This window comes from Pelmatolapia mariae, linkage group LG15 (assembly GCF_036321145.2).
Source record: "Pelmatolapia mariae isolate MD_Pm_ZW linkage group LG15, Pm_UMD_F_2, whole genome shotgun sequence".
Classification (NCBI taxonomy): domain Eukaryota; kingdom Metazoa; phylum Chordata; class Actinopteri; order Cichliformes; family Cichlidae; genus Pelmatolapia; species Pelmatolapia mariae.
The window spans coordinates 8,860,527-8,932,615 of NC_086240.1; the positions used below are offsets into that span (position 1 = coordinate 8,860,527).

General features: G+C 46.8%; 1 protein-coding gene across 2 annotated transcripts; it reads right to left on the minus strand.

The window, feature by feature from the left end:
* Positions 1–36,630: 36,630 nt before the first annotated feature.
* LOC134643753 (piggyBac transposable element-derived protein 4-like) lies at positions 36,631–54,823 on the minus strand. Of its 2 annotated transcripts, XM_063496293.1 has the most exons (5): positions 54,706–54,823; positions 54,508–54,621; positions 53,162–53,278; positions 52,912–53,031; positions 36,631–40,424 (listed from the first exon to the last, which is right to left on the minus strand). In XM_063496293.1, the coding sequence occupies exons 1-5, from the start codon at positions 54,728–54,730 to the stop codon at positions 39,325–39,327; spliced, it is 1,476 nt and encodes a 491-aa protein (XP_063352363.1). In that variant the 5' UTR covers positions 54,731–54,823; the 3' UTR covers positions 36,631–39,324. The 2 variants fall into 2 exon arrangements, with proteins under 2 accessions (XP_063352363.1, XP_063352364.1); XM_063496294.1 differs by lacking the exon at positions 52,912–53,031.
* Positions 54,824–72,089: the final 17,266 nt, after the last annotated feature.

Genomic DNA, 72,089 nt, shown 5'->3' on the forward strand with positions numbered 1-72,089 from the left:
AGTCCCGACCGAGAAAGTTTTCCCGACCGAGAGTCCCGACCGAGAGAGTTTTCCCGACCGAGAGTCCCGACCGAGAGAGTTTTCCCGACCGAGAGTCCCGACCGAGAAAGTTTTCCCGACCGAGAGTCAAAATGAGGAAGTTTTCAAACAGGCAGTGTGTTTCACAAACTCAGGCTGGTATTTTCAGATCAGCTGTCATTTTCATTGTTTCATTTTATCATGGGTATGTGAAATGTTGTGCCGTGGTTCATCTTACACAATGATGATTGCTAAACCAGATATGAGTCCTGAACGCCACACAGGCATTTGTAGGAAATCATGGTCAACTTTTGTAACTGTATCGTTTTTAACATTGTAAAAGATGTAAAATGTAGATGAATGTGTTGAGAATAATAAAAAAAAACGAAATCCAAACTATAACTTTGACTTGACATTTATTTCTTTTGCATCACACAAAATCCATGCCATTTCACGTACATTACACAGAATCCATGAAAATGGAAAAGTTTTTCCGACCGAGAAAGTTTTCCCGACCGAGAAAGTTTTCCCGACCGAGAGTCCCGACCGAGAGAGTTTTCCCGACCGAGAGTCCCGACCGAGAAAGTTTTCCCGACCGAGAGTCCCGACCGAGAGAGTTTTCCCGACCGAGAGTCCCGACCGAGAAAGTTTTCCCGACCGAGAGTCCCGACCGAGAAAGTTTTCCCGACCGAGAGTCCCGACCGAGAGAGTTTTCCCGACCGAGAGTCCCGACCGAGAAAGTTTTCCCGACCGAGAGTCCCGACCGAGAAAGTTTTCCCGACCGAGAGAGTTTTCCCGACCGAGAGTCCCGACCGAGAAAGTTTTCCCGACCGAGCGTCCCGACCGAGAGAGTTTTCCCGACCGAGAGTCCCGACCGAGAAAGTTTTCCCGACCGAGAGTCCCGACCGAGAGAGTTTTCCCGACCGAGAGTCCCGACCGAGAAAGTTTTCCCGACCGAGAGTCAAAATGAGGAAGTTTTCAAACAGGCAGTGTGTTTCACAAACTCAGGCTGGTATTTTCAGATCAGCTGTCATTTTCATTGTTTCATTTTATCATGGGTATGTGAAATGTTGTGACGTGGTTCATCTTACACAATGATGATTGCTAAGCCAGATATGAGTCCTGAACGCCACACAGGCATTTGTAGGAAATCATGGTCAACTTTTGTAACTGTATCGTTTTTAACATTGTAAAAGATGTAAAATGTAGATGAATGTGTTGAGAATAATAAAAAAAAACGAAATCCAAACTATAACTTTGACTTGACATTTATTTCTTTTGCATCACACAAAATCCATGCCATTTCACGTACATTACACAGAATCCATGAAAATGGAAAAGTTTTTCCGACCGAGAAAGTTTTCCCGACCGAGAGTCCCGACCGAGAGAGTTTTCCCGACCGAGAGTCCCGACCGAGAAAGTTTTCCCGACCGAGAGTCCCGACCGAGAGAGTTTTCCCGACCGAGAGTCCCGACCGAGAAAGTTTTCCCGACCGAGAGTCCCGACCGAGAGAGTTTTCCCGACCGAGAGTCCCGACCGAGAAAGTTTTCCCGACCGAGAGTCCCGACCGAGAAAGTTTTCCCGACCGAGAGTCCCGACCGAGAGAGTTTTCCCGACCGAGAGTCCCGACCGAGAAAGTTTTCCCGACCGAGAGTCCCGACCGAGAAAGTTTTCCCGACCGAGAGAGTTTTCCCGACCGAGAGTCCCGACCGAGAGAGTTTTCCCGACCGAGAGAGTTTTCCCGACCGAGAGTCCCGACCGAGAAAGTTTTCCCGACCGAGAGTCCCGACCGGGAAAGTTTTCCCGACCGAGAGAGTTTTCCCGACCGAGAGTCCCGACCGAGAGAGTTTTCCCGACCGAGAGTCCCGACCGAGAGAGATTTCCCGACCGAGAGTCCCGACCGAGAGAGTTTTCCCGACCGAGAATCCCGACCGAGACAGTTTTCCCGACCGAGAGTCCCGACCGAGAGAGTTTTCCCGACCGAGAGTCCCGACCGAGAGAGTTTTCCCGACCGAGAGTCCCGACCGAGAGAGTTTTCCCGACCGAGAGTCCCGACCGAGACAGTTTTCCCGACCGAGAGTCCCGACCGAGAAAGATTTCCCGACCGAGAGTCAAAATGAGGAAGTTTTCAAACAGGCAGTGTGTTTCACAAACTCAGGCTGGTATTTTCAGATCAGCTGTCATTTTCATTGTTTCATTTTATCATGGGTATGTGAAATGTTGTGACGTGGTTCATCTTACACAATGATGATTGCTAAGCCAGATATGAGTCCTGAACGCCACACAGGCATTTGTAGGAAATCATGGTCAACTTTTGTAACTGTATCGTTTTTAACATTGTAAAAGATGTAAAATGTAGATGAATGTGTTGAGAATAATAAAAAAAAACGAAATCCAAACTATAACTTTGACTTGACATTTATTTCTTTTGCATCACACAAAATCCATGCCATTTCACGTACATTACACAGAATCCATGAAAATGGAAAAGTTTTTCCGACCGAGGAAGTTTTCCCGACCGAGAGTCCCGACCGAGAAAGTTTTCCCGACCGAGAGTCCCGACCGAGAGAGTTTTCCCGACCGAGAGTCCCGACCGAGAAAGTTTTCCCGACCGAGAGTCCCGACCGAGAGAGTTTTCCCGACCGAGAGTCCCGACCGAGAGAGTTTTCCCGACCGAGAGTCCCGACCGAGAAAGTTTTCCCGACCGAGAGTCCCGACCGAGAGAGTTTTCCCGACCGAGAGTCCCGACCGAGAAAGTTTTCCCGACCGAGAGTCCCGACCGAGAAAGTTTTCCCGACCGAGAGAGTTTTCCCGACCGAGAGTCCCGACCGAGAAAGTTTTCCCGACCGAGAGTCCCGACCGAGAGAGTTTTCCCGACCGAGAGTCCCGACCGAGAAAGTTTTCCCGACCGAGAGTCCCGACCGAGAAAGTTTTCCCGACCGAGAGAGTTTTCCCGACCGAGAGTCCCGACCGAGAGAGTTTTCCCGACCGAGAGTCCCGACCGAGAGAGTTTTCCCGACCGAGAGAGTTTTCCCGACCGAGAGTCCCGACCGAGAGAGTTTTCCCGACCGAGAGTCCCGACCGAGAAAGTTTTCCCGACCGAGAGTCCCGACCGAGAAAGTTTTCCCGACCGAGAGAGTTTTCCCGACCGAGAGTCCCGACCGAGAAAGTTTTCCCGACCGAGAGTCCCGACCGAGAGAGTTTTCCCGACCGAGAGTCCCGACCGAGAAAGTTTTCCCGACCGAGAGTCCCGACCGAGAAAGTTTTCCCGACCGAGAGAGTTTTCCCGACCGAGAGTCCCGACCGAGAGAGTTTTCCCGACCGAGAGTCCCGACCGAGAGAGTTTTCCCGACCGAGAGAGTTTTCCCGACCGAGAGTCCCGACCGAGAGAGTTTTCCCGACCGAGAGTCCCGACCGAGAGAGTTTTCCCGACCGAGAGTCCCGACCGAGAGTCCCGACCGAGAAAGTTTTCCCGACCGAGAGTCCCGACCGAGAAAGTTTTCCCGACCGAGAGTCCCGACCCAGAGAGTTTTCCCGACCGAGAGTCCCGACCGAGAGAGTTTTCCCGACCGAGAGTCCCGACCGAGAGAGTTTTCCCGACCGAGAGTCCCGACCGAGAGAGTTTTCCCGACCGAGAGTCCCGACCGAGAAAGATTTCCCGACCGAGAGTCAAAATGAGGAAGTTTTCAAACAGGCAGTGTGTTTCACAAACTCAGGCTGGTATTTTCAGATCAGCTGTCATTTTCATTGTTTCATTTTATCATGGGTATGTGAAATGTTGTGACGTGGTTCATCTTACACAATGATGATTGCTACGCCAGATATGAGTCCTGAACGCCACACAGGCATTTGTAGGAAATCATGGTCAACTTTTGTAACTGTATCGTTTTTAACATTGTAAAAGATGTAAAATGTAGATGAATGTGTTGAGAATAATAAAAAAAAACGAAATCCAAAGTATAACTTTGACTTGACATTTATTTCTTTTGCATCACACAAAATCCATGCCATTTCACGTACATTACACAGAATCAATGAAAATGGAAAAGTTTTTCCGACCGAGGAAGTTTTCCCGACCGAGAGTCCCGACCGGGAAAGTTTTCCCGACCGAGAGAGTTTTCCCGACCGAGAGTCCCGACCGAGAGAGTTTTCCCGACCGAGAGTCCCGACCGAGAAAGTTTTCCCGACCGAGAGTCCCGACCGAGAGAGTTTTCCCGACCGAGAGTCCCGACTGAGAGTCCCGACCGAGAAAGTTTTCCCGACCGAGAGTCCCGACCGAGAGAGTTTTCCCGACCGAGAGTCCCGACCGAGAGAGTTTTCCCGACCGAGAGTCCCGACCGAGAAAGTTTTCCCGACCGAGAGAGTTTTCCCGACCGAGAGTCCCGACCGAGAGAGTTTTCCCGACCGAGAGTCCCGACCTGGAAAGTTTTCCCGACCAGCTTCCCCGACGGGCCGCACTCTCCACAAATATCAGAGCTTTTCAGCAGTTGTCCAAAGTACTCGCTGTACACATACAGCCATGGCTTCTGCGAACATCTACCTGGTTGCTGGTGTCTTGCGGAGATGTGAGCTGGATAAGAAACAGGCGCCCCCTTCAGCCTCATATGTGAAACGATATCACGTCAGCAGATTCACTATTTTGGAGTACGACTCCTATTACAGGGCCACATATGACAAAACTCTGACTTTGATTCATGTGATAGCTCCTGTGGATAAGCTTGCTGAATACTCTGCACGGATAAAGAAAAGGTTCATGTCTTGGATGAAACGTTACATTTTTAGAGAGTTAATCGAAATGACTTCGCTTACAGCCACTTTGAACTGTAACGCAGAACTGTTCCAGTGTCCTTACTTTTTCACCAGCAGAGAATTCACAGGTGTCGTTCCCACTGATACAAACTACAGGAGCCAAGCCGAAAATACATTTGGTGCACACATTTTAAATTTTGAGCTCGATGCACCAACTCACTGGAGGTCTCTTCGAGCAAAGTATACTGATAGTTTGACCTTAACAGAGATGACACGCTGTAGGCAACTCCGAGCAGAAGCGCAGCTTGGAGCACAAACGCAACCTGGAGCGGAAGCACAACTCGGAGTGCAAGCACAACTCGGAGCAGAAGCACAACATGGAGCAGAAGATCTACCCCGAGCCCAAGAGCAACCCCAAGTGGAAGAGCAAACCCAAGCGGAAGAAGAATTTGAAGCGATGCCCGAGCCTGTCGCAGACTCTGAAGAAGAGTCTTTAACCGCAGCAATAACGGCGTCTTTCAATGAACCTCAACCGGAGCCTCAGCCAGGGCCTTCAACTTCCTCCGCGCTAGACACTGTGGGGTCACACGGGACCGATCTGCTTACTTGTGTGTGTTGTTGTGAACTTAGACAGATGTACATGTTAAGCTGCGGACATGTTTCCTGTGAGGCATGCATCAAAGAGAACGTGAGGGTAACTGGGAAACGAATGTGTTTTATGTGTAAGGTAGAATGGGCATTTTATCGACCGGTGCACACCAGCAGCGTGTCAGATGTTACTTGTGTTGACTGTAACCAGTGCAGAGTGTACATGATGCTATGCGGTCACGCGACCTGCGCGTGTGTGAACAAAGCTTGTTCAGAATGTAACACCAAACATACCGTGAGAATTTTTCTGTGAATGGATTGACAAACTAACAACTTATCTGTGTGTATGATACATAAAAAAACCTACTACAATTATAGTACAAGTATTGCCATTATGAGTTTTGCTTCTGCATCCAATATATTTGTGTATAATAAAGAACCACAAGTATGTCTACTGCAAGTGTTATATTTGTGTATAATAAAAACTATTCTAAAATGTTGAATGTCAGTTACATTCTGTATAACATTCATTTATTGTACTGTGTAACAACGTACAGATGCAAATGCGATGGGCACAATTATTAACCACACAGTCCCTGTGTCTGCAAAGGCATCGGTTTATTGCAGCATTTAAGAACATACAGATACAATTGTACACAGTTAAGAAGAGCATAAACTAAAAGCAAAGGGTATGTGATGGGCACAATCATTAACCACACAATCTCTGTGTCCGCAAAGGCATCGGTTTATTGCAGCGTCTAACAACATACAGATACAATTGTGTGCAGTTGAGAACAGCGTAATGTAAAAAAAAAAAGCAGAGTATACAGCTGTACACAAAAGAAAACAAATCTTTGATCGTAATGTAATAGCAAAGCGTAACGCTGTACACGAAATACATCCGAGTGAACAACACTTTACATTGACCGACGTGACACTCGTGTACACAAGCTAGTTTTTTAGCGTGAGGCACTTGCTTTTTTTAAGAAGCTGAAGATCTGCGCGGCAGGGCACACTTGCGGTCATCTTAATAGGCTTCCATGACACGTACGTGCCCGTCAGAGCGTGCACAGCATCCCGGAACGTAATCAGTGCACTGTAATCAGCATCGGTGATGTACTGTCTGAGAGCACCGAGAACACACGTAGCTAACTTGTGATTTTCTTTGTGTCGAAAGCGGTTGACGTTGTACATACAGAGCCAAGTACTGGCGCTGTCGTGAAAGGTACTTCTTTCCAACACACAAGCCAACCCGTCGACTATCGCTTCTATGACCGCTAACTCAGACATTGACGCGCCGCCGTTATGTTCCGGGTGATGGTCGTTTTGAATGTAATGGTGCCTAAATCCATGATTGGCCATCGCGGTGAGAACACCGTCCGTGTCCTTGATGTTAACATGCGGGTTGTAGCCAACAGGATGACCCGATCTAGTTTTAGTGGCCTTTTCTTCTGCGTCTTGTTCCATGAAGAAAGCCATGATTCCCGAGTTCGCAGCAGTTTCGATTTTACTGGTTTTACTAGAGTCGTGAGTTACTATCTTCCTCACGTAGTATCTGTTGGTCAGCAGATCCAGTGTAGGCTCACCGTCAGATGCATCGACGCTAGCTTGCTCCAAGGCCCTAGCTACGATAGCGCCAACCATTGTCACAAACATGCTGTGAGTCATAAACGCCACATTTTGTTCTCTCACAGGCAGGCACGCTTTCACTGCTTCGTCGCATTCCTCGTCGGCGCATTGTTTCTTGTACAGTTCGCATATCAAACACACCAGTTTTACAGTTTGATATTCGCCTGTGTCAGCAGGTGGCTCGAATCCCATATGATGTTTTCTGCTGATTTGGAGTAGCTGGTTATAGTGTTTACTCATAAGTCCGGGTTTGTATGTATACGCCAGCCTTTTAGGAATAAGGGGAGTGGGATTTTCTTGCTCTCCACCGCGGGCACCTTTCCTTGCTTTAGCTTGAGCGGTAGCTGCCAGCGGGGACAACGGAGCTGCGTCCTGGTGTTGTACACCCGATGTACTTTTAAGTGTTCTGGTCCGCGTTGTGGTTGTTTTTTTAGAGGCCATGGTCTCTTTACAGGTGGGGGTCGGGGTGTACTTTGTTCAGTTACGGGACAGTAATCTACAATCGCGTACAGCACACGGCCTTTGCCCTGCACATTAATAGTTAATATACCAATACGAATACACCGAGCACACCAGCGGCGAAATGAGACACCGCGCTAGATAATGTTCCTACGCTGGACCTGGGCATTTGGCAGTCACATGCGTGCTGGTTAGCGTCCGACGACATGTACACGGAACAGTTTCGCACCGTGAAAGTCCAACATTGATTCTGGTAACCCACTTTGGCCCTTCTACGACACATGTATCTGCGTTCGTGTGAGCAGTCCTGGGTTATACTGAGAGTGGCGTTATCGGTGAGGTTGTACGTCCCGAGTGGTGCGATTTCCGACAGTCCGTGATACGCTCTCCAAGACCCGTCATTCTGAATGCGATACAGTCCTTGAACGTGATGATCTGAACATGTGTACCATCCAGTGGATTCTATCTGGGTCGCGTTATCGGTAGGGCACACCAAGTGTAATGTGGTTCCATTTGCGAACATCGTGACGTTCAGGGTTACTGACGAGTCGGGTTTAGGCGTTTGAGCCGGTCCTGTTGTAAGCTCAGGGTTCGCAACCGTCACGACGTTCAGGGTTTCTGACGGGTTGGGTTCGGGTGTTTTAGCGGGTCCTGTCGTGAGCTGGGTGTGCGTGACCGATGTGATGTTCAGGGTTTCAGGCGGCTTGGGTTTAGGCGTATGAGCTGGAGCTGGAGTCACCGAGGGTACGGCGCATTGGGCATGTCTGCCAACGAGAGCGAGACACAGCGCGAGAGCAAGAAGATTCAGCGGAGCCATTGCGAGTAAGCTTGAACCCCTTAGTAATGCCGTGTCTCTTCACAACGCAGAACAGTAAATACCCTCTGGAACTGTGGAACTAGCGGCTGGTCTAACGAAACTGGCTTCATTTTATGAAGATGATAATCGTCCGCCGGTCGGGACTGCTGGTCGGGACTGCCGGTCGGGACTGCCGGTCGGGACTGCCGGTCGGGACTGCCGGTCGGGACTGCCGGTCGGGACTGCCGGTCGGGAAAGCTTTCGCCGATCTGGAAAAAAACTGATGCCACCGATGTTACCCCGTGTCTTATTACGTCTTATTGTCTATTCTTAGTGAATGTAGTTGATCTTATTTTATCTGTGATCTTCGTACTGTGTACATCATGTATGTTTTTGAACAAAGTAATAAACCCTGTAACCACTTTCATTCAGTGTTATGTTTCCATATGTTCAAATGTGTGTTCAAATCCCTGAAAGTTTTTAAGAAACTGAAACTTAGATTGTGTGAATCTCACCTAACGCAACTGGCTTCAGATCGCATTTTTATGAAGATGATAATCAACAACGGACACGCGAGAACCGAAAGTGCTAGGGATAGAGAAGACATAAACTGAATATCTCTAAACTTACATTGTTGGTTGTGCGTGACATGTTTACAATATAATTTTTTATCATTGTCGAGTTGGTTAATGTACTCCTGGGTCATTTTGTTTATATTGGTGATAGTGTCAAATAAATCTTCTGTTTGCTGAGAAAGATTCGATGATTCTAGAGTTTTATTGTGTACGTGCAGTAGGGTCGCGCGTACGTCGGAATCCGAAAGCGAGTGTGCCTCGGTCAGCAACCTAGGCTTGGCTGTGTGCTGAAAACCATAATCGGTCGATGGAGTCATGCGAGATGCGAGCAGGGTGTACGTCTCCGAGTGAGACTCGTAACACACTGGCCCGTTGCAGGGCGACCCACATTTAACCGGGCAGAGCAAATCCAGCGTGCCGTCGGCAGCGACGTCGCATGCTAGAATCGTGGTGTCGTCGATCTGCAGGGGGTCGCATAGTCCTCTGGAATCACAGTGAGGCAATCTGTAGTTTGTCTGCTCGTCCGTTACCATGGAACTAGTCAACCAACACACACTGTTGTTCCTCGAAGTGTCGATGAACGGCATGTACCATCTAGATAATGACAAAGGCTCCCATGTTTCCCGAAGGGTGACCAAAGTCAGTTTAGACGTGGATACAGATTTACTTGCGACCGGAGTATCTGTGTGGAACTTGACGTTGAGATTCGGTTCACAGCCAGTCATGTCCGATCTCACTACACCTTCTAAGCACAAAACCAGCCGCTGTTCGGCCGCTTTAATGGTACCGACGATGTCGGTCAGCTGAGTGGAGAGCGTGTACACTCCGGTCTTCCACATGTCCAACCTATCTGCCAGTCGAGTGCTGTTGGACATGGAACGAACAGATGTGTCAGGGTTCAGATGGCTAGCAGGTAAAGTGAGCACAAGCTCCCTTAGTCCTTGTTGAATCATGTCCCTGTAGTATTCCATCACGTCCACGGCTCTAGTCGAGGACTCGAACGCTCCGGTCCTTTGGGGTCGCAAATCGCCCGACTGATCCGGTAGCTGGTTCACAATGTGGGTATCCATTACTGCAGCCAGGTCGTTGAAGCTTGCGCCCAAGGAGTCCACCGCTCGGTTGTATCTGAGAAGCGTGGTCCGTAGGAGCGTGCTCACTTGTTTCCAAGGCCCAGTAGAACACAATGCGTCACAACCTGTATGGTCATCTGGTAGCCCTTCACATGTAATCTGTGCACAAGTAGTGTATTTCGGTTTGGTGTTCGACAAATCCGAACCTAGGTGAAAATCGTACGTTACGTGTACAGGCGAGTCGCTTGTCTTTATCCTCCATTTGCCCGACTTGAGTATCACCCTGTGATCTTGCGATTTCTGATGTACAGTGACCTCTTTTCTGTTCTTTCCCGTGGAGTCGGGTTTGGTGTCCTGACCGTGTACACATAGTGCGTAACAACACAGGATGCTGGTTATGGTTGGCACAATCATTGTAGTTTCCTGTTTTTACATCGCTTTTTTCGAGAGCCCGCACATACGCAGCAAAGCATCACAATTAAAGCTGTGTCGACCGATAAAGCCACTAAAGCTGCAATCGCAGAGAGGGCCGCCACATGATGCCTATCCATATCCGTGCGCCGCACTGTGGCTCGCAAGCGTAAGTTGGTTGCGTTAACAGCTACACCCAGAGCCGAGACTCTTTCTTTTGTGTCGTTGACAGTACATTTGGTCACAGACATGCAATCCTTCACCCAAATAAAATAGTCCTGATCCGATGGGAAATCATCGTAGGTGCCGTTGTCACAAACCTTTTCCGCGACATTGCGCACGATGCGATTGTTGATCGACTGCACCTCTTTTATGTACGATGACACCTCATCGACTAAGGGTACTTCTCGAACGCGATAATATCCTTCAGCCTGTCGATTGGTGTTGGGGTCGTGCGAACCCAACGACAATGCCTGGAAATCACACGATAGATTCACTCTCAACGCTCCATGATTCACACGGATGATCATTTTTAGTAAGACACCATCTTCTACATTGAACGTCTGTATCGCTACAGGGTACCCGGTTCCACCTTGAGGCCAACCGTTGTCAACAAAATTCGCTAACGCGATACATGATGCGGAACCCTTCAGACACTGGAGAGTACGCGAAATAATTTCTGCTGTTGCGAGTACAGATAAGCCACCGGGATTCGCATGGTGGCGTGAGGTTGTCGTGTTATTTGCGAACGAAAGCCAATTTCTCTCTTCTGCAGATAACGCGTGTGTGCCCGTCCATCGTCCGACAGCCTGTGGGTTTTGAAGAAACTTTAGGTCTGTATACTCGACGTGCACAGGTAATGTCACAGCGAACCTAGCGTGGTGATGAGCACCGGGTACGCTTTGCAGACACCCAGCGCCTAGTGCGTTATTCTTATGCTCAGCATCCATAGTTCCAAACGGCAGTATTCTAAGTCCTTTGTCCCTTTTCGCGGAGGGGACGTGGTAACAAATGTCGTCGTTCTCGCGGTCCACGAAAACAACAACCTCTCTGCGATTCAAACGCACCACTTTGGCTCCGTATGGTATGTATTTTATCTCTCGCGCGAGGTTATTCATACTAAATTTGCTAATAGGTAGAGGGGAGCCTACGTTCATGTCAGAGGACAGTCCTAACCTCAGACCGGGTACTCCGGGTACTGACACGAAACTTTTCACTTCATCCGTTGTATCTGTAACCTGTTGGAAGAACATTCCCGACTCCAACTTGTATATGCCGTTCACTTGAGCGTACGAGTACCCTCCATCGCCGAAAGCGGAATGTCTTGTGTATCGATAATGTAGAGTGCTGAAACTCTCGGCTGCTGTGTCGATGGTATTCGCTAACGCCGTGAACATGGGTATGCTATTAGCTCGGCCAAATGTATAATCGAGGTATCCCATGCAATATCGAGACACTCCCCATTTAGCCATGTCTGATACGATCGCCGCGAGTTCGTTTGTAGAGTAAACGAATTTATTCGATGGCATTCCGCTGTACCTGTTCGTTAACCCGGGTACTCCGACACAACCCGATTCCAACACATACGCCGAGGTCGGTAAAGATACTATGATGCCTGCTCGATTGTTCGAGCGCCTGCTAAGTTCGTCGAACACATAGAGACCTGTCATTTCCAATCTTCCAGTGTCCAAATCGAGCGTAAGAGGATTGTCTTCTGAATACTCTCCGGTCCTCCATATGTCGAGGTTCGGTTTTTCACAGTCCTTTCCGGTTGCAGCGTAGACAGTATTTAGGTCTAGGAAAGCACCGTGTTGGGATACCAACAATCCTATCTTCTGTAATGTCTCCTCAGCAGAGGCCTGCGTATCCGTCAGTCCCGTAGTCAGATCGACGTGAAGGCCCCTGGACTGCATTATCTCTGAGAGGGAACTAGACGTCAGCCCGGGTTTCAGGACAAACCTTGATCCATATAGCCTGCTGATAGCTTCCAAGTCAGGAATAATGCGATCTGCTAAGTCTATCTCGATTACAACAGTCTGCATCGTTATGCTCAGGGTCAACAACCAGTCTAGTACGCTGGCTATTTCCTGTTGGTTTGGTTTAAGTCTGGTACTACCGTCGTTAAATCCGATCCTGACTCCAACTTTAGCGTCCCATCCTTGTCGTTCCACGATCGTCACAGTTCGATTGACTGCGTTTGGAATACACAGTTCACGGCTGTCTGGAGGTCTCGCAGGGGATCTCACCGGTACCCGCGTACACTCGGATTCAAGAGAAAAGTTGTTTAGGTCGAAGTCCGCGGTAACTTCCCTGAACGCACGAATTTGAAATTCCAACAAAACAACATCGCATCTTCTCAAGTCCAACGGTGCCGAGGGTGCGTCAACGTTTGGTCCACGTGGAGATGAAAAAATCGAGGCCGTGACTAGGCAGTACATTTCTGTCTTTGTTGCCACCGATCCGTACAGGACTCTGCCTCTTTCGACCGTAGATGTTTGTTCACGATCGTAAGACACCTCTAAGGTCCAATCGTTATTTGTACCCGGAAAACCTGGAATCACACGCATAAACGGGGTACAGCCGGGAGAACAAGGTCCATCACGGTTTGTGTAATCTAACATAGCAGCCGCGCAGTTGCAATTTTTATGCCGTTTGTGTTTCCAAACGTATCGTATCTCAAGCACCTCACTACAGGTCTTCGGTGGTCGTGGGGGAGTCGCGTTAGGTGATTCGGTGTAATACAAAAGTTTCACTTCCAGAGTTCTGAATGAATGAAAATCTAAAGGCTTTACAATCAACGAAATGTCCAACGTACGAACAAAAAATCCATCGCCGTAAGACTTCGCCCATTGCAAACCTTTTGTGGTATTAAATCTGTGATCACGAGGCACGATGAGGGAACGACTTGCCGATAATACGCTGGTTCCCCCGAGACCATTTCTCCTGTCTTTCCAGTTGAAAGCGCGTGGTATGAACTTGTTTGTCGCGCCCAGTGGTATGGTCACTCTGGCCTGAACGGTCAGCGAATTGTTCTTCGACACGTCAACGAACAAGGGATTGTCATGTAAAAATTGAATTTGTACCTTGGTGGGGTCTAACGCGGACGGTAAGAAAGGTTTTACTACGTCTTCGTACATTTTGGCGGCCGTCTCAAACGCAGATATTATGTTCAATGCATAATACACGTTCTCTGCAGTCTTCTGCCTATCACCAAACATGTGATATATAGGAACCTTGCGACACAAGTCGCTCTCCGGATGAGTGAAAAGGCTATCGCAGATTTTCGCAATGTCTTCTTCAGGTATAGCCCTAATCCATAGCATGGTCAGCCAATTCAATGTTTCGACTAACGGTGTAGATACAGAAGGTTCGGTTAACGTACTCGGGGGTTTGTAGTCATCCGGGTACCCGCATATTGTGTCGTGCCAACTAGAACCGGGTAGGATTACGCTCTTATCGGATGGGCACTTTGTGTGTACGAAACAACTTTCTCCCATTCCGTGCGTGATAGGGTTAAGGGTTGCGACGTGATATCCACTGGGGCAGACGCTGCCACATTTAGAGGGTTTTGCACGACCTGCAGGTACAAGAGGTTCACCCAGATGACAAACGTATCTGCAGATCGGCATGCCCGAGTTGTTGCAGGATACCACAACGTGCCTGGGATTCGGACATCGCACGTCTCGCTCGCAGTTGACTAAATTTTGCTTATTCACAACGTTGGGTACAGTCGTATTTACCACGATTGAGCAACCGCACAACGCGACGATGACAGCCAAAAACGAACGCTTCATCTCGCTGTACACCGTAATACGTCCGATTAACGTAAGGGGATTAGTAAGGGGGAAAGGACACTACGACTAGACTAGCAAAAGGATGTCTGGCTCGTGTGTTCCGAATATTTTACTCAGTCTTTTTGATGGCACCGGCAGTATATGTAAACCGTTCGCTGACAACGGTTGGGTCGTAAGGAGGTTAGATGTGGACGGTAGACGCGGCGCGGATATCGTAGTAGATATCTTAAACTGGGATCCGTCTAAGGACTGGTCAGGGCCACCTCCCGATGTGATATTCGCGGGTCCGCCTTGCGAGCACTACAGCATGGCTAGAACTACGGCTAAGACACCCAGAAATCTCTCGCTGGCCGACAGGTTGGTGGCTAAAACCATAGACGTCATCGATCACTTCCACAAACTCAACCCCTCTCTGCAGTACTTTGTAGAAAACCCAGATACGAGCATGTTATGGAAACGTTGGGTCTCTCACAGGCTCTATCACGACACGGAAAACCACCCCAGGAGCGTGTACGCTTCCCTGTCTGGAAAGTGTAGCTCGTACAAAGCTAGAACTAAATCATTGATAGTTTCTCGTCGAGACAAGCATGTGGTGCGGCTGGACTATTGTCAGTACAAGGCCAAGTACAGGAAAAGAACGAGGCTGATGACCAACAACCCGTTCGTCGGACTGATGTGCAACAAGAACTGCCCGAGTATTGTGAAGGGCAAACACATAGAGGTAGCTCAGAGAGGCCCTCGAGCCTACACCAAAGCATCAACCCGGGACACTGGCGCAAGATATCACACTTTGGATCAACTTCACGCGTATCCGCCGGATTTGGTCGATGTTATATTCGAGCATGTGGCTTCTTCCCCTGCGCAGGGGAGAGATGGTGTACACTCTGCTCAAGCGGAACCTGTGTTGACGAACGTACATGTGTAGTGACTTGGGTGTATTTGGGTTTTTTTTTGTTTTTTTAGTGAATGTACCCATAGGAAAAATGAAACAATAAATGCCAAGACAAACTTTAAACTGTGTGTAGAGTATATTTATTCTTTCCACATTCGGATAACTTGAAGATGGGGTGTGAACAACAGCATATGCACTTTCATTCGTATTGCTACACAGCAGTAGTGTCAAGGTACAAAGCATTTATATTTGGTGTGCGTAGCAAACACAAGAGCACTAAGTTTACACGTAGAATGTACTCTATTGTGTATCGGACAAGGATACGTTGTCGATTTATCAGTGGCCTGCACACAACACAACCCGGCTCCAGTTTTCTTTACAGTCACAGGCACACCCCACAAAAGCATAAGTCTTTTCGCTTCCTCCTGCACCCGTGCGTTATCGGGGGTCTCCTCAGAGTTTAATTCCATTGCAGGCTTAGAATACCTGTACTCTTCCAACATACCTAGGAATCGTTTACCCAGGAACGTAACATCATCCGATATAGGATTAGATGAAAGTCCCACCGAAAGAGAAAGATGATCGTCGAACCCGGAAGCTGGTAGCTTCACCTGATCGTTAAACGTCTCCACGTATTCGAATCCGGTGCCCTCTTTGTAACAGTTGGGTAATCTGACCGACTTTCTCAAAGAATAGGGCGCCTTGTCGATGGCCGAGCGCCTGTTTTTACAAAGCTCAGCGCTCAACCGTAGACACTGAATGTTCGAAGCGGTCCGCAATATGGCCTTGCTCAGATCGCAGAGGCCGCAGGACCGCGAGTCCTCTGGGTATGACAGCAAGACGTAACGAAGAGATATCTTCTCCATTTCCTGAAGCAGAGGCCTGTACACTTCTATCCCGCGAACACTGCACAACTCAACGGGTAGATACCATAACATCCTAAGGCTCAACTTCGACTTAGCTGGTGACGATCTGACATACACGGATATCTTTCCGATGGCTCCGATTAACTCTCTGAGGTCCGCGTCATCCGAGCTATCGGCTGGTTTTGACATGCGGAGCAACGATTCTGCTATCACTAGCAACAGGCTAGAAGCCATCGCCTGGCTCACTTTACGTTTTGTGACGTCGTCGGCTTTCACGGCGAACCTTTCATGACAAAGTGTGCAACACTTCGTGTCCACATCCAGATTCAGCCGACTCACAGGTCTTCCCGGTAGGAACACCTCGTTGTAACAACGCACGCGGTCCCGCTGGGTTGTCATCGTACTGAGATGACCTCTCGATGTTATAGTGTATGAATGGACCGATTTCCCCGTGACGGGGTCCTGCGTGTCCTCCATCAGCAACACCGGATTCACAGAGCCCCATTCCCTGCGAGGTGGTAGCGACCCGATCTGTTTCTCCGGTCGTCGCGTTACACAGTAGTCCACCAGGTCATTGAATGTGACGCCCTGTCCGGTGTGCACGTTAAAGTTGTAGGGAAAGGCTACGGGTCTATCGGTCAAAGTTCCTGGGTGGTTGTTGAATGAGCGTATCGCGAAAACAGCGTTGTCGTCCAGCGGACGAGCCGAAGTGTCCGAAATGTGCGGCTTCTTGCCCGTCTGGCGTATCAGTCCGCCAGTGCATTTGGGGTTTTTGTATGCACGTGTCAACTGCTCGTTCACAGTGGTGAAATCATCATAGTCACGGGGCTGGACCTCACGTTTCGAGTGAGGTTTCACAGAATCCACCTGGGCTCGGTCGCTTATGTTGCTCATTAGACCGAGCGTCGCTTCATCCTTGACATGAGGGTAGTTCCACTTTGTGAAGGTTAGGTGGTCCATACCGGTGACGGAAAGCCCATGTACGGACTCATGCTCGCGAACACTCCTGTCCAGCAGCCCTCTCAAATCCCTCACATCATGGAGCGAGGGAAGACTGGGGGTGTCATTCTCTGAATAGTACATGCTGACCACCCGGTTGAATAATGGGTAGTGATGCATTATATCGTATTTTCTGAGAAGCATTTCCTTTATCACACTAACGAAGAGCGAATGCATTTGTCGACCGAGATCCAGTTCGTCATTGCTCTCGGATTTCACGTACTGCTCGAGGAATGTAGCACACTTGATTCCCTTTGACATGCACCTGCTTACCAGCTCAGTGTCCACAGCGATCGCAGATATGTCGATTGTAGGGTCCAAAAGCTCTATGTCGTGTCCAGTGATACACTGTTGATTCAGCCCAGAAACCGTGATGTCCCTAGTGATACGAACGCGACACCGTGTAGTGCTTTCCATGTCCAAAATCACCAAATGGACACAGATGAGCTCGTCTTTGTGCAATGACAACGCTACACTAGATGTATTCCACACATGCCACTGGGTTAAAGTTGCTCCTCTGGTCAAGAAACAGTGTTCGTTTGGCGCAGGTGTTTCACCCACACTCTTTTCTACATGTGCGTCTTTGGTGTCAGGGTCCATGTTGAGCGGAGTTCACACAGCGCAGTGAAGCTGTCATACATTACCATGTAGATGATCACTTACCTGGACACATATATACTGTGCGTGTGCGTGCATCTGCGAACACTACACAGTGTCATCAAATGTAACAAAACACAAAAGTACACATGAAACAAACAAGATTAAGGACAAAAAAAACCCACGTTAAAATACTTACATCATTACTAGACGATAGGAAATGAACAAAGGAGGTCCCCTTGTATCCTTCTCGGAACTTGTAGATTCTATTCTCGGGACTGCCGTATACTCCAACTGGCCTCTCGGCCTCCGTGAACGACGGTAAACACTGTAATTCGCCCATCGCAGACTCTACGCCTAGTCTCAACGTCGTGCACATGTGGTTATTTTGAGCCTGAACCATGACGTTGATGTCCAAGTGTAGCAACACCGACGCTAGAAGCAGCCTCATCATCAGACTTTTTCCACATTGTCTCGGGGCTAGACAAAGAGTATATGGGTTTGCATAACGCGCAAATTCTCTCTCTACGTGATACCAGTGGCTGTGGGTCGGCTTCACGTAGTCAAATGCCTCGGATCCAAGAGGCGCTAGTCCGAGTTTCGACAATAGCGCGTGCTTATACTTGTAGAGATTATCACCTAACTGAGTGGCTGTTACACCTAACACTACGCCTCGCAGGAGTTCTATCTGAAACGGCTCCAGTCTCATGCCTTTCACTTGGAAATATTCAAACACCCGGTCGATCATACGACTGAACCTGCACATCACAGAATCCGAGTCTTGTTTCCTCGAGGCGTTGTTCAGCCGCAACGTTCGCATCCTCGCTCTGGCCCCTTCTAAACCGATTCTCGCTATCAGCAGGGCTTGCGCAGTGCGATCCGTGAGCAGCTGCGCATACTCGCTGGTTACTTCGTTCTGTTCTCTCTCCCGCTCGCTGTCTCTCGTCATCTTGGAGAGTCTGATTCTGATACAATCGACCGATACTCCAACGGCTGCGCATTTGGATTTATCGATGGGATCCCTAGTTAATTCTTTCAGTAACCACGCTGTGTCATCTGGGTTACGGGATAAAGCTCCTCGGTGCAGCATCGCTCCAGAGCACGAGTCAGAATCGTATTGCGCTGAGGACGACACCCCGGAACTCTGCCCAGTTCGACTTCTCACTGACAGTTACGCGTTATGCCACACAGAACATGAACTAAAGTGTCCGTCGAAGGCCTTCCTCATGGAGTTTGTGCTCCCAACTAAAATATACTTTAGATACTGCTGGTTGTTTTCGGGTATGCCCGTAAAAGACTGCGGCTATTCTGCTAGGGGACACGCCTCGCTAACCGATCGCGAATCGGTTAAATACAACAGGATTTTGATGACAGCTCAGCTACCTGAAAACAATGACTGTGATCTGCGGTTTTTGCCTACCAGTACAATAAAAGCTTTCTGGTTAACCACACAAGGTAAATTGGTCTACGTGAATAGTAGTTCAGAAGACATGAAATTTAGATCCATCAGAGATAGGAACCGTAGCGTGGCACTGTCGATGTGGACCAGTAACCCGGAGCTGTGCATGCAGACGTTGCGCAACGCGTCCTCGGCCTACTCTAACCTCGTACGCATATGCGCCCAGGCCTGCGCAGCTAGCAGCGGGAAGTTCTATAACCTGTATGCCAAGTACCCACTTCCTACCGAAGGAGAATCGGATGAATGCGGGGGTACGAATTTAGATGTGTTTCAGGAAAAGGATGTGTATTCAATTGAGATACGCGACGGAAGGCAGCTGTTAGAACAACTGCATACGATGTACAATGCATATTTCGACTTCATAACAGAAGAAAAAACCTCGGTTGAACTAAGAGATCGAGTGGAGATGCTCGGGGCCTGGTGGTTAGTCGATCAAGATCGAAACGAAGCGATAACCTCCTTACGTGTCAGGTACAGTTGGTTCACAAGGACTTGCATTCGACTGGCGCTTTTATTGTCCGCGTGGTAGTCACAACGACCTGACAATGAGATCGAAATATAAATGTAGCTAAAGGATAAACAGACGAAGCATCTTACTACTAACATTCACGAGACAGTTCACGACAGATGTAAACTCTACGTGACCACACCGTGCGGATGTGCCACGCGAAAACAACATAACCTTTCAGCATGAACACGTGGCCTAACAGAAGAGGAGCTTTGAAGCTCAAGCGATCTGGACGCGACGAGCTTTTGTTCAATTGGCGCCGTGATGCATTAGATTCCGGGGTCGAGTATAACCATAATATGAACGCACAGGAGGCTTTAGCTCGTACTGTTAGCACCGTCCCCGGATACACTTTACTGATACCAGGAGAAAGACTCGATGCATTCCAGTTGTTGATCAGAGGCAAGGGAACCACATTGAAATACGCAATCGGTGCAGACGACACGTACACACGATACATCCTATCGCCTACCACGCAGTCGCCTCACCAGCTTACGTTCCGAGACATGCGATCGCTCGTACGTTATTGTGTGAAGGATGCGAGCAAGCTCTCAGATGGCAAAGAAGACTACGACATGATCAGAGAACTGGAATGTCACGAGACTCAAAGCGCCGATCAGATCGAGATCTGCGATAAGCTCGAAGGCTTAAAACTGAGATCAGATCCGCGCTGCGAGGTAATAGACCGGCGTACAGACCTCAGAGGGCCACCTGTCGTTCACAGGGATCTAAAACATAGAACACGTAATACAGACACAGTGATCCTGAGGCTGGCGTCGGACAATCCGCCTGTTGTTCACAGAAGCGGGGCTGTACAACCTACGGATTTCAGAGGACCACCTGTTGACAGGGATCTAAAACCCAGGAAGTGCAATAAAGACACAGTGTTCTCGAGGTCGGCGTCGAACAATCCGCCTGTCGTTCACAGAAACTTGAAACCGAATAATGACACTCGCACACTCTTCGCCGAAGCGACACCCCGGCCTCTGCCCGTTAGAAACACCAGCTCATCTGAGAAGGACCCTGTCAGATTCGGGGAGGGTTACGCTTCCCTGGCAGCTTATTATAACTACGGGAAAAACGTGGACCGACAGTCCGAAGTGAACCAAGATCCAGTCAAACGCAACCGCCTCCAAGATGGAGCACCTGTAGAATACGGAATCCGTCAGATACGTTACTGGACCCCTAAAGCTAAGGGTAGCGTTAACGATCGTGAGCCCTACGAGTAAGAACACAGCTGTGACACGGACTTTTGATTCTCCCGCACCCATTTTATTAGTGTTTGTGAAGACACGTGAAGATAGAAGTGAAATATTACACTTTTGTCTGTATGATATTGAACGACACAGTGCTGGCAAAGTATTACATTTCTTTATTTAGGTAAAGTTCACAAGTCAAGGTACATCACCATCACATGCAGGCTAGTTCGCTAACCAACAAGCTACGGGTTACCATTATTCCCAATATAAGTCGAGACTGTCCGAATGCAAAAAGTTATCCAGTTCATCAATGGACAGTAGGTTCGAGCACGGCCCGTATTCCACACACTGATTGCACTGTTTTAGGTAATCCAGCACGTCCACTGAAGCCCCATCGCCGCGCAGTCCATGCAGAGGAGACACTGTAGGCGTAATGACATCTGTCGTGTGTGGCCACAAGCCCCGGTCGGCCGAACAGGAATCAGGTTGAAACAAACCGTCATAATCACCAACGTCAGCGCATTCGGTCTGCATCATAATCTCCGTCAGTGTTTGGTGGGGTATACTACCCAGGAACTCCTCGAGGTCCTGGCAAATGGCGTTGGGCAGCACGTCGTCTACCACCTGATCACAGCGGTTCATGTTTGAGCTTAAAGTGGCAACAACGGGTCACCTTGAGGCGTCGTGTTATAAGATGTCGGGCTATACGACTAGGCCACGGTGCAAGGAATCCGCGTCGATAATATGTTGTATTTAGCATATTCAGTCAAAACGAAGCCTCTGTTCATCACATCGACCAACCAGTATGGATCCAACAGGTCTCATCACCGCAGTGATCCTGGTCTATGTGACATCGTGTGCAGCTACTTCAGACTTAACAGAAGAAGACCCATTCTGGATAGCTCTGTACAACCGTAGCTAACGACTACGTGTACATATTGAATGTGCACCCATTTTCAAGTAATAAGAGTGGATGAATTACTCGAATGTAATGTGGCTTATCGTGGTGTGCTACATGTAAAGTGCAACTTATTTCAAATAAACACCTTGTGTATACATGACATATGAGCGTCAATGTGTTTCCTTACACATGCAGCCACAGATTATATAGCTGAAATTCATCTACAAGGTGAGTGTTTCCAAGTGTCCAATGTGATGCACAACACCCCACACGAACATGAAATGTGAACACTTTTATTCAAGCAAGGTTGTTACAAGTATGGAAAAACAGTTTATACCCCCCCCACATCTAGTCATGGGGCCCGAAATAATAATAGGAATAACCATCATCGTCATAAGGAGGGGGACCGAATAACAATAATTCATACTCATCATCGTTGCTGCCGTCACTATTCCATGGTAAACTATAACATGGTGAAGAAGGTGGTCCCAAAGACCAATCCTCTGTTTCCCACGTAGGTTCCTCTGTACATGGCAGGTATTCGTTCGGGTTCCTTTTGTCCACACTATGATCAGTGGTGCTTGCGCCAAGCTCCGGTGGTAGTACCCTGGATGTAGTAGTAGTAGTAGTAGTAGTAGTAGTAGTAGTAGTAGTAGTAGCAGTAGTAGTAGTAGTAAGAGGACACTCCGATACCGGTTCTGTGTCTTTCAAGCTGGTGGTAACAGCGGGTAAATCCGCAGCCAAATCAGGGTTTGATAGTTCCATGGTTTCTTCCTTCTGTAAAGCACCAAGCTTGTTTTTTTTTTTTACAGGATGTTCTCTCCCAGCTTGGAATGTTCACATGAATGTATTCTGTGAGCTGCTCTGTAATCTGTAACCCCAAAAACAAATCTAGCGCCAGTGTGGATAGGTATTCCTCAGATGATAAGGTTTCCTTTTGTAAAGCACCAAGCTTTCTTTGCGATACGTTTTCTCCCAGCTTGCAATGTTCACACGGATGTGCTCTGCGAAGTCCTTGGTGATCTGCTCCAACAGGTTACATGGATTTGTGTGTCCCTCCACAGATATTTCGCCTGTGAATATTATATAATCACCGCGAAAGTTCTTGATCACATCCTCGTACCCGACAGCTCCAAAGCAAGGAAACGTGAACATGAGCCCCGCTGCGTGCTTGTATCGGGAAATGGCATCCGAGCAACATAGCTTTTCGACTAGGTCGTTGCCAGGTTCTATGTCGGTCAGATGTACCGACCTAGCACCAAATATCTTGTGGGCTACATAGTAATCCGTGAGCCCGTCACCGCTTCCAACCGACAATACCTCACGAATGGTGGGGAATGCGATGTATCGTGCGTTGTTGATTAAATCAGACAGACAGCTGTTGCCGTAAGTGAACCGAACTGGAGTAGTGGTCATTAGAGATGATATACTACCACAGATTCTCTTCCAGAGATTTGTAGGATTTGCATTTGGATATGCAGGAGTAATGTTAATTGTATCCTTGCAAAGGGCCACGTGCGTATTAGGATGCTCACACTGTTCACGTAAAACCCAGTAGCTGGCCATTGTAGTTCTTGTGTGAGAATGTGTCTTGAGTGAACTAAAGTACAGCCACCTACAAGCAATGAAATACACATGGTAGCGCTCGGTCGGGGAAATGAACCTCGGTCGGGAAACCGACTGTCAGTCGGGAGTGGGCGACTTACGCTCGGTTGGAAAATGTACCTTGGTTGGTACGCAATGCGCTGCTTTTTGCGTATTGTATCATGTAAGCCACATCCATTCAGTTGTGTATTGTTGATTTCACAAGACCATGAAAAACTGTCCTCTGTTTGCAATCGAATATTATAACATTACTGTACACTGCTGTCTGTGTAAATTTGCACACTTCCTTTTGTATGTATGAAAGAAGCTTCCTTTCGTATTAAAGAAGGTCAGTGACGCGACACACAGAGGCTATATGTGTTGTTTTATTGTTGGATACAAACTGAGCATCGTACATCACAAGGTAACAATTCACTAAAAATAGACACAACAGAACAAATACCGACAAAGAGAGTTGTTCACCATATGCACTAGCGTATAGTCTAACCACTTCTATGTCATCGGGAGTCATATGGGACAGTCTACTCCATTCAGTGTCCTCTAATAACATGCGAGCCGTGAGTCTGTCTTCCGTTTAAACACGACTCTCTTGACAGGTTTGCAACCCATAACGTTGGGCATTACAGTGCTAAGGCCCAAGTTGTCACCGTGTTCTTCGAAACATAGGGTCTTCCAGATGATTTGATGCGTGGAAAATTCTTCGGGTGTCGTTCGGCTAATGAAGGTTGGCGTGGCTTCCACTGCATCTACTATCATGACGCCCAGGCTCCAAATGTCAATAGTGCATGTGTACTCCTTGTACTCCGTGATGCACCTAGTGCTGAATAATTCCGGAGCTCTATAGGGTTCTGTAACAACAGTGGAACTCATCCGTTTCGCAGCATACCTAGAAAGGCCCATGTCAGCTACTACGGTGAATGGGTCTGTCATCGGTCAGGAAAGTGCTCCTGGTCGGGAAACTTCTCTCGGTCGGGAAACTGCTCCCGGTCGGGAAAAGTTGGGATGTCAGTGTAAAGAGAGGTGTACTGTTTCAAGTATTCTGAATAATGCAAATGAAATAAATGAAATGGAGTGCTTCAGTTCATAAATTCAGGGCATCTAGTCATGAGACTTGCATACATGAGGTACAGTGTACAAGGCACTCTGAAAATATGGACAAACCGATTCCGTTCAGCGAATACTTTCCTGAAATCTATCCCCAGCGTAGAACTGTTCATCTTGATCGTGAACCAACATTAGTTGGAGTGTTGCTCAAGTCGGTTTTCTATCACAAAGAATCGCTGCTGTGCAGGGGACTTGTGATCCGCTCGAGATGTGCCACGCCGTTGTACAAAACCGTGAACATCAAGGTCACCGATATAACACCTGTAGTGGGATACGATATCGAGCTAGATGACGACGACACGGAAAATTGGAGTATGGTGAAAGCTACGTGGTCAAAGTATTTTGCTGCGGAGCCAGTCTTCATCAGTGTTTCGCATGAAGACATCAAGCGAAAAGTGAACGCTGCCGTCTTTCCCCTGAAATCAATATCCATAGCCTCTGCGTACATGAAACGTGTCAGGGGAGCGCTTACATTTGGAGACTTTTGCCCCGATAAGGGTTACTACCTTGCCAGAGATGGTAATACTCCGGCGCTGTGTTCAGATGTAATGTTCGGAAGAATGTATTTCGTTCCGTTCCGCAAACTCAACCAAGCTGTGTCACCCAGAGACCTCATATACGACCACGAAGCTTCGCAGCTCGAAGCTAGATCGTTCGACACTGTTCACGTGGATCGTTTCTACAAAGCGGCCTGTTTGGACATCGAAACTGTGTTTGCTGACGCTCATAGGGATGGTTCCGTGAGGTCAGAGTCCTTCGCTTACAGGTTCCCTTATTGCACAGAGGCTACGGTTACAGATATGACTAAATACCGCAATACGTTGACGTCGACTTTGAACGAACAGAGAAAGCGCCTTCCAAAACAAAGCAAACAGGTGTCGATCCCCAGCCTGCCCTCTGACATGCCAGGACAACAGCACGAGATAACGTGCGTGTCCATTGTAATCCTGAATGCACATCTACCCAAACCACACACAGGTCACAGGAAGAAGTTGCTCGTGGCATACAACAAAAACAAATCCGCCCGGCATGGCTATCCTGAAGCGGACCTTGAGTTAGCTAAAGGAGCTGGTATAGACGATGTGGATCGCGTCGAGTTTCACGCTTGCCCCGGGGAACTCTCGTTGCTGGAGAGAACAATTTCCCTTCTGCGAATCCACGAAATCGAACTCCTGTACGTGTACAACGCAGAGTTTGACATACGCGTTCTGGACCAGAGGGTACACTTTTACACCGACCCCAGTTACACAAAACTGTTGGACCCGACTGTCAGAAAGCGAAGCGAAAAGCTCAGGGACTTGTGGACCGGCTTGTTTGTCACAAGAGCTCTCAGTAGAGACGCAGAGCCGATCTTCCAGTTTGAAAACGTGCGTTATTTGGACATGTACAGGGAGATGCTGAAAAACGTGGGTTCCGTGATATCCAACGGCGCGTTGACTGAATACAAACTGACGCAGATATCGACCCACGTAGAAAAGTTCAACAAAGACAAGGCTAAGCTGGGTCACTTCAAAATGAACAGCTGTGGTATGAACGTGATAGATTTGTATAGAATGGCTGAGACAAGAGACATCAAGTACGCGTGCACCAGCATGAAACTCAACGACGTCGCGCCGTACGTCGTCACCAAGTTCAGGGAGATACACAAGAAACCCACGAAAGACCCGAGAAAACTGTATAAGGTGGCAGACGTGAGCTATGACAAAATGGACGACATGATCAGCGCGGGAGGCAAAAGCCTGTTCGCGGTGCTCATATACAACTTGGTCGATGCACAGTTGTGTTGCCGATTAGCTAAGGTCCTCAAACCTGTGTCGGCTCTGTTTCACCGATGCAGGACTACCCTTAATATAGATGTCGTAGTTCACGGCAGAGGGGACATGTTCGGCGGATTCGTCCAAAGTATCCATTCCGTGCAAATACCGCAACTGAAGTTCACGCTCGACACCCTTAGAGTGAAAGCGGGGCCGGTAGGCTCCGAACAGCAACTCAGACTGAGATGGGACCCCAAATTACAATTGCCCGATGGAGACGGTGAAACCTGGAAGGGAGGCGCCGTGTGCGAACCTCTAACCGGTCTGCATTACTCGGGTCCGGGTATGGGATTAGAGCTATCCTTTGACTTTTCCAGCATGTATCCCTCTATCATGTGCGCGCTCAACATATCGCCCGAAACGACCATACCGTGGCCCCCGGTCGATTTCCCTCACGACCTATCGGGTTGGGTTTGCTACAGCTGGGAAGCGGAAGGATTCGAGTACGCGTCCCTGATCCTCAGGTACGACGAGAGCACCGGGTCGTACGTCAGGGCGCCCGGGGTGTTCGCATCGTCGGTTGAGTATTACCTGAATCGACGCTCGGAGTTCAAAGTCAAGCTAAAGGACCCCGCCGCGAGTGACGCCGAGCGAATGTACTACAAGTTACAAGAGGGAGAGTGTAAAGTTTTGGCCAACTCATTCTACGGAACCGCTCCGCATCCTTGTGGACCTCTCACATCTGGCCACGGACGGCAGCAGATCGCAGTCGTAAACAAATGTGTTTCGGACTTTTACCATCACAAATGCCCCGTGATATACGGGGACACGGACAGCGTCATGGTAGCGGTGGGCTACGGGCCCGGTGAGTCAGCAGAGATGGATGTGCCGGACGCTGTTCGCGACAGGCAAATGAACTCTCAGCAAGAAAAGGCCTCGCTTCGACAGTTTGCCTACAAGGCAGGCGAAGCCATAAGGTCGAAGCTCAGGCGAGCTGGACGGCAAGTGCCCGATTTCCTGAAGTACGTGCACGTGGCTCTGGTGGAGGATGTTTTGAGACGAATGTACGTGATCGGTCGCGGTAACAAACACGAAGAGCTCCACCGTGACCCGCAGGGTAGCCTCACGAAAGAAGGTTACCCCGTGTATCTAGCGCGAGTCCCTGATGCGCATGTTTCAGTCCCTGTAACCGAGGCGTTTGTGAAAGACAGACGGGTGAAACTAGAATACGAGAACAGCTGCTCAATATATTGTCACGTTGCAAAGAAAACGTATCTGGCGCTGACCCACACGGTAGATAGTTTGGGTGAGCAACTGTCTTCGGTATCGGTTAAGGTGAGAGGACTGGCCGCGTTCAAGAGCATGCGATCCCCTTGCGACTCAGCAGTTACGGACGCGTTCATATCATGCGTGATGAGAGGCGACTGCGTCAAATTGGAAAGCGATCGAGCGTCATGCTTTTCTACGGTACCCTGGCATCAGCTTCAGACCGGAGATGAAATACTCTACGTGAAAAAAGACCCCACGTTCAACGAATCAAGCAGATGGACTGAACTGCATGAGGCGGCCTCGTTCCTAACGCCTCACAGAGTTCTTTCCGTCATGACGCTCCAGCTAGCGTCGGGGTTCAGCGCGGTGTCGGTCAAGCTGGAAAACGCACAGGCCGAGGGTGCGGGTACTGTATACTCCCTGAGTATGTACAAGGACGGGCTTTACTGTATGAATCACATCTTTTCCAGAAAGGAAAGTCTCCTGAGGGACTTGCTGGCGGTGAGAGCGTCTGAAATCATCGCGTCCAAAATGGGCTTAGGGTTTTTCCCCTGGAGTACCCTGATAAAATCCGCGAAAAACAAACACTTTAGCCAACAGACGCTGGCTCGTCTAAAAGTCAACAATTCTAATGTGAAAACGACGTACGTCGAGCTCACCAGGACCTGGTTACAGCGCATCACCGGCCTTACGGTGAAGCCGGTAGAATGCTACGAGTTTCACAAATGTAACCCGTGCGAAGCCACTTTCTACAGGTACCCGTTGGCTTTGCAGGCCATGTCGGGTTGCGTGACGGCCATGTTCGGAGGGTCGTTATTGTGCGAAATAGCTGACACCTCAATGGATGCGCAGATTGACCCTGACCGAATAGACCTATCCTCATGTCCGCTCACAGTTAGTCCTCTCGGCGAGGGTTTACCAGACAACGACCTGATTGAACACCCGTATCAACCGGGCAACAGGTGCTACGCGAACTCCAGAGTGTTGACGGCCCACCACGCAGATCGCACTTTGGTCAATCGATCTGGGAAACTTGTAGCGCATTGCGTCATAGACTTTTGTCTACCTCGATACATGTACGGCAGTAACTCTGAGAATCGGGCCATCGAAGACTGTAAGCACTGGTTACTCGTATTGATTCGCTCTATCAGAAACAGACTCAAAAGGGCAGACGCTGCCTTCAACTCTATCATGAACACTTGCCCCGAACATATGATACCCGCGTGTGGACAGCACGAGTTGGATTGGATCGCGGCAAACAGAGAAACTGTAAGCCGTCTCCCCGGTGAAAAACTGACCGCTTGCATGAACGTCGTGATCGACGACATGCAACTAAGTCCAGGGGATGTGTACGCTAACCTCGCTCGCACACTGGGAGAGTCTCTAACCAGGCTCATCGAACAAGGGGCAGTTTCAGTTGCTCAGACCCAAACCCGCGACGATAGCAAAATTTCAATAGTGCTACCAACTGTCATGTTAAATCACCCTGGAGTCATATGTGCGGAGGGAAGACTTTTCATTTCCAGCAGCGGACTCCACGAAAAGCCCTCCGTTGACCTAGCGGGTCTTGTTTATCAAACCACACTCATGTTGCAGATGCACAACCCAGACGCGTTCACCCCTTCCACAAACACACTGTACCCAGAAACCGCGCTCTGTATCATGCCCTACTCCACTGCCGACGTGACAGCTATGTCGAGGTGGATAGATGAGTTCAAACAGAAAAAGTGGCTCGTCGTGAAAACCACGGCTTATGACAAAAGAAAGCCTGGTGTGTGTTGTGACACCAAACAGGTTAGGTACCACTGCACAGGCTGTAAAAATTTCTACAGAGATCTTCTCGATAACAACGTGCCCGTTAACGAAGTTGTCGCGCGCGTATACGGTCCTGACAAGAAACGTAGAATTGGACGTTGTGTGAACGAAAAGCCCTGGCTGTACGGTGGCGAACAATTGTGAAACAAGACGCCTGCTGACGTGGGCCTGCAAACAGAATAAAGTGTTTTATATACAGTATAAAGAGGGCGCACCCTCCAGTAAAAGCCACAATGGCGTTTAGTCAAACCGACTTTATTTTCTCTCACACTGTGAAGAAGGCCACCGATTCTAATCAGCCCGTGATATTCTCCTTGGATGTAACGGACCTTATACAGCTCACCGGTCACAGCGCTCTGTTCACGATCGACTCGATGACAGTTACAGCCTATAGGCAGGGAGCGTGGAACAAGGTACCTGTCAAATTCGCAGTTTTGAACGGAAACAAGACAAGGTCCATAACGTACGATCCTAACAAACTTTCATCCAAGTGGTCCGTGGACCTTGGAATGTCTCATGCCGGTTTGGACGAGCGACGCTCAAACAGTGAGCTGACCGTCAAGATAGCCGGCACTGACAGCGAACCCTTCAACCGTTCGCTGTCCGTGTACGACGAAGCGAACAAACAAGCGACTCTGAATGTGTTGCAATTCATGATGTCTGAGAGCCTGTGGGTTGCGGACAGAGCTAGAGGGGCTCTAGATGTCTTAATGTCCTCTGACGATAGCGAGTTCCCTATCGATTGCAAAGGCTGTTCAAAACGGGGTGTTGTTTGTGTCAAGAAAGATTCAAGTGGAGCGTTCACATTCATTTTTCCACAGTGTGAAGAAGATATGTCCGTATGCGTTCCCTCTCACAATCCTGCACACCGACAAGTGGAATATCGCGCTTTGTCTGATATCATGGCTCTTATCCGATGTGCTTGTTTTGACAATCTGGATATCCTGACACATTTCACTAGGATGGTAGGTTCGGGACTACCTGCATATGATGGACTACACTTTGCGGATTTTCCACCTAGAGACCATTTCCGCGGAAAGATTGTCATCCCTCACATGCTCATGAAACAAGTCACGTCTCTGTATCAGACAATGAGCGAATACGCAGACACCTTTGCCATAGTGGATACGGCTACGCCCCACGTTAAGGTGCTGATAGAGAGCCCCTGTGATAACATAGGTTTGGTGACAGGATCTCTAGGTATTACGACGATATACGGATCTAGCGTCCGCGACATATACAACGGGCTGTTGAAACAGGAAAGACCTTACGATGTAGCCGAAGAAGGGCAACACGACGCCCTCATCCACATCGCTCAGTTCACGAAGGAGGTGTTTTTGAGACGATCGCCCTTGACTTTTGCCGTGTGTGGTGAAATGGACCTGAACACGTGGCGCAATTACTTCTACAGACGGGACTCTGCATTTCATTGTTGATGAAATTGGATGAGTTTGCATACAAATGTATACGCTCACGCAATGCAAGATATGGTTTATTGTCAGAGTAACATGGAGGTGATACAATGTCAAATAAATGTTACACTACGATGGAACAAAATGTTGTTGGAGTTGCATTACTTTTTTGTGAAATGTATAAGCTCACGCAATGCAAGATACTGTTTATTTTCAGAATAAGATGGAAGTGATACAATGTCAAATAAATGTGAAACGATGATGGAACAATGACTGTGTTTTATTCGTTTTGTGTTTGGTGATCTGTTATAACACAACTCAAATCACAATTTCATGTAAGGTTACACGGAAACACGCTGTCAGCGCATACAAATCCAATGCCTTTACTTTCACACATGCAGCAAAGCACATCTTCCATACTCCAAAACCGTAAAGTGTCGCTACAGTCGGAGATGATGTACCCGTATCGGTCGAATGTCACAAACAATATGTTCTCAGCTGTAACTACGTCAAATAGGTACCCGGGTACATCCCTGGTAACGTTATACAAAGCGACTCCAGCGACACGTGATACTTTTTCTAGTTCTCGTTGAACAGTACGTGGTGTCATTTCACAATCGGGAAACTCGCCGCATGGTACGTCGAACCATATGGGTAATCTTGTAAGGTCCACTGTTTCATCCATCGCCGTCGATACAGACACGTGTTGATGTTCCACGTTCTCCACTGTAATGTCACAACAGGGAAACGTCCCACACGGCACGCCAAACTTTACGGGCGATCTCTTGCGGTCCACCGTCTCATTCGTCGACGTCGATACAGAATTGAGTTTGTGTTCGACTTTCCGAGTTGCAGGTCTCGCCATTATCCGTGGATTGCTTACGGTGGCTAATATCTTGCAGACACAGGTCGTTGGGGAGCGAAAACTCTCATCCGATATTGCATCGCAGACATAGCTGCAACCTCGGAGAATGATGTGATACGCGACCGTGGAAAAGGATGAACGTACGGTTACAGAACAGACGTTGCCAGGTTCGCCAGACAATCCTGCAGTCACAGCCACGTCGCCATCCGTACCGTAGAGTAGCATGCAAGTCACTACACTGGATACACAGACGTCACCCCACCAGCAATCGTCTAGCTGTTCTATGAAAGGATACCATGTCTCGTTGAATAAAGTCCACGGTCTCAAATCTTTATTGTACTTGGGGTCGAGATGTTCGTCGTAATCGTGATTGTCAGAACCGTGGAAATGAAACCGTGTGTCTGTCTGTTCTTTCACTTCGGTTGAGTGCTGCACTCCTAACACCGTGTCTGTTTCGGGTGGTCGAGACGTAGGATAGCGATGCGACTCGGCCGCCACGTCGTTGTAGTCAGGTGTTGCATCGCCTTTGTAGGAGTCGCGACATGCAGCGCAACCATTTTTCGATTTCACGCACAACACCAAGTCATAGTGCGCACCGTTGTTATTGAGATATATACCCTTTTCCCATATCACATCTCGGGAAGTAAAGCGCAACCATCGGTTTTTATAGTACGTGTATACCGGTAACTGTAACATGTCTGACAATGCTTGTATCTCAACCTCGGTCGCCCAAACACCCAATCGATCCATACGCTTGGTGTTGATGTAGTCGGAGCTGGATATGCCCTCAGGTGCAATGTGGCCACGTTTTGAGTCTATTCTACTTTTCAAAAATGACACAATCGCTTCCCTAATTTTAGCGTGACTGTCCTCATTGTGGCAAAGGGCCTGACTGATAGCCCGGAAGAAACAGTTTCCATCTGGTTTTACTGTCTTGAGTTTACAAGGTGGACCCAAATCTACTATATCGGTTACGCGGCGCTTGGAATTATCCTCTACATAGGGCACCTTTACCCTCTTGCAAGCAAATTCTCGGTAAAGCTCGCATATGGGATTGAATTTGAAGGCAGGACCAACTGAGTTACCGACATGCTCGCAGTCTGAGTCTCGACCGCTGTGAGTTCCAGAGTTGAACGGGGAAGCCATTCGCCTAACTGTTGCGACTACCGAGTGATACACATGACAATACAGATGTCCGACGCTGTAAATACTGGTATTTCCTGAAATTCAATTCAATTCAATTTTATTTATATAGCGCCAAATCACAACAAACGTCACCTCAAGGCAAAATGCAACCTATGTGGTACAAGAAACATGAAAACGAGTTTACGCGAACCCACAGTTGTATTCCTAAAAAGACCTTGACACTAGGTAGTTCATGCCACCACTTCATAAATGTATTCGAATAACGCTCATACTGCCCAAGACCACATCCGATAGGATTTCTTTCGCTTGAGAGATTTGTAGTATGCCCTTAGTTTACTTCCGAGACCCAGTTCGCCAAACCAGCCCCCATGCAATACACGTGAACAACAAATGTGTCTTTTGTATCAGTCTTTAATCATCGCCATTAGTCTTTTCAACACAACAGTTACATGTAATCCTGGTACAAACTAAGGTATTCACATGATATTATATATAGTGAGTATCTCGATCGGATTGAACATATGACACAGTGTATCGGCCATTCGCAATGATGCGGTTGAAAATACACAATGGGTCCCAGTTGTGCTCTCCAGTGTCTAGAGTCTCTCGGGTATCATGGGCTCTGAACGGTTTTGTGACCAGACATGTGGTCATGATAGGTATCCGCTGCCTCTTTCAAAAGGGCATGTAGTTGATCGAGTAAATCTTCTATCTTAGCGCAGGTTTCCCTCCATCTGTACTCGAAGCAGGTGTGACGCTGGGTTAGAGAGATAGCTATCTTCTGCCGATCAAAGTCTTCCTCCGCGCGGCACAGTGGCTTCACGTTAACTGTGAACGACGATCGCTCCTCGTGACCGTCATCTATAGTTGTTTCCGCAGTAATCTTCCACCTGAGCTCTGGTTTGTAATCCTCGGACATGGCACAGATGCGCCCGCGCTCGTCGGTTGTGCGGTTCATCCTCTGTGAAGTTGTGCCTGCAGAGATAGTCATAAACGAGTAATCAGTCCGGTGTAGCTCTACATATATTGGCACTGCACGCACACCCGCATTATTAGGCAACGTAAATATTAGTATTACTTGCAATACTATCTAACATCTCAGCGTTCCTAGTCTCCGGTTCCTTTCTACAAAAAACACCTGAAATGGCAACTTCGCATACCTCTTACTTTGAGCAGGTTAAAGAATTTCTTCATCGTAACTTTTCCGGGTTTCGGTTGGACAACAGCTATCGAAAGCTGACTACGAACCTCGTGTTTCACACGTGGGTTGCTGTACGGAAGACAGGAATCCCAGACGGAACTATCCTGCTCGGTGGAGTTTACCTAGATTATATATCCAAACTCAAAGCTCAGGCTGCAGAGTTGGAGGTGCAGGGAATCCCTGTCATGATCGCGTACTCTCGCCTGAACCTACCCCGTACCGAGGAGACGAAGATGGTGTTCAACTTCAAAGATGAGAGTAACGTCGTCATGTTGTGCTTGGAGGACATACCAGACGCCATACCTCCTGCCAGCTACGAACACCTTTACACGGCGGATCTGAACCTGATGGATCATTTGCGTATAGCTGTGATTAATCATGCCCCGGGGGTAATACGAGAACTTCGGCGTAAAGCGTGCCATGAGGGTAAAGAACAGTATGCGACGTCACTGGACACCAACGAGGGGAACGCGATCATGTACGCCGACATGGATATTGTGTTCACGGCGAACAAGGTTCCTGTAGTGTATGCCAAGCACGGTATGTGTTCATGGCCTAAACTCTGCCATCTGTTCACACACTCCCACTGCGATCTAGACAGCCTGGATCTGCAACTGGCAAAAGTGATAGACGACCACACCGGCGTTTTCCGTAAGGGTTCGGAGGCTATTATCCGGTACGTGTTACACGGAAAGGCCTACGAAACAGCAGAGCTCATCGCCGAGGCCCGGGGAAAAAGATGCAAACCCTGCATCGCCACGGGAGAAAACTCGATGTTGCTCATAGCGTATTCCGCGATACCTCTTTTCCGGAAGACGGTGCTGGATGACAGTATAATTGTAGATCTGCACACGAACCCAGAGCGAAGCTTACAGATGACGAGTGACCCGTTCTACAGAGAGAATCACACCCTCGTATACCTTCAGCTGCGTCCGTACATGGACCATTCCAATGACAGGACCTGGGTCTCAAATTGATGGATGCGGTGGAAAAGTTGGTTGGCTCATGAGTCGCGAAACCCAAGTTATGTGCATACCAACCCTTATTCCTTAGAAAGGTACTTTTTCTGTCTTCTGTACACTTGACTCGTTTCTTTCAAGAAATAGAGCCTCAGCCGAAACCCCACCCATGTTAAAAAATATATAAAAATGAGCCCCGCGGTCAAAGTGCACCGACATTCGAACGAGTGTCCCAGACATAGAATCTGCAGACGGTAACGTTATAACACGAATAAACAAGATGAATCCCCATGGTCACCTAGTGCTCTTGGAGGGTACGCAACTGCGATCGAATGCTCCCTCGAAAAAGGAGGTCCTGTATGAGAGATTAGCAGAATTCGCCAAGACGGCCGATCCATTCACTGTGACTTTCAAGGTCATGATGTCTAACAGGTTTCTGTATAGACAGTCGATGACTGGTGGGGGAAGCAGTTGGTGTCTGGCTATGCTTCATTATGTGCACAAATACCCTCAGGACCACTGCGATTATGCTAAGGATCTTTACATCACTGCTAATACAATCGTAGACTTTCGGGATAAGTTACGCAAAGCTTCAGGTGATTTGCTTTATCCGAAGTCATATGCAAATGCTGACAACGTGGAATTAGCCGAGGACGAATACGAACTGTGGTTCACCTATGAAATGGACCACGATTTCACGGTGAGGACCAAGGTCGAGCCTACAGCTAAGTGTCCTAGCGAGACCGCCCGTGTCTTGAGAGAAGGTGTTGTGGATATAGAACCTGTGTGGAAGATGATGAAAGAGATAACAAGCTACATCTGCCTAGGCGCCCTGGAGGCTGCTCAAAAGGCCGCTGAGAGGGCCGATACAGCAGAGAGGCCCGACGCCGCTGAGATCTCAGACAATGGTGAGAGCACTGACACAGCTGAGAGGGCCGAAACGGCTGTGAGCGCCGACACAGCTGAGAGGGGCGACAACAGTGAGAGGACCGATAACTCAGAGAACGAGGACACCTCGGAGAGCGCAGACACCTCAGAGAGCGAAGAAACTGCAGAGAACGAGGATACCTCCGAGAACGACGACACCTCCCAGAGCGAAGACACCAGCGTATTGCACCTGAGAACACGAAAAGTCCTCAGAATGCCCACAAAATCAACACGTCACACGACACTTTAACCCTGATTTCTCCAAGTGTAAAAACAATATGAGTCATACATAATGTCTGCACTCTATTATTGTTGTCAATAAAACCCGTGATAAAAATGTCTTTCTTTGTGCATGTGTGGTGTTTTTTCCAAAAATACAATAAACTGTACAATCATTGGATGCAACGTTCGTTAATTTGTACAGAATACTTTCAGAGAAAGTGAAGAGTGTTGCAAATCGGGACAATAACCAACAGCTTAACAAGAAATGACCATTCCCTTTTGACAGCACCATCTCTGGGTTCAAGTGTATGTGAGTTAGGACGAGCTGGTGCTTCCACAGGCACAAAAAGTACGGTGCTCGCCACGAAGCCGTGTCGATGACTTTGTACATGCTTTATTCTGATGCTTGTAATGTCTTAACCGCATGTGTATGTACATGTGTATGGTTGTGAGGAAGAGGAGCTTCATTTAGTGACTTTGAGTTTCAAGCAGCTACTATTTCAGGGAATAAAGCATCTGTGATCCAAGACTTATTACGAAGGGCAGGCTTTCAAAGGCATGACCGAAAATGATTGGTAAGGGATAGGGAAAAGCCCAAGGGGAGGAGGTTGGATGAAGAAAGCCTATGTACTTCATGAAACACAACCAGATACTTAGAGGTTGTTCATATTTCTTGTTTTGTTGTTTCTCTGCAGCTGCGAGGGATTACTCTGAACTGGAGAAAACAACATCGGTCTGTGCTTTGCACTGACAACAGCTCTGCTTGCTTGTTTTTTCCCCTTGTAATCAAGCGATGCATTTGCAGAAGTAGACCTTTCCAAATGAAATTATGAGACTGAGATTCTTTGCTTCTGAAATTTATTACAGGGTTCAAATAAAGGCTTACACTGCCACAATTACCACTGTATTTGTATTGTGTTGTGCTCAACATATCAGCTACATGGGCCACTTTCTGTAAGACGTTACAAACATTCGTGGTTATAATCATAAGAATACATACATACATACATACATACATACACGCACCCAAACAAGGTATCAAGAAAGTATCCCTGCGTATATTCGTACACTTTCAGATAGTTTATTTGAAAGCAGGCGGCATGTGGTTACATTTGTGGTTATAATTGTAAGAATACATATGGTTACATTTGTGGTTATACTCGTAAGAATACATACGGTCACACAAGCAAACAAGGTTAAGAATGCATATTCTTCATAATCACCAGTGCTGTACAACAATACGCATAGATTCTTTGATGCATGCAAACTATTCCATGCGTTGAAAGAGATTACGCTTACAGGCTGTCCTTCTGCTGCCTCTGCGGTCGAGGAGAGCGAATAGGAAGCAGAGAGCCTCTATGGTCATACTGCTCGATTGACTGTGGGGACCAACTTTTCCTTGTCCGTTTCATGTGCCAAAATGCCCCCATCGCAATCGCGAGCACGGTGGCTAGCATCAGCCCCAGCCCCAACAATATTCTCATGCAAGAGCCCCCGGTGATGCAGCCGAGCCCGTCCGAAGGCCTTATCGCCGACTCAGGACGATTTTCGATGCTCCCGACGGACCCGTTCGAGGGGTTGGGCAAATAGCGGTACATCAGTCTGTTGTCAAAGTAAGCGCTTCGATCTTCTTTGCTCCGAAAGCAAAAAGCTTTGCAAGACTCTGCTCCCGTGACTCGACACGACGTGATGGTTTCCGCTGCCCAGGGGCCATGTAGGGCCGATTGTCCGCAGTCGGCTCGGTGAACTCCTTCGGTGGCGACATAACTTTCTCTAACCACGTACTCAGAGGTGAAGTTTCCACCAATGGTGCTAGCGAAACACCCGACGGCGAAATTGTCCGCATTGACAGTTATCGTGCTCGGGGGAGACTCGGAGAACTCCTCTTTGGTTCCATGTTTTTCAACAGTCCACGTGACTTTGGTTGGCTTAGGACCCCGCCGAGTCGAGTCCGCGAAACAGGTAAAAGTGGAATTGGCTCGCTCTAGGATTACGCGTGGGTTGTCTGCAATGGTGACATTTATGTCGTATTCAGAACTGTCGATTGAGGTCGAAATGAACAGTCTGTATGGACCTATGTCGCTTTCGGTGAAATTGTAAATGACGAGGTCGGTGTTCCAAGGGGCTCCTGGGGAATCGAATTTCTTGCCATCTTGGTACTCCGGGTTCAGGAAATCTGGACGAGGAGCCGTCAAGTAAAAATAATAGACTTTTTTCCAGTTTGAATACCAGTGGATGACCGGGTCTCGGCCTCCCGGATAAGGTAATCCGGGCACCACGCAGGTGGAAAAGGGTTTGCAGAACACATCGTTCGCGGCTCCGGGAACGAGAAGCAGTAAACTCACAAAGAAAAACATTATGCTTCGCATCCAGTTCTAAATGCAGGCACTTATTTTGGTCTATCGCAAAGCCGACCGAGATTCCTTCCCGACCGGCGTATATATCCCATCCTAAGTGTACCGACCGGGGTAAGGCCGCTCCGACCGAGGGCTGTTTTCTGAGGAAGGGCTGTTTTCCGACCGAGGGCTGTTTTCCGACCGAGGCGTGGTATCCGCGGAGGGAAATGATGATGTACGGGGGGCATACCATTAGGGACATGCGCAACAGGGGAGTGCGTTTTTAAAACGCCCCCCTGTGGCTGAATTTTTTTTTACAATATCAACAAACTGTCCGTGTTTCAGGCGCTCGATCCCTTAACCCTTGTGCAGCCCTGGGCCTGGACCAAAAGAAAAAAAAAAGAAAACGCTCGGGGAGCGGGGTCACGCGGACCCCCAGCTCGTGGTGCAGCTGGATCTTGCGCGGAGGCTCGGTGAGGGGGGGTTGAGGGAGAGAGGTGTGTGCGTGTGAGGGGGTCACGCGGACCCCGGTAGCGCGGAACCAGATCTCGTCACGAAACGGAACAAAGGGCTGCGGAGGCAGCTTGGGGTGGGGGAGGTGGGGGTCAGGCGGACCCCCGGTTAAAGCGGGTCCCGTCGCAGCATCAGACAAAGACACCTAAACGGCTGTAACCCTCCATCGATTGCGACGGCGGCCGCGCGGTTGCGGCGGATCGAAAATCCACGCATAGTGTCGGAAGACGTCTCTCGCTGTTTCTGGGGTGGCGTTTGAAGCGCGCCGGGTTTTCTCGACTCTGCAAACGGAACACGCGCACGTCCCGTCGAACGGTGCCACGGCTTGAACCGGTGCGTTTCTTTTGTGTTTGTCCCAGTAGCGACTGGCGGGTGATCCCTGAAGCACACGGGGACGCTCGTTCGGTTTCCGCGACGATCGCTCCTCCCCCGGTTCGCGCTCTCCAATCGGTCCGATTCGGTCCGATTCAGAGACCGGGATCCCCTCGTCGCCGTTCTCGCCGTCGTTGCTGCTGTCACGACCGTACGTGTCCATTCCCAGTGACGTGAGCTTTGGAGAAGGAGCTCGTGAATGTCCCGAGTCGTCGACGCAGACGCGCTCGGCCTACGAGTAGTTGGTGTGTCAATAGGTAGCTTTTCTCGACCATCTTCGGAGGTGGAGAGGGAGAGAGAGAAAGGAAGAGGGGTCAAGCAGACACAGGTGGGCCCCGGCGCTCGTCGTCGTCGGAGGGGTCTCGTCGCGAAACCGGACAGCGGGCCGCGGCGCAGTTGGGGCAGTACGTGAGCGCGCACCTCGAGCACACATGCACGTGGCAGGCGAAGCAAACGATCTTGGTCTTGACGTCCTTGCTCCTGGGACAGACGCGGCACCTCTGCCTCTTGACCGGGGTTTCCCGCGGTTCGTCGCGGCGGGAATCAGGAGTGGAGACGGCTTCTCCTTCTCCTTCTCCTTCTCCTTCTCGCCTTCCTCCTCGCGTTCCTCGTCGTCCCCTGGCCTCGAGCGTCGGGAGAACGAGCGCTTTGCCCAGACGCTCAAGGAACAGCCTTCGTTTGTTGAGTTTGCCCGACATCCAGTCCGGGTGGATCTCCCTCCAGAGGACGAACGCGTTGTAGGCCGCCACGTCCACCATGTTGTGGAAAAGGGCCACGGGCCACCTAGAAGTCTTTCTCCTGCAGCTGTAGGTCCCCACAACCTTGTCTAGGTTGTCGACGCCTCCCTTGGTGCGATTGTAATGCAGCACCATTGAGGGTTTCGCAGAGCCGCCCCCGCCGCCGTCGGGGTTGCTGCTCGGCTCCAGCGGCGACCCGGAGGGCCCGACGTAGCGCGGAGAGGTGGTGAGGAGTAGCACGTTCTTGTTCTTTTTCGCCACATAGGACAGGACGACCGCGTTGGGTGACCAGCCGTCCGGGCCGCCGCGGAGCACCGCGGCCTGGGTGGAGCCGACGGCCCTGCCCTTGACGCAGCGCAGCTCTCTGGGGATCTCAGGCCTGTTGGCTCGGAGGGTGCCCAGCAATGTGTGGCCTCTTTCGCGAAAAAGCCTCGTCGCGAGCTCGCGCGACGTGAAGAAGTTGTCGCAGGTGACGTTGCGTCCAGGCGCCAGTCCCTCGGTGAGGTCCATGACCACTCGGGCGGCCAGGTTCTTTTCGGGAGGACCGAGCTTGTCGGGCTTGCCGGCGTACACCTGCATTTTCCACGCGTAGCTGGACTGGGCGTCGCACGCGACCCATATCTTGATCCCGTACCTGGCCGGTTTGCTGGGCATGTACTGCCTGAACGGACACCTTCCTGTGGGTGATACGACAAGAAACCAAGAGAGAGTTCAGAAGCTGTCCCAGTTTCACAAACACGCAGGCAGAAATCCACACAAAAGTACACAAAAAATATACATTGAGGAATTGAGGAAAGCCTAATATCCGTCCCATACATGCCAATATCATCACAATCACCACAGAGAGACAGTCGGACACACATGCACCAAGCGAGTGAAAGAGTTCAGAACGTATCTCAGTTTCACAAGCACACAGGGAGAAAAACCAAATAAAAGCCCCCCCCCCAAAAAAAATACAAAAAGTACAAAAAAAAATACAGTGAGGAAAACCGACTATCCATCCCATACGTCCCATCATCATCATCATCATCATCATCATCACACAAACCTCTAAACGGCACCAGTCTCTCATCCACGGTGACCTCGGGTCCCGGTCGGTACATGAGAGGCAAGCGCCCGCACCACTCATCCCACACCGCTCTGACCGGGGCCAGCTTGTCGTATTGACCGCGGTCGTTGCGACGCCTGGCCTCTCTGGTCTCTCGGTCGTCGAACCGCAGGGCGCTCGAGTAAGCCCGGAAGGTCTTGAGCGGCATCGTGGCTCTGAACACAGACCTGCCGCTCTCTGCGTCCCACAGGCTCTCGCAGGCCTCGCCTCGCGACCTGTACACGCCGGCGAGTATCAGCAGCCCCACATAGGCTCGGAACTCGGCGCGGCCCATGGGCTTCCAACCGTCGATGGCGGTGCGGCGCCTGGACGCTTCCAGGTTGGTCATCGCGACCACGGCGTCCTCTATCTCGGGCGGAAAGTACGCCATGAACGAGGACGCCTCATCTCGGACCGCGGCTAGAGCCTCTTCGGTGGGGCCTCCTCGCTGCTCTAGGTCGCGGGGTTTGGGATAAATCGACTGCGACGATTGCTCGTCCTCTTCTTCTTCTTCTTCTTCTTCTTCTCCATCGTAGTCGTCGGTGTCGTCTTCGTCGCTACCATCTTCGTGATAATCGTCATCGCCGCCACCTTTGTGGCAATCGCCTACAGCTTCGTCGTAATCTACGTCGTCGTCTTCACTGTAATTATCATCGCGACCATCATCACCGCCATCCTCAGTGCCCCCCATAGCATCCTCGTCGCGAAGCTCGGCCTCAGAGTGCTCGTTGTCATCTTGCGACTCTTTTTCCGAGTCATCTTCCGAGTCATCTTCCGAGTCATCTTCCGAGTCGTCACCCTGGTAATGTTGCGATGAGATTTCAAAGCCGGATGCTTGCGCCTCGGCCCAAACAAAGGCAATTTTCTTGTCATGTTCAAACTCGTCAGTTAGATGGACACTGACTTCTTCTAATTCTTCTTCTTCTTCTTCTTCTTCTTCTGTCTTTCTGGAGAAGGTTTCGTGTTCGGACCTGTCTATTATGTGACCACCGCCGACCGTGTTGTCTTCTGCGTCTTTGCTGGCTAGGCCTTGATAATGAAATGTAGCGGGTCGTAATAGAGTAGCAGGAGCAGCAGCAGCAGCAGCAGTGCACGATGTGCCTAAGTTTCTTCCGCTGAAGGAGCCGCGGTTTCCCCAAGAGGTTTGCGACGCTGACGCAGATGTTGATGCCGTTGATGCTGCTACGCCTCGATCCCTCCTCGCCACCCACGGCCTGGTGCGGGACATGTCCTTGTCAGTGGTGTGCACTCTTTCTGTCTTTCTGGCTGGCAATTTGTCCGCAACCCCGACACGCTTAGTAACTCGTATTTCGCTACCTTTACCGATGTTGTGGTGGGGTATTTCGCTACCCCGCGTTGCTCGCAACGGGGTATTTCGTTACCCCTGTCTCATCACCTCGGGGGTATTTGCCGACCCCTTAGTAGCCACAATGGGGGGGGGGGGGGGGGGTATTTCGTTACCGCTGTCTCATCACCTCGGGGGTATTTGCCGACCCCTTAGTAGCCACAATGGGGGGTGTTTCGCCACCCCAACGCACATTCGTAAGTTACGATGGCAAACACTGGGGTCTGGAGGGACCCCGAACCGCCGGGGCAAACAACTCTCAACTTCACATCATCGTCATCATCATCATCTTCTTCTCCTTCTCGGTTGTGTTCGCGTAAACCGACCTAAGCGAGGACCTCGGACTCTGCCTGCATCAGCATCCTCCTTTCTCCTTCTCCTCGGTTCTCCTGCGCCTCGCTGTCGGACGCTTAGCTTTGCAGAGGGCAGTATTCGCGTAAACCGGCTTCCATGAGGACCTCGGACTCCCCCTGCATCCTTATCCTCCTACCTCCTGCTGCTCTGTTCTCCTGCTCCTCGAAGGCGAGCTCTTAGCCGGATGGGCCCCGGGTTACACGTTACTCCCTGTCCTCTTTCCTCCTTCTGGTCCGTTGTCTTGCGCCTCGCAGGTGAGCGCTTTGCCGGATGGGCCCCGAGTTACGTGTAAACCGGCCTAAGTGGGGACCTCGGGCGCTCTGTGTTCCGTGGGTACTGTGTGACCCCTTAGTAATCACGATGGGGTATTTCGCAACCCCAATGTACATTCGTAAGTTACGATGGCAAACACTGGGGTCTGGAGGGACCCCGAACCGCCGGAGGAAACAACTCTCAACTTCACATCATCATCATCATCATCATCATCATCATCATCATCGTCATCGTCGTCTCTTTCTTGGCAGTGTTCGCGTAAACGTCCCTAAGTGAGGACCTCGGACTCTCCCTGCCTCCAAGTCCTCCTTCCTCCTTCTGTTCCGTTCTCCTGCTCCTCACAGGGGAGCGTTTAGCCGGATGGGCCTCGGGTTACGCGTAAACCGGCCTTCGAGAGGAGCAGGGATGTTTTCTACTCCACGATTACTATGGGGTCAAAGCGTACCCACGATGGGGTATTTCGCAACCCCAATACACATTCGTGAGTTACGATGGCAAACACTGGGGTCTGGAGAGACCCCGAACCGCCATTCGTAAGTTACGATGGCAAACACTGGGGTCCGGAGGGACCCCGAACCGCCGGAGGAAACAACTCTCAACTTCACATCATCATCATCATCATCATCATCGTCATCATCGTCGTCTGCTTCTCAGCAGTGTTCGCGTAAACCGGCCTAAGTGAGGACCTCGGACTCTCTTTGCCTCCTAGTCCTGCGACCTCCTTCTGTTCCGTTCTCCTGCTCCTCACAGGCGAGCGCTTACCGTGATGGGCCTCGGGTTACGCGTAAACCGGCCTTCGAGAGGAGCAGGGATGTTCTCTACTCCACGATTACTATGGGGTCAAAGCGTACCCACGATGGGGTATTTCGCAACCCCAATACACATTCGTGAGTTACAATGGCAAACACTGGGGTCTGGAGGGACCCCGAACCGCCATTCGTAAGTTACGATGGCAAACACTGGGGTCCGGAGGGACCCCGAACCGCCGGAGGAAACAACTCTCAACTTTAGATCGTCATCATCATCATCATCATCATCATCATCGTCTCCTTCTCGGCAGTGTTCGCGTAAACCGGCCTAAGTGAGGACCTCGGACTCTCTTTGCCTCCTAGTCCTGCGACCTCCTTCTGCTCCATTCTCCTGCTCCTCGCAGGTGAGCGCTTTGCCGGATGGGCCTTGGGTTACGCGTAAATGGGCCTGAGTGAGGACCTCGGGCTCTCCGTTGCTCCTCGTCCTCCTTGCTCCTTCTCCTTCGTTCTCAAGCGCCTCGCTAGTGAAAGAGAAGCTGTTTGGCCTTCCTATTACGCGAACACCGCCCTCCAGTTGGACCTCGGGCTCTCCGTTGCTCCTCGTCCTCCTTGCTCCCTCTACATCGTTCTCAAGCGCCTCGCTAGTGAAAGAGAAGCTGTTTGGCCTTCCTATTACGCGAACACCCCCTATGGTGAGGACCTCGGGCTCTCCATTGCTCCTCGTACTCCTTACTCCCTCCACATCTTTCTCAAGCGCCTCGCTAGTGAAAGAGCAGCTCTGTGGCCTGCCTACTACGCGAACACCGCCCTCCGTTTGGACTTCAGACACTCCTTGCCTCCTCCTCATCCTTGCTCCCTCTACATCTTTCTCAAGCGCCTCGCTAGTGAAAGAGCAGCTCTGTGGCCTGCCTACTACGCGAACACCACCCTCCGTTTGGACTTCAGACACTCCTTGCTTCCTCCTCATCCTTGCTCCCTCTACATCGTTCTCAAGTGCCTCGGTAGCGTACGCTTAGGTCTGCGGAGGGCGGGTTACGCGAACACAGCCTTTCGTTTGGACCTCGGACCCTCGCTCTCACGGGCCTAGCTGGCGAGCCCTTAGCTTTGGGGAGGGTGGGTTTCGCGAACACCACCGTCTTTGAGGAACCCAGAACCTCCTACACACACACACACACACACACACACACACACACACACACGAGGCAGTGAGGAGGAGAAGGAGGTTGTTGCTACGCCCGCGTCGCGAAACCAGGGCTCATTGTGTGTGCGCCCGGAGCAGCTACGGGGAAACACGTGGGACAACCGACCAGTTTGGGGTCATGGTTTATTCAACGCGTATTTTCAGTGTGGTCTAACTTGGTAATCTGATCTGAAAGACTTTCCCTGAATGTGCCTTAATTTCACCTCTTTTTCCTTTCTCCTTTTCTTAGCTTACTGAAAATGTTGGCGACCAAAGGCCGGATTCAGGGACGTGTGCTGCTTGTGCTACTCGCGTTACGTGGGCAAACTGCTCGCTGTCATCATCGATACAAAGGTAAAGTGCAATCCCAGGGTTGTGTGCTGCTTGTGGTACTCGATTTATGTAGACAAACTGCTTGCTGTCAACATCGATACAAAGATAACAAAAGAATAGCCTAGTGTAACGTAGTGTTTCATGTTTTGTTTTGTTTTTTTCTAGAATGATTCAAATGTAACCATCGTTTCTCCAACCCCGCAGGCTCTGCGACCCGTGAAGAACTGAGACTCCTTCTGGTCGGTAAAACAGGCTCGAGAAAGAGTGCGTCCGGAAACACCATCCTGGGGGATGCGTACGCTTTCAAAGAGGACGTTTCGCCCGAGTCTGTCACCGACGGCTGTCTCAGAAAAGAGGCAGAGGGCGAAGACATAAGAACAATCGCTGCGATCGACACTCCGGGGCTGTCTTCTGGATGAAATAGATGAAATGATGGTGGATTTCAATGGAGGAAACCACTACACCAACGAGATGTATAAGGCGGCCCAGAAGAAACTCGAAAGAGAAAGGCTGAAGAGGAGAAAGGAGGAAGAGCAAAGAAAAAGGGAAGAAGAGGAGAGGATCGAATTGAAGGAGCGGTGTAAATTCTTCGGCCTCGCTTCCCTGGGATTATTTGGCGCAGGAGCGTACTAACATCTTATGTTCTCATGGGGCTCGGTGGAGCCCTTGGATATTCTCAGTAAAATTGTACACTGGCAATGTTCGCTTAGCTAAACCCACCCCGTTTCTCCTTGTTACACTACGAAGGCTGACTTTCATTTCACTTGTTTTCTCGGATTTCTAGTTCTAATGCAGTCTATGTACTTACTTACTTACTTACTTACTTACTTACTTACTTACTTACTCGCTGAATGTTTGCCTATGCTGTAGCTGTTCTATGAAGTGGCTATAAACAACGACAAAAAAAAATAAGCCCCCCTTTCTAATATTTTCAAAAGAAGGCGATTGTCTCGTTCGTTCGGAAACCTTTTTTTTGTCAAAACCGTCTCCCTCGCTCAATACCGAGGGAGATAAAAAGAAAGAGATGGACTCTGCACCCCTGCGTCGCGACGAGGAGGACCGTTCCTCGGACAGCTCAACTGACAGTTCCTCGGAAGAGGGGGAGATACTGTCCGACGCGGAGTGTGATGCAGCGGCGGGCGAGCGGCAAGACGCCGAGCTTGACGGTTGGGCGTCTTCTTTACTCGTCGATACCGTGAAAACTGCGGTGTATCACCTACTCGACATAGTGATCAACGAGTACCGCACCGACGCGTGCAACGGGTGCAAGATCAATCACCCCAGCCAGAGACAACACGAGTGTCTGCGAGTCTTGGAGGATGACTTTTACGCCGAACATTATTACAGCATCAGGAAAAGACTCCTCACGCCTCGTTTCATTCCTTCCATTCAACGTCTCCTGATCGCCCGCAACATTGAAGCGGACGACGTCAAGGTCGGCACCGTGGCGGAGACGCTGTTGCATGAGCTGAAATCGGCGAGGAAAATCTTCGACGCCATCACCGAGGCCTACGACAAACTGGTGGGAGAGGATGTGGTGAAAATCGGCCAGCTGCGACTGGTCACAGAGTGTTACAAAGGAGATTACTGAGATTCGTTTGTAACGAAAGGCTGATTCTTTCAATGCACGCATCCTACGGTGATATTTTTATCATGTATTCACAGCCACCGGAGGCGCTGTACAGCACCGAGCGCCTGAAACACGGACAGTTTGTTGATATTGTAATCAAAAATAAAGCCCCGGGGGGGAGGGGGGGGCGTTTTAAAAACGCACCCCCCCCATTGCGCATGTCCCTAAAATGGTATGCCTGGATAGGTCGTCATTTCCCTCTGTGGCTGCCACTCCCATTTCAATTTTTCTCCTAGTTTCGGGCAGGCTCTATGACGTTCGTCCACAGGAGGCGCTGTACAGCACCGAGCGCCTGAAACACGGACAGTTTGTTGATATTTTTTTAATGTAAACCTTCTTTTTTTTTCATGTAAACCTGTTCTTGACATATCTACTGAGATTCGTTTGTCTTGAAAGGCTGATTCAACCCCGTTGTTGACTTTTATTTTGCCTTCCAGATTGCCTCAGTTGTATCGTGAGTGTAATTTCAAATAAAATAAAATAAAACTCAGAAGCGTCTGTGTGTTGTATTCTTCTTCTTCTTCTTCTCATTATTATTATTATTATTATTATTATTATTATTATTATTATTATTATTGTGATTATTATTATTATTTTCATTATTATTATTATTATTATTATTATTATTATTATTATTATTATTGTGATTATGCTTCATTTTCATGTACTGGGGTATCAATGACCCCCATGGTGCCGCAGCATCTTCTGTGCGTGGTCCCCAAGTGCTACGTTTTCTTTCCCGATCCCCTGACGAACCCATTAGAATCGCTCTGGGGCACTCTTCGACCCCAAATGATCGTTCTGTTTTTTTTTTTACATTTTCATACACCGGTCTCTACTGAGGGTGGGGTACTCTGGGACCCCCGGGGTCTGGGGCTGCCCCGAAGGGGAGCACGAGGGTTAACATTTTCATTCACCGGTCTCTACTGAGGGTGGGGTACTCTGGGACCCCCGGGGTCTGGGGCTGCCCCGAAGGGGAGCATGAGGGTTAACACTTATAAGAACAACTTGTTTGCTTTGTGTCACTGTCTCACTTTCTCCTGAGACTCAGCTCACAAACACTAAACTGCCAAAGGTATTCAGTCTCCACTGAACCACAGACTTCAGGTGTTCCAGTCACTTCCATAACCACAGGTGTATAAAACCTGGGCATGCAGACTGCTTCTACAAACATCTGTGAAAGGATGACTCAGGAGCTCAGTGAACTACAGCGTAGGACTGTGATAGGATGCTACCAGTGCAACAAGTCCAGGTGTGAACTTTCCTCACTACTACATATTCCACTGTCAGCTGTTAGTGGAACAGAGCTCAGCGATGAAGAGTTACAATCACAGAGTGGGGTCAGTGGATGCTGAGGGACACAGAGGTCGCCGACTGTCTGTAAATCACTACAGACGACCAAACTTCACATGGCGTTCAGATAGCTTCATAAAATGTGTTTCCATGGCAACCGAGCCGCATCCAACCTTTGCATCATCAAGCACAATGAAAGCATCTGATGCCACTGGAACCTATAGCATGGAGACGTGTTCTCTGGAGTGACCAATCACACGTCTCCATCCAGCAATCTGATAGGCTGATAGAGTCTGAGTTTGGTTGCCTGGACAACAGTACTTAAATATAAAGTTCTCGTCCAACATCAGTGTCTGACCTCACAAATGGGCTTCAGGAAGAATGAGTGCCTGCATCCTTCGGCGGACACATTTGAAGACCCATTACGTCACAGCGATTTGACAAAGGCTGTCCAAATTCAAAGACTCCTCCAAGTGCGGCCGACAAATGCGACATTCTTTTCCCCAGATTTGAAGGATGGGACGGGTGTAAAACCTTCGTGGCCCACCATATCCCAGAATTCATAGCGCGGCCCAGCCAATTCCAGTTTCCAACAATGGCGGCAGCTACTTAGTTTTAATATTACTCTTATTATTCTTTCTGGGTCACAAAATAAAGTTTTAACATATTTTGTTTTCAGAGACGTCTGTTACCCACCAGCTCGATAGCTAGCCGGGTGTTAGAGGCTCACTAGAGCCGGCAAGAACACCGGACTCCCGGCAAATCGTTTTCAGATCTCTGCGGTCTTTCACTACTCAGGTTAAACATGATATTTAAGTCACTTAGATAACCTAAAATGTTATTGTTTGTCTTTTTTCAGTATTTTATTTGTTCCTGAGTAAATCTGTTTGGCTGAGATTAAAGTTATAGTTTTTTACACAGCTGAATAAACGTCAAGCAGACAGCTGATTATTAGAAGTGTGAGAAGCTCGAGAATTTACTCCAGTGTCCCGTTATATTTTAGATAGCAAGGAGTTTATTAAACTTCACCGAAACAATCTGCAAATTTCATTAAAGGTTTAATAAACTATCATCTTGTCTTTATTTGTAGTTAGCACCTTAAACACTTTAAGCTGTAAGCTAATGATAGTTATATACAATGTTCCCTCTAAGCTGCGCACGTGCGCAATTGCGCACTGCTGGCACGGTCTCTGCGCACAGAAAATCTGCCTTGCGCACAAAAAAAAATCTAACCTGAATTGAAATTAAAATTAATACTTTAACAATTCTGTTTTGCAGTGTTAGTCAGTAAGTGACTGGCTGCTCCCGTATGGGATTAGAACGATGCCACCTTATCCCATAGTCCAGCCAATCACGCGATTCACATTCGTATATACGCAGCTAATCAACGTGGTTGACAGGCTATGACAGCGTCCTTATGTGCCGACACCGGTGTTTTAGCTAGCAAAGCCGCGTGGCTGATGTGGAGTGAAGCCACGTTAATGACGTGTACAACCATTGGAGATGTGAGCAGGACAGACGAACAATTGACGGGAAAAGTGTGGACTTTATACCAGTTTTTAAATTGTGTTGATAGGCCACGTAAAACCAGAGTTATGATAAAAAATATCTGCAATGTTTGGTTTTCTTCCTGAATACTATAGTTGTTTATATTTACTGCGGGAAGAAACGGTAAAAACTGCGTTTCATAAGGAAAACGCTCGAAAGCACTCTCCGCCTGTGAGCAAAACCAAAACCAAAACAACCCCACCCCTTCCTATTGGTCAAAAAATGTACCATGTCGACCAATCAAAAAAATGATATGGCAACATGGCATTTAGTTGTTTAGGGCAGGGAGGGGGGGGTTAGGAGCGACGGCGGTGTTTTGAGACGTGAGAGATTTGCCACATTTAGCGCAACTCTTGTGTAGTTAGTGTGTAGTGTAGTCAATAGTTTTGTTGTGTGTGTCAGAACAACAAGGCGACTGCTGAATGTTACAGGTGTTACAGGAGTGATACATCTCCTGTTGTCAGGCCTGCAGGTATCAGGCTGTTGTTCTCCTTTATCTCATAGTGGACAAATTATTTTTTGGTGTGGCATCAAATTTGATGTAGAACAGCGGATTGTTCTGTAAATAGTTTTGAATGTTTATTTTTAAAAAACCCCGCCTTGGCTGCATTTTTTACATAAACAGCTGCAAAAAACTAAATCTTTTGCCTAACTCAGTTACTTGTTTGAAGTCTCTCCCAGACCACAGACTCATAATACAAGTCAGAGCTTTATAAAAAAAGAAAAAAGAAAAGAAAGTTGTGTTTTCAAAATTGGAGTTCAAGTTATTTTTACTTCCAATAGTGTTAACATACTACACAGGTCATGAACAAGATTTTTTTTTTAATTTTCATTGTAACTTAATTAAAAGTAGTCTAACATAAATGTAAATGCTGTAATTTGATTATTTTAATAAACCACGTTACTTGGATGGATTCGATGCTGGTGTGACCACAGTGCACACGTCTGATGTCGCTCACAGTGGTCCAAGGGGTCGCTCAGGAGGTTTGTGTGTTCGCTCAGACACATGAAAAATTAGAGGGAACATTGGTTATATAAGAGCAGATGCTGCTGGTGCAATAAGCTGTACGCTTCACGTCCAGTGGATGCATGATGTGACTAGTCGACTACCAAAATAATGGTTTGTGGCAGCCCTAGTGTGAGTGACTGACCTAAGTTGCTAACCAGAGGGCAGCAGGTGAAACAGGTGGTGGGTGGGATGCGAAGGGTCAGCTGTGATGGCCCTGGTTTTCCTGAGACAGGAGGATCTGATGATGGCCTCCAGGGCTGACAGAGAGAAGCCAGTGATGATTTGGTGGGTGTTAATGCCCCTCTGTGCAGCCTTCATGTTCTCAGCCGTGGCCCCTGAGTATAAACAGCAGGCAGCAGGAGAGCACGCTCTCCAATGAGGAGGGTAGAAAGCCAGCAGCAGCTCCTGGTCCAGGTTATTCTTGCTCAGGACACAAAGGAAGTGCAGCTGCTGCTGAGCCTTTTATACCAGGGCGATGGTGTCATGCCAGGAGGGTGGAGCTGTCTGTGCCTCCTGCAGTCCATTATTACTTCTTTGGGTTTTAAGGATGTTCAGCTTCAGGTTATTCTCTGAGCATCAACGGGACACGTTCTCTGCTAGGGCTGTTCGATATAACCATCTATGACGATATGTGAACGTCTATCGTTTCATATTATACGCTATTGTTTGTTTCATGGTGTCACAAAATAAACTGTTTATTTTTTCATCATTTTGATGGTCACAAGCTTCCTCTTATATTTAAAATAACCACACTACGGACGGACAGGTGACTGTTTTTATGCGTTGTTGTTAGCAACAACGATGGTAAATCCATCCGTTTGTTTATTTTCTACATAAACCTTTCACAATAAAGCTCAAGATCCTGTTGAGATTTTTCAAAATAAACTGAAAAGATGACAAACAGAAGGACCAGTCCAAACAATTAGAGGACCTTATTCCTGAACGAGGAGCTCCCTCTGTAGCACCGACGTGGTTTGGTTAGGAAAAGTCTGACATGGAGCAGAAAACTGTACAATGCAAATTATGGAACAAACCGATCCACTAACCACAGACTCAAACACAACAAACCTCTGCTACCAGTGTGGAGAGAGTTTATGGATGAGAAGCAAAGAAGAGCCGTCAGGTGCTCCCCGCAGCACGCCCTGTGATAAATACAAAGAAAACGGAGGCCGTTCCTTATGTGTAAAAATATACTGTTTCATGCATCGGTGAAAAACACTCGATCCCAGGTACACGACACCCAGCTGGAAACACTTCACACAAGTCGAGCTGCCCGAGATTCACAGAATTTACAGAAAATGTTTGTGATTTATGTTGTTGTCGGGACGATAGATGTCTCATATCGGGATATGAGATTTTGGTCATATCGCACATTCTCCACCTCGTCCCTGTGCTGTCTCATCTCCATCAGAGATGACCCAAACACGGTGGTGTCATCAGCATACATGACGGTGACATTGGTCGGGTGGTTGGTGTGCAGGCATAGGTTGTACAGGGCATACAGGCGGGGGCTGAGAACCAGCCCTGTGGACATGCAGTCCTCAGCCACAGTGGGGGGAGATGTGGGTGTTGGGTCAGACTGATTGAAGCTGGTTGGTGAGGAAGTCTTAGATCCAGGGGGGTTTTGGGGGGATCTGAACTTATCAGAGCTCTGCTGATCAAAATACAAGATTATAACTAAAGACTGCTAAATACTATTTTAGGAAACTTGTTCTCAAAGAACAAATTGACGGATTATTGTGATTTTCAAAAGTCTTTTAGTAATTATTATTTATTAATAAGTCATATCCAGGAAGCAGATAAAAAGAAAGCAAAGAAACTAGACAAAAACTTTTAACTTAACCATTCGCTGCAGTTTTACTCATCTATAAGATTAAAGTATGTGAAACATTGCTGACAGTATGATGGCCAGAGGGGCCGATATGGCAGCCTCGCTTCTGTCAGTCTGCCCCAGGGCAGCTGTGGCTACAACTGTAGCTTTATTGCTCGGTTTATTGCTCAGAGGTCGTTTTGGACATTAAATACACTTATTTTCAGAGACACTGATATGTTTGCATCATAGAGTCTGAGACAAGACCGAATGAAAGCTGTTAGGATTTGGCTTCCTAAGCTGTTGGGATGGACTCTGTGGGTTCAGGGAAATAAAGGATTTCACAAACAGATTAAAAGTGTCAGTAGCTCTGTACTCTGGAGCCTGGTGCTGAGGCTAAGCAGTCTGCTGAAACACCATCATTCAGAAACAGCTGTGAGTCCCTGTGTGACAACCACCCAGGACCACTAATGTGGAGGTGTGGAGCAGGAGGACGAGGACAGGTGGAAGGAACCAAACTGAGATCAAAGAGTTCATGTTATTAACAGCTCACCTCTCTGCAGCAGACACAGGCTGGGATTTAAAATTAGCGATGTGACCATTTGACGTGTCACTCTGTAAGGACACACAGCTGGGTTCATGTTCATGTTTGCGTTTAGTTCCTCGTTCCTTCCTGTGAATAATGATGGAGCAGTGATGTGAGTGCTGAGCTGTGACATGTATTAAATGCATGTTTGCACTGCAGTTTATATCCAACAACATGAAGCAGTTAAATCGCAGAGTTCATGTTACTAACAGCTCACCTCTCTGCAGCAGACACAGGCTGTGATTTAAAATTAGCGATGTGACCATTTGACGTGTCACTCTGTAAGGACACACAGCTGGGTTCAGGTTCAGGTCCAGCAGGTCTCCCTTTGATCCTGTCAGAGAAGAAAAATGTGTTTTTCATTAGCAGCCACAAAAGCTGATGGAAACTTAGATCACCTTCATCACCTCAAAGAGAAACTTGTTTAAAGGCTGAGAATGAGCTGAAAGAAAATCTGAATTAGTGTTAGCAGCGTAAGAACAGAGCGCCACCCAGAGGTAAACACAGTCATTTACACTGTGCAGGACTATTGATGGTCCCACCTTTTAAACAAATATCTGTATCCTTACATTAAATGCATCTGAGGTGAGTCTGTGTTGTTGATCAGAATCAGAATCAGAAAGGGTTTGACTGCTATATGGTGAGCAGGTTTACAACATTAAGAAATTGCTGCGGTACTTAGTGCAAACATACTGTTATACAACTCTTAAATAGACATAAAAATAAGAATTAAAAGTGCTAAGTAGTTAGATATGTACATGAGTGCAGGTGGTGATCAGTGCCAAACATGGAATGATGCAGTGAACACAGTGTAGGGTCATGTGTTAGTGGTGGGAACAGTCATATGGTTATTGTTCATGAGTCCAACAGCAGAGGGGAAGAAACTGTTCTTGTGGCGAGAGGTTCTGGTGCGAATGGACCGGAGCCTCCTGCCTGAGGGGAGCAGGTCAAACAGACTGTGTCCAGGGTGAGAAGGGTCAGCTCTGATCTGAGCTGCACGCCCCAGTGTCCTGGAGGTGTACAGGTCCTGCAGAGATGGGAGTCTGCAGCCAATCACCTTCTCAGCAGAGTGCACAACACGCTGCAGTCTCTGTTTGTCCCTGATAGTGGCTCCAGTGTACGACACGGTGATGGAGGAGGTGAGGATGGACTCGATGATTGCAGTGTAGAATTGCATCATCGTCCGTGTTGGCAGGTTGAATTTCTTCAGCTGCCTCAGGAAGTACATCCTCTGCTGGGCTTTCTTTATGACGGAGGTGATGGTGGGCTCCCACTTCAGGTCCTGGGTGATGGTGGTACCCAGGAAGCGGAATGAGTCCACAGAAGTAATGAGGGTGTCAGTCAGGATGATGGGGGGGAGTGGGGCTGTGTGCTTCCTCAAGTCCACAATGGGATGATGGGCCCATTGTGAGCAGCAAGGGTTTTAAATGTTTTATAGAATAAAAGAATTTCTCACTTGGTTACTTCCTTTGAGATGCAGTTTAGAGACCAGGAAACATCAAACAGTTCATTTAAATCAGAAACCAAACTGAGATCAAAGAGTTCATGTTACTAACAGCTCACCTCTCTGCAGCAGACACAGGCTGGGATTTAAAATTAGCGATGTGACCATTCGACGTGTCACTCTGTAAGGACACACAGCTGGGTTCATGTTTGCGTTTAGTTCCTCGTGGGTTCCTGTGAATAATGATGGAGCAGTGATGTGAGTGCTGAGCTGTGACATGGAGAAGAGTCATGGACAGTTAGAGATGGTCATCTCACCTCTGAGCTTTGGTCTGGCTCTCATGTTCCCCACACAGAGTGCTTTTAGAGGGAGGGACTCCCTCCTCTCTGTCCTCACACTGATCCATGCTGCTCAATTCAGCTCACACACACTTTCTACCTGCAGAGGAAACACAAATCATTCATGTGCACATCGACTGAAATCCTCCTTTCCATCATGTGTGCTCTCCAAATATCAGCTGCTTCTTTCCTGCTTCATCTCAGTGTCAGCTGAATGCAGTCAGACAGCAGTGTGAGGCAGAGGAAGCTGCCATCAGCTGCTCTACTATCAGTCCACTAGATGGAGCCTGAAGCACACACGATGCATTCACTGACACACACTGATTCACTGTTAATAAGAAAAATGAGAAGTGACAGTTTTTGTCTGTAAGTGTGTTAATGTGGACAAAAGTGACAGGACGGTGGAGGGACAGACTTTCACAACAAGAGTTGTTTTTATTTCCTCATGCTGGCTGGTTTTTCTTACTGTGTAGCTTTAATTTAAATGTGAGGAGATATTTAGGTGTTACTGCTCCTTGTTCAGTACTGCGTCTCCTCTAAAAAAGCTGCAGTTAAAGATGGTCAGATTTTCATTAGGAGAGACACAGTTAGAAATGATCACAGGGACAGCTGAGGTCAAACAGCTGGACACAGAGACAAACATCTGTGCTTTGACTGAAACCATGTCTGTGTACAAACAGAAACCAGTAAATGTTGTTTGGTATTATTACATAGAAATACACTAAATAAAAGTAATGATAGTTTGAAAATTCATCAATGTTTGATTTATTTTATATTTATTTCTAACTGATAACTGATTTCTAATTATCTGTTCGTGTTTTCACTAATTTAATGTGTTTGGTCTAATGAAGTCAGTCTGAACATCAAACCCAACAACCTTTGTGTTGTTGTCATAACTACTTCCTGTTGAAGCAGATCCAATATTCATAACAAAGGATTTTTAATGAGACAGAAGCCAACAGGTTTAATTCAGTTCTTACTACATCTGTGCATCCACCTGCACTGTAATAATAAAGACCCTCCAACAGGTGCTTACACTCAAACAGATGTGTCAGTGTGACAGCAGGTACTGTGGACCACTGCTCAGGCTGCAGGAGAGCTGATAGAGCAGCTTCACTGGTGGCTCCTCATCTCTAACCTACAGCAAAAACATTAAACACAGAAGAGCTGCCCAGTGTTCAACAGTAAGAATCTGCTTGTTGGCTGTGGTTGAGCAGGATCTCTGTGGACAACTGAGGTGTTTTAAATATGCTGGAGAAACCCATTAAAATATGCTGTGACAATGTTAAACACTTATTCTGGACTACAGGAATAGTTTTATATGATTCAAAGTTCCTCTCTGTCATTGGGCCCACAGAACAAAGATCCCAGCAGGGGAAACACTCCACTCATCCCTGAACCTGAATCAGGTCTTTCTCCAGATACCAACATGACAGCATGTTCAGCAGCTCTCTGTTCCCTGACACAGAAATATAACATCAGCAGCACATTTTGGATTCTTGTGTATGTGATGCTGATGTCTGTGTGATTAAACTGTGAACAGTTATCTCAGTTAAATTTGATTGTAGCTCTCAGATCCTGATAAAATCTAACAGACGTGATTGTGGATCTCAGACCTGAGCCTCACATGTTTCTGGTCCTGTGATTTAACACAGCAAAGAAACACAGTCCCAACTAGGGCTGTTCGATATAACGATATATATCTATCGTTTCATTTTACGCTATCGTTTGTTTCGTGGTGTCGCAAAATAAACAGTTTACGGCAATATTTTCTCATCGTTCTGATGGTCACTGTAGTGGCTATATTAATTTCCTAAAGCTCTCTCTTTCTCTTATATTTAATATAACCACACTACGGATGGAAAAGCGCCTGTTTTTATGCGTTGTCGTTAGCAACAACGACGGTAACACCATGGTGTGTCCGCTTGTTTATTTTCCACATAAACCTTTCACAATAAATCTCAAGATCCTGTTGAGACTTTTCAAAATAAACTGAATCACGTGAAAGATGCAGAGTGTTTAGGGATGAGAAGCAAAACAGAGCCGCCAGGTGCTAAAAAATAAACCTTAGACTCAAACGTTAGAACAGGCTTTTCTCCGCAGCACGCCGTGTAATAAATACTCACAAAGAAAACGGCGGCCGTTACAACCTATGTCTAAAAATGTATCGTTTCATGCATCAGTTAAAACACTCGACTCCAGGTACCCGACGCCCAGCTGGAAACACTTCACGCAAGTGGAGCTGCCCGAGATTCACAGAATTTACAGAAAATGTTACATTTTTGTGATTTATATCGTTATTGGACGATAGATGCCTTAATATCGGGATATGAGATTTTGGTCATATCGCACAGCCCTAGTCCCAACCTGCAGTTCACAGACCTGAGTGTGAAGATGAGGAATCACATGTAGAAGGACTGAGAACATAAAGGGATCAAATAAAGCTTACTGGGGTAAACCCAAGAAAGTCAAACACGAGCAGCTCTCTCCTCTGTGTCAATATTCATGAGAGAAAAAAGCTTTATAATATAAAAGTTGTGACTGAAGCGTCTTTAAATGTTCTGATTTATTAACAGACTGTTTTAAATTTAATACAGTAACCTTTGTTCAGTCTGACAAATGTAGAACCATCTTTGTTTCAGTGTGAACGCTCTGCTGGAGCAGAGCCGACAGGCCACGTCTGATTTAAACAACACTTTACAAAGTCCTCTGCTGTCTGTGAACACACAGAGGTGACAACTTTAAATCAACACTGTGCTGTGTGTAACCAGTTTAAATGATCTCAGTGATTAACAGACAAATGAAACATCTGTGGTGGCTGAAAAGACAAATCCACAGACAGCAGGTCTGGTTTTATTATTTCTAATTTGTGTTTCTGTTTCACTTTGTGTTTTCAATTTAGTTTTTTCCAGTGTGAGTTTGCCTCTTTCAGATTAGATTTTATTTTGTATTTATTATGTATTTATGGCCTGTCTGAGGCTGCACTGACTTAGATTAATGCAGATTTTATAATAAAACCTAAACTCTTTGAAAGCAGTGACTCACAGTCTCTGAGAGATCCAACATCTAAATAAATATGCCTGTCAAAGAATAATAAGGCAAGTTTTTCATTTTTAGTCTTTTTTCTAGCCAAACTAAAAAAAAAAAAAAACACTAACAGGACTGTAAAATATTTAGTTTCCCAAAATCATTTCATTGATCATTCTGAATAATGTAGTTTTATTTTTTGTGTTTAGTTTTTATTTCTATTTCAAATCATCTTTGGTGTAGTTTTAGTTGTGAGTTCAGTTTTAAGCTGCGATTTTTTAAGTCGCGCGATTCAGCTCCTGCTCAAACTGTACGATTGAATCTCAAAATGGGCCAAAAATCGCACAGTGTGAGCCCGGCATAAGTGAACTGAACTTTTGTGTGTTTTGTAACACTTCTTCCTGTTGGGGCGGAGCCAACAGTTTGTGGCGCAGTATTTTTAAGACCGCCATGTTGAATATGTGTCTAAATGTGTCTATCTGTCATCAATACTAAATATTAATTTACAAACTCCGCTCTCCGTCTCCTGCTGCCCCTGCGAATATAAACACCCGGAGCTCAGAGGCTCTTCGGCCGAGCTCAGGACTCATACAGCGTGTTTAGTCCCGGAGTCTGATCGCACACAGAGAAAATGGCGGACACACTCGACCTCGTTAGAAAACGTTACACACTGACTTTAATTTTTTTTAAAAAACACACACAGTTTGTTGTGTGAAGAAATAAACATGAGCTGAACAAACAGTAAAGTTCCTAAAGACAAACTGTTGAAGGAGGAAACAAAGCAAACTTACAGTTTCTTCACACCAACAACAAGCTCCACTCCACGAAGTTCAGGAAGTAAAACTATGAGAGCGAAGGAAACACCCAGAGAGGCGTTTGAGGACACTCGGGAGCATGAAACACTCTGTTGCGTTCAGGTGCACCTCAGAAACTCCCTTATCTCTGGCAGGCTGTGGTTTATTTCTGCTTGTTTTCTTGTTTAAAACACAAACATCTGTCATCACTTTGTTGTTCTTCTTCCTGCAGCGTTTCAATATTTCAGCACTAAACTGATATTTGTTCAAAGCTCATTTCAACCTGTTGAAGTCATGAATGAAAGTGCAGACTGAGAGTGGATCACATGATGTGTAAGGTGTGTCATGTGACATGTTCAGTATTGTAACTGCATGATGTCACTGTGACCACCACAGTGACAGGAAGTGTTTTTAAATGACTGAAACACTGAAATGATGCTAACGGCTGTCATTAGGCTCACTGACAGCAGTGCTGATGTGTTCATGTCAAACACTGGCTCAGGTCAGACTCCTTCATCCTTCTCCAGCGTGAGGCTGCCTTCAGACTCACAGGAGCTCTGACCTTTGACCTCCTGACCGTAACCATTTTTGTCTCTTTGCATCTTTAAATGCAAATCCATCCAAACAGAGCAAAAGAAGCTGGAAGCTGTTCTATGAATGATGTTCATAGCAGAGTTTCTGTTCCCAGCTCAGACGTGTTAAACGCTGCTGCTGTGCTACATTTGTCATGTCCTGCTTTCACTACCATCCATGTCAAAGTGCTGAAGTCATCTGATCACTTTAATGCAGTAAAACAGGAGCAGACGTCACTGATCACATTACTCTGAGGGATGTTTCCAGCACCTTGAAGATTTAAGGCAGCTCTGAAGGCAAAGCAGGTCTTAGCCTGTGTTAGCAAACTGTACCTAATAAAGTGGCAGCAAGGACTCAGTCAGTAATGATGAGAGCCAGCAGGGGGCAGCACAGAGAGGTGAGGCACTGTCAGAGAATTCAATTCAATTCAATTCAATTTTATTTATATAGCGCCAAATCACAACAAAAGTCGCCTCAAGGCGCTTTATATTGTACAGTAGATAGCACAATAATAAATACAGAGAAAAACCCAACAATCATATGACCCCCTATGAGCAAGCACTTTGGCGACAGTGGGAAGGAAAAACTCCCTTTTAACAGGAAGAAACCTCCGGCAGAACCAGGCTCAGGGAGGGGCGGGGCCATCTGCTGTGATTGGTTGGGGTGAGAGAAGGAAGACTGGATAAAGACATGCTGTGGAAGAGAGACAGAGATTAATAACAGATATGATTCGATGCAGAGAGGTCTATTAACACATAGTGAGTGAGAAGGTGACTGGAAAGGAAAAACTCAATGCATCATGGGAATCCCCGGCAGCCTACGTCTATTGCAGCATAACTAAGGGAGGATTAAGGGTCACCTGGTCCAGCCCTAACTATATGCTTTAGCAAAAAGGAAAGTTTGAAGCCTAATCTTGAAAGTAGAGATAGTGTCTGTCTCCTGAATCCAAACTGGAAGCTGGTTCCACAGAAGAGGGGCCTGAAAACTGAAGGCTCTGCCTCCCATTCTACTTTTAAATACTCTAGGAACAACAAGTAGGCCTGCAGAGCGAGAGCGAAGTGCTCTAATAGGGTGATATGGTACTACAAGGTCATTAAGATAAGATGGGGCCTGATTATTTAAGACCTTGTATGTGAGGAGCAGGATTTTGAATTCAATTCTGGATTTAACAGGAAGCCAATGAAGGGAAGCCAAAACAGGAGAAATATGCTCTCTCTTTCTAGTCCCTGTCAGGACTCTTGCTGCAGCATTTTGGATTAGCTGAAGACTTTTCAGTGAGTTTTTAGGACATCCTGATAATAAAGAATTACAGTAGTCCAGCCTGGAAGTAATAAATGCATGAACTAGTTTTTCAGCATCACTCTGAGACAGGATATTTCTAATTTTAGAGATGTTGCGCAAATGGAAGAAAGCAGTCTTACATATTTGTTTAATATGTGCCTTGAAGGACATGTCCTGGTCAAAAATGACTCCAAGGTTCCTCACAGCATTACTGGAGGCCAAGGTAATGCCATCCAGAGTAAGAATCTGCTTAGATACCATATTTCTAAGATTTTCAGGGCCGAGTACAATAACCTCAGTTTTATCTGAATTAAGAAGCAGGAAGTTAGCGGCCATCCAGGTCTTTATGTCTTTAAGACATTCCTGCAGTTTAACTAATTGGTGTGTGTTACCTGGCTTCATGGACAGATAGAGCTGCGTATCATCTGCATAGCAGTGAAAATTTATGCTATGTCTTCTAATGATGCTACCTAGGGGAAGCATGTATAATGTAAATAGAATTGGTCCTAGCACTGAACCCTGTGGAACTCCATAATTAACCTCAGCATGTGAAGAAGACTCTCCATTTACTTGAACAAATTGGAGTCTATTAGATAGATATGATACAAACCACTGCAGTGCAGTACCTGTAATACCTATACATGTAATACTGTAATAGCAGGCTGACATCAGACTGGTCATATTCCATCATCCATACCTGAAATAATCATCAAACACACAGCAGAGCAGAAACATGTGGAAACATCTGGAGCTCAGTTTGATCCCTCAGAGGTTTACCTCAGTCCTGCTCCTCTGCTTCCTGTTTACAGCGCACACATCATGCTGTGTACTGAGAGTCATGTGGTCAAAGCGAGGCCCTGGTACTCTGACAGAGAGCGAGCACAGTTATCCTAATGTGTGACATCACTTCTAACCAGAGAGCATTCAGCTTTCACAGCAGCCAACATCCTGTCACACTGAGCATGTGCAAACTCAGCAACCAACATCCTGTCACACTGAGCATGTGCAAACACAGCAGCCAACATCCTGTCACACTGAGCATGTGCAAACACAGCAGCCAACATCCTGTCACACTGAGCATGTGCAAACACAGCAGCCAACATCCTGTCACACTGAGCATGTGCAAACACAGCAGCCACCATCCTGTCACACTGAGCATGTGCAAACACAGCAGCCAACATCCTGTCACACTGAGCATGTGCAAACACAGCAGCCACCATCCTGTCACACTGAGCATGTGCAAACACAGCAGCCAACATCCTGTCACACTGAGCATGTGCAAACTCAGCTTTGTGTTCTGGCTGTTTGCTTTTGTTTTGTGCGTGTTTATTTTATCTGAAAACAGGAAAAACTTAAAATGTCAAAAATCTGCTTTTCATAATATAAATATCATTAAATAACTTTAGCAAACTTCCATTGGACTCTTTACATTTAATGTTATAAAAAAATATATTTTATTTTTTTCTGCTGCCCTTAGGTGAATGTATGGCTATTCACCCTATGCAGCGAGCTTAACAGAACACATCGCTTTGTCTCTGTCTTTAACTGAAGACCGTTTTTTCCTCTTTTAATTTGTAAGACTGTGAACATACAGTAAAACAATACGTAAGCATCAGTATCGACATATTTTGTAACCAAAAACAGAAGTTAGCAACATAGCTTTTCTTATGCTTTACATTCACCATAAACATCTTTCCTTATACGATCAAATACCCTCTTAAGTAACAGGAAAGTAACAAATTTACAGAAAATAAAGCTAGACATTGATTACTTACAGATTATGGTTCATCAAACCGCCCAACGATGTAAACTGGGCTTAAAGTTGTGCAGCTTGTTATCTGCTCCAGGCATTTTCTCACACTGCCTGCGTGAACTTCTCCTGCTGCTTATAACACATCACCAAAAGGGGGCAGTGTAGTGCACACAAAATAACTAAAGAAGAAGCCACAAAACTCAAGGGGTAATACTGCCCACTGGTGGGAAAACTGAGAAATGCACCAGCCAAAGAAACCCAATAAAGCAACAACAGAGGGGCAGAATATTTTTAATAATCTTAAAATGTTAGTCTGACAAATGTGCAGCAATTTAATTAATTTATTCTCTTTAGCTGATAGTTTGTGGGGCCCAGTTAGACTGTATAACTGCATCTCTACCAGTTTTTTCTCCACTCCAGCCTCCTCTGTGCCATGTGAAGGGATTTTCCTTAATGCAGGAGAAATTATCTCCACAAAAAGGCCATCGCACAGTGGAACAAATTCTCTTCTTCAATATAAATGAAAAGGGTTACCTTAGATGCATCATGTTTTTAATTTGCAAGTTCATAAGCATTTTTCCTTTCCATTTTTAAATCAATTCTACCCCAGGTCAATAATATGTATAGGAAGATTTCCCTAATATAATGTTATTTATAAATAAACCCGTCTAGCGATTAATTGCATAAGTGCATGGAGGCAGGACCTCACAGCAGAAGCATACTCCAATATCAGACAGAATTCCACTCTGTAGAGTGGGCAGTCATTATGAAGCAGTTGGTTTTATTTTGTGGATTCAAGCTGCTCTTCATACTTTTGGCCATCAGATGTCACCAGAGAGGACTGTGTTGAAAAGCTTCAAGTAATGAACCGTTTTTCAATACAAGCTTCAGTGCTTCAGAAAGCTTCATTTGGCCATCACTAGGCAAAACGGTTAAATTAAAGAGTTTTAATACTATTTCTACTAATGTCTGGACTAAAAAAGACAGAGAAGCCGCTATCACCATTTAAAGACACAAAACGAAACTCTAGCATTGGCCAGTAAACTGAAAAATAAGTAAAAAGGAATTAGTGATGAAAAACACTCCTATCCACTGAGCAGGAGCAAACAATCACAAAACGCAGCTCACCAGCTGCAACTGCTAACATGGCTCTCAGGCACCAGAGATCACCTTTCTCTGGTCTTAAATACCTTTAATTGCTGATGGGTGTCAGCTGTAGAGAAAAGAAAAAGGTGGCACCTAAGGCAGGAGAGATGGTAGGACGTGCCCACACAAGCAACTGCAGGAGGAGGCAGTAACATCTGACAGCTGTCATGTATCACAGCATGGATAATAAAGCCATCAATCTTCACTCAGCTCCAATAACACCATCAGTGTTTGATGTCCAGAGGATTCATCAGCTTTAACCATGATAGAAGCAGGAAGTTAAGATGAAGATGAACCAGGTTGTGACTGAAGGACAAAGCTGAAACACACAGATGTGTGGAAAACTAAGCAGCAGCCATGTTTGGAGGCTCACTTCGGATGTCATCAGTCCATCAATGGGCGTTATTATTATCACCAATTGGTGAGCCGGATTGCTGTGTCACTGTTGGAGGGACGACGATGAATCCAGATCCAGTACAGACAGACTGCAGTTTGATACAAACCAGTACAAAACTGGAAGCGGTTTTATCTTCTTTTATTGTTTACACGTGGCTGCTCCTAACGATATCCGGCTAGAGGACAGCATTACAGGTGAACATTAAACATCTTAATGGTGTGGAAAATTACTACAGTAATTTATATTATGATTTAATTTTTTCTTTTAAAGTACTGGGTTGTAGTGGGCTTGTAATGTAAATGTGATTAAATGTGACATTAATGGTGCATAAACCTGATCAAACAGTTCTATTAGTGGGTCTGTGTGATCAGCATCAGTGGGTTAAGGTGAGGCCTTGACTAGTAGAACGTCATGTTGGTGTATGACAACACATGAGCCAACATCAGACTCCGAGCGCTACGATGCTAAAGATCAGAAGATCCAGTGTGACATCATCGTTACCTGGCAACAGGAGCCCTCATCTGACTTTATTGGAGGATATTTACAGCAGCAACACTGTTTAGTTTGATATGACGGATTAACAACATGCTGTGATATCCAGTTCATCTGTAATAGATACTGGATCTAATCAGTCAGCAGATATTTGATCAGCTTATTTATAACTATACTAGAAACAAACACAACTGTGTTGGTGATTCATGCAAACTTGCATATCAGCCTTTGAAGGTTTTGTAGCATTGAGAACAAAGAGGTTGTGTTAGGGCTGAAAAGCCCGACTTGTTCTCCTCTGCAGGTCATCAAATGCACCACAGAAGTTTGTATTTGCACAGCCTGTATATGTTTGATGGCTTTATTATTCTCTGTTCAAAGACAATAAATGTGCAAAATGTCTCCTGTAGTATCAGCTTCATTTAAAATGACTGCAAACATTTAGAGAACATGTGCTGCTGTTTGTCCTACATTTCAACACTGAATGAACCCTGAAAACGTGATGGCAGGTGGCAGATTGGAGTCCACATGAAATATCGGCTGTATGAAGACTGGAAAATATAGATGATACAAACATGCAGCCAAACATTTGTGGACATGGATAAACTCTCTGATCCAAAAAGCAGGAAGTGACACAGCTAGAAAATGAAAGTGTGTAACAGCTGAAGTCAAATGTAATGCAGAGTTGAATCTGCACTTGGATCCATGTGTGAAAGGTCCACATGTAGGGATCACATGAGTCCTGATGTTTGTCAGTGCAGCTTGATAACTCCATCTACTGTGGCTACATATACTGGGCTGGTAGCTCCATAGTGTTGCAAAGAAACTATTCAATGTGCAAATTTAAAATCAGAGGCTCTTCTAACACAGGAGCCATGTTGAGTTTAGATCACAGCGACCACCGGCAGTCTGAAATGGAATGAAGCCCATTGACAGCCAGCAGCTCTAAACAGGAACGCAGCCATTTGTATGCGTGGCAATGATGTGGCTGCAGCTGACACAGGATTGGTTCAAACTAAACATCATTTCACAGAGTTCACAAAGAAACTCACGTTTTTATCTTTGAAGATCATCATAAAGTAGAATTGATGGTCCAGCAGACAACAGCAGGAGGTTTGAGCCCTTCTGATGCAGCAGAAACAGGATTTGGAGGAAGATGTTAATAGATTAGAAAGAATTGTACACTGTGAATCAATGCAAGTCTTTCTAGATAGACAGATCTTTAATAATCCCTCAGGTAGGTTCCTCTGGGACAGTCACAGATAGAGACACCAATTCTGACGTCCTTTGAAAGTTTTCATCACTCGTCATGTACACAGATGTTAATTCTACATATTCCTAGTACTGAACTCTAAATCAATATGAAGAAAATGCTCCTACTAATCTGCATATATGTTGATATCAAATCCTTTTCCAGCACATGGATAAATCTCTATAAATCTTTCAGTCTGATCAGAATGGGCACAGTGTTGTTATTGCAGAACTCCCTGATGTTTGAAAAGCTAAATGTCCATTTTAAAGTGCTCGTGTGTAGGATTGTGTTTCCTTCCTTTGTGCAGTTCTTACAGTAAACATGTTTGAATGTTTCCTGTTCCCCTGATGCTTCTTCCTGTTGGATAAAGTTGGTTTGAATAACATGTTCTTATAGGTTTCAATGAACTTCAAACTGGGATCTACTTACAAAACTGTCTCATTTTATTGGAACGATCCACATTTGCATCCATTCACGGTACATTTGACATCTGAACACGTTTGTACACATGATGAAAGGACAGATGGTGTTTGTGTGTCCTTCTTAAACTTAGTGTGAATGTTTCATCATGTAGAACTACTTAGAACAAAGTCTTTGGGAACATTTGGAGAACACGTTTAGGAAAGTAACATCCTGGTAGAACATTTTCTTAAAGCAAAGCAGAGCTGCAACATGACTGTGAGGATTCACAATAATAAAGTCACAATACTTTATTATTATGAAGACTAAAGTGCACCTTAATGCTGCCAATGAATACACATGTTCTTTGTGAAAGCATGAGCACAGCTGACATGCACCACACTGACCCCACTCGCCCCATTTCTTCATCCACTTCTTGCTCTTGTGCTTGAAATGAGACGCAGACGCAGCAAAAGTCAGAGGCTGTAAAATCCACAAAAAGGGGGCTTGTTAGATCAGGATATTGATGTGATCCATAGAAAACATGGATAATACACCACTTTATTTGAAGACATCTGTAGCACTGCCTCAGGATGTTTCCACAGACTCCTCTGTGCACCTAAAGAAAAGGTCAAAGGTCAGCAGCACATGTAGTTGGGACAATTCTTCATTTACAAACAACAGTCGCACAAATTACACAATGATTTTCCTCCAATTAGGACTTTTCACTTGCAGAAATGGTCCTGTGTGATTTCTAGGCTGTGATATAAAAACTAGTTCCTAATGGCAGCGATTCACTCAGTAAACATGTGTTTCCTTCACCAACCTCACACACAGATCCAATAAGATCAGGAAGTGGGCAGTATAGTACAATATGTGTTATTTTGTACTGTGCTGCCCAAACTAAAGATCTGCTGAAGTGTTGGAAATGATTCAGATGTTTATTTTGGACGATACAGCAGAAGATCAGACATGAAAGTGGAGATAACACAGAAGACCTGCAGCAAAGGGTCAGAGGTCAGACTGGGCCACGTGATTCAACAATGAGCCAATGATCATCAAGTAGTGACTAAAGCAGAGCCCTGACGTTCTGACATTTATCACACAGTTAGAACAAATGTCTGCTGATGACTTCATCTCATGAAATGACTGATAGATGTCAATTCATTGATCAGCTGAGCTGCTGATCTTCATCGTGCACAGAAACATTCAGCTTGTTTCAATCAGTAAATAACTCCCACTACTCCCAGTTTGAACTGTTCCCACTCAAAATGCTGTCAGAACAATGATCATTGTAGAACTTCACAAACATCACGTGTTGTTTTCCACATGTAAGATCAGCAAACATACAGAAACTTCCTGTTGCCACACACGGCCTCTAAAATCTCTTCCACGCTTTCTGTCTGAAGTCCACTCTCTGTGTCGGATCCACAGGAAACAACAAGATCTTATTAACATGGTTTTCAATGTGTCTCCTTCCAAAAAGTCCAACCAATGAACAAATGTGTATATTTGTGGAGGCCGAACAAAAGCATGACACATTTGTCTGTTTCTATAAACTGGTGTCAAACACAAATATGAAGAGTTTCATTGACAGACTCCAAAATGCCCCCGCAGTGAATCACAGGGAAATCCTACAGTGTGCAGAGAATCTTAATGGCTCCAACATCAACACATCCACAATGTTGGATCCAGTTCTACCTCACAGAGTTACTAAGACACACCCTCTGCCAGCATTACAACAGCTCCACCTGCTTCACCTGCCTCCTCAGCCTCTGTACACCTGAAGAGAAAAGAAAGGCTCCAAAAGCTCAAATCTACAAAGGATTCATGAAGTTTCATCCAACAAGAACATGTTTGCCTTCCACAGTGTGCTGTTAGACACCACTGTACCTCTGCCATTTCAAAAAGAGCAGCTTGGGAACATTTTGGCTCCAAACACTTTGTGTTTAACTTCCTAATCTTTGTTTTCTTTGTGAACAACATCTGGAGCTTTTTGACTCATAGAAACATCATTTTGTTCTTTAGATGACAGCAGATTGGGACTGAATAATCAATCACTATCAAACCAATAAAGATGCTGATTTTACAGGAACTTTGTTGGAGAAGCTGGAAAGACATGAAACTGGTCCCAAACCAGTTGATAGTGCTGATTATTCCAAATAAAGCTGTTTTCCATTTGAGATGACTTTCTGTCCTGATATATAATAAAGATGTTGTTGTTTTTGAGCCCCTGTATTAAAAGTAGATCCAGTTTAAAGTCAGCTTGAGTTTGATGTCTTTATGTCAAAGCTGCTCATGATGTTGAGCTGCTGATGGAATAAAAACAGGTAAAAATCTGCCTCAATATAAAAGCATGTAGTCCAGACTTAAATGGAGCCTATTGTTAGCTGAGGTCCACACACAGTGTTTGACAGTGTAAACTGTGTGAAAGGGCTGCTGGTGGAGCTCACTAGGATGAGCAGGTGACCATGTGCCACGAGGTGGAGAGCAGCTGGCCTGGCTTTGATTCTGACCACGCCCCCTTTCTCTCTCCCTCTGCTTTGCTGTCACTTATCTTCACTGCTCTGTCCAATAAAGCTGAAAAAGGCCCCAAATCAAAGAAATCTGCTGCAGCCTCTGAAATGTCTTCTGTTTCCTTCCCGACGGCTTTTTCACCGTCAGCCCATCAGACAGTCCAGCAGCATTTATGATGATGTCATGATGTTGAAGAGACTGCTATGGTGGCCTCCCATGACCCCCAGCCTCATCTACACTGAGATGCAGACATTTGAAAACAACTGAATAATAGTCCAACACAACAGTCTGTGTACAGACACACACTGAGCTTTCATAGAGTCAAAGGAGTCAATCAAACACAGCTAGTTGAGTCATTTCTTGTGTGAGTCTAAAGTGAATCTAGTATTTGAAAGTCCACTTCCTGTATTTGTTGTTGAAGACTTCTTCAGCTTCTTCTCAAGGACATCAGCTGCTTGTTTGGCAGCAGAGGCAGTTAAGAAGCTTCCTGAAAAACACTGAACAGTGAGTTCACTGTGGCATATGACAAATTCAGCTTTCTATGTGCAAATGTGTCTGTGTCAACCTTTCAAATGCTGTTGAATCCAAAACATCAGCGGCTCCTTGGCTGCTCACTTCATGCACTTCTGTCTTTGTGACAGTCCAATGACATCACAGCTGTTTCCACCCCCAGTGTCTCAGGACTGGACACCTTTAAACATGTGGAGGATCAAACAGCCGTCCAGCTAAACATACATGAAACTATCAAAGCTGACAATCATTCCAATAACATCTAATGCTACATATATATAGACACAGGACTACAAGGAAATGGCTCTCAGCATCTGGCTGTGGGAACAAATGATCCCTGTTTGTCTTCAAATTGTGTGCATGTTTTAGACGTGTGTCACATGTTGAAACACAAAAATGACACAAAGATGTGTTTGACACAACTGTGCAGCTGTAAGTTGTTTCTAATGATTCATTGAAGCTCTTCTAACATTCTGGAGACAATCAGTCCATGAATCTGTTCAACACCACAACAATTTGACTTCAATGTGAACGTTTGCCATTAAATAACCTTCTTCATCCAGCTGACAGCATCCTTCATTCTATGATATGAACAGTTCCTCCTGTTGATGACAAACCTCTGACATGATCTGCTTGAGGAGCTTTTTCATGTGAAGCTCTCTGAGCTCAGGGCTAAGTTGCTGTGTTTCATCTTTAAGAGCTGCTGCCTCCTCGCCGTTCTTCTTCTCCTAATGACACCATTTCTGCTTCAGATCTTTCACTGGGCCTAAAACAGATGAAGAGTAGATCTACTGCTGTTCACTGTTTGTGTCAATATGGAGAAATATGAAAGACAAACACAGCACATACAGAGAAATGTAGACAGAATGTGCAGCCAGTGCAGTAAATGGTCTAAATATCAGCTCTTTAGAAAATGATCCTGATGAACATGAAACTAACATCCAATGAGAAACACAGCTTCCTTGTTTCATGTCCAATAACAATAAATGAAGAGCTAATAAAGAGCTATTCTATTGTAAAATGCTGAGATGATTATTAGACAGAAGCCAGCGGCTCACCAAAAGCCTGCATTGCAAATCTATATGAAAGTAATCTATGCTCATATATGGCAAAATCCTTTAAGTGTCACTGTGTTTTTCATCTGTGCTCTTGTTGGTTGGACAAGTTTGTAAATGACAAAGAGCTCAGTGGACTTTGCATCCATCAAATCCTGTTAGATGTTTGTTTTTCCTTCACAGCTTTGTGATGAAGGCTAAAGAACAGAGATATGAACTATTGCCAATATGAATCCTGATGCATGACGTGGGCACAGAGCCACCAAAGCAACACTCAGCTCACCTCATTCCAGGCGCTTGTCTGCTGGAGACCATGAGCCTTGTTAGTCACACATTAGCACCGTGGTAGGAAACAGCCTCCATCATTTCATTAGATCTGAATTTGGACTGTTTCCCTCTGGATGAGAACCAAGTCTGTCAAATCTATTGATCCAACACAAACTATCAAACACATTGGCTCACAGTCAGATTGGCTTTGTATGGATGGTGTAACAGGGGCTGGGAAAGGATGCTGAAAGCTGAATATAATACAGAACAATAACAGGACATATAATCATGTAGAAACATGATCTTCAACAGGCACACTTCTATTATTCATGATCACAAAGAACTTGTGCAGCCCTGATATCAGCCCTAATATATGAGTGTGTTTGCCCAAAGATTGAAACAGCATCAACATGACAGCTGTAAGAAATCTTCTCTCAGCCTTGTTTGGCAGAAGATCCCTGCAACAAAGATTGTAGCTGAAAGATGACGTGTGTAAAGTTTGTCTTTGTTGAGGCTGTTTTTAGACCTTTGATAGTTTCAATCCAGTTCTGAAAGACAGAAATAAAAACAACATCATTAAGATCAGATCATGGAGCTGTTTCCTGCCTTGTTTCTAGCTTCACATTACAAGACTTTACTACAATAAAGATGCTAACATGTATCTGTAGCAACAACATCATTGAATCTAGAACAACTGGAGCCAAACCAGTGGCTCTGCTGGGATCACTGGTGAGCCAACACTTCCTTGTTGATGCAGATTTCAGGGCTTCCTGTTGCTCCTCCGTTATAACTGTTCTCTCTTCTCAACACATGATGACACAAAGGAATCAGCAGTGACGAAGATGATGCTGAAGCACACATTTCACACATATAACAGAGCAGTGCAGTTACACACACCTCTGCTTGACATTAGGCCTCAAACAAAGACACAAAACACTAACTTGACTCTAAATAGAAGAAACTGGCAGCTTTTTCTGTTCTGTGCTTATATTTGACACACATGCTTCTCTTTGTGCAAACACACATCGCACTATAAGGGTAACCTAGCACACAATGATTGGACAGCACAGTGATGATGCTGGGAGATCCTATACGAAGCAACACAGAAACACTGAGAACTTTAAACATTGATTATATTGAGATAAGCAGCCGACCCAGTCTAGATAAAGGCGAGCAGCTGGGACCGCTGCTGCACCAAAAACAGGTTTCAGTGTTTCCATGTGTGTGTGTGTGATGTCTTTACTTATACTGGTCAATAGACTTTAGTCAACACATGATTGAAAGGTGTTACACATGAAATAAAAACAGTGTTTCATCTTTATTCCTCTGAAGCAGCTGCATTATAACCAATCTGCTCCTTTGTGGCCTTTAAAACAGCTTAAATAACTGTTGTTATATTTGTTTCTGCTCCTCTTGGACAGACGACTCTTGAAAAGACATTTTTGAATTTCAATGTGACTTTAACTGGATAAATATGGGATATATAAACGTCTGCAACAAACTGATTCCAGCTTCTACCTCATGATAGGAATGTTTTTGTGGCTCAAGATGACCTGATATCTTTCATGATGGAGACATTTGACACGTTTCACATATTATAGAGCAACAAGTTATTCATAGCAGTTTAAATACGGGGAGTCACTTTTGGGCCCAGCAGATAAAACAGAGCCAATATTTCCTTCTTTATTTAAGTGACGTGTGTCACAGATGTGACCTAGTAAAGTGTAGCTGAACATTAGTAACGTTATTAACACTCTCAGCTCGTCCTTGTTCCAGACCTGAAGATCCTCTTCTTTCATTCAGCAGCAGCTTCAGGTCTCTGATGGTCCAGGCTTGTTGTTGGGAAACAGCCCTGCTGGGATGATGGTGTCCTCACAGAAACAGTCAGTGATGCTGTTGATCT

Coding starts and splice junctions, on each gene's coding strand:
- LOC134643753 (XM_063496293.1), bottom strand. CDS start 54,730: ATGAGAGCCAGACCAAAGCTCAGAG. Junction 54,622..54,705: donor AGCCAGACCAAAGCTCAGAG/GTGAGATGACCA, acceptor CATTATTCACAG/GAACCCACGAGGAACTAAAC. Junction 53,032..53,161: donor CCTGTGTCTGCTGCAGAGAG/GTGAGCTGTTAG, acceptor CATTATTCACAG/GAAGGAACGAGGAACTAAAC.